General features: G+C 40.2%; 1 protein-coding gene across 1 annotated transcript; it reads left to right on the top strand.

Moving 5' to 3' along the window:
• The first annotated feature begins 13,661 nt into the window (after positions 1–13,661).
• LOC309804037 (uncharacterized protein) lies at positions 13,662–34,990 on the top strand. Its single transcript, XM_082621041.1, has 5 exons — positions 13,662–13,873; positions 14,925–15,012; positions 18,898–19,024; positions 19,963–20,058; positions 32,583–34,990. The coding sequence occupies exon 5, from the start codon at positions 32,651–32,653 to the stop codon at positions 33,716–33,718; it is 1,068 nt and encodes a 355-aa protein (XP_082477167.1). The 5' UTR covers positions 13,662–13,873; positions 14,925–15,012; positions 18,898–19,024; positions 19,963–20,058; positions 32,583–32,650; the 3' UTR covers positions 33,719–34,990.
• The last annotated feature ends 37,099 nt before the right edge of the window (positions 34,991–72,089 follow it).

The raw sequence follows: 72,089 nt of genomic DNA on the forward strand, positions 1-72,089 counted from the left end.
AATGTGACACTGTTTGCTTTAAGTCTGCTGCTAATAGCACATGTGCAATGCTTCTGTGACAATTGAGTGTAAGTGATAAAATGTATAGCCTATAAAGTGTTTCCCCATTAACATATCTCTGAGCCTGTTCATGAGATCAGCGTAGTTTTCCTCCAACGTGAGTGACTAGGTGAAAATAAAGGAGACGTAACAGCGAGGGACATGATCTGAACCTGAGGTAAGAGCCAGCACCCCAGCATTGAGGGATGGATATTTTGAGCATCATTTCTTTCTAACAAGATTTGCAAACAAAAGGGGAAATGATGGAAAATATGCACATATTCAGGTATGTGGGAAGTCAGAGGGCTTATGCATGTATTAACTTAAATTTTACCACCCATTTATGATAAAAACCCTGCAGAAAGTAGGCATAGAGGGAATTTACCTCAACATAATAAAGGCCATATATGACAAACCCACAGCCAACATCGTCCTCAATGGTGAAAAACGGAAAGCATTTCCACTAAGATCAGGAAAAAGACAAGGTTGCCCACTCTCACAACTATTATTCAACATAGTTTTGGAAGTTTTAGCCCCAACAATCAGATATGAAAAAGAAATAAAAGGAATCCAAATCGGAAAAGAAGAAGTAAAGCTGTCACTGTTTGCAGATGACATGATACTATACATAGAGAATCCTAAAGATGCTACCAGAAAACTACTAGAGCTAAACAATGAATTTGGTAAAGTAGCAGGATACAAAATTAATGTACAGAAATCTCTGGCATTCCTATACACTAATGATAAAAAATCTGAATGTGAAATTAAGAAAACACTCCCATTTACCATTGCAACAAAAAGAAAAAAAATATCTAGGAATAAACCTACCTAAAGGAGACAAAAGACCTGTATGCAGAAAATTATAAGACACTGATGAAATAAATTAAAGATGATACAAATAGATGGAGAGATATACCATGTTGTTGGATTGGAAGACTCAACATTGTGAAAATGACTCTACTACCCAAAGCAATCTACAGATTCAATGCAATCCCTATCAGACTACCACTGGCATTTTTCACAGAACTAGAACAAAAAATTTCACATTTTTTATGGAAACACAAAAGACCCCGAATAGCCAAAGCAATCTTGAGAACGAAAAATGGAGCTGGCTGAATCAGGCTCCCTGACTTTAGACTATACTACAAAGCTACAGTAATCAAGACAGTATGGTACTGGCACAAAAACAGAAAGATAGATCAATGGAACAGGATAGAAAGCCCAGGGATAAACCCACGGACATATGGTCACCTTATCTTTGATAAAGGAGGCAGGAATGTACAGTGGAGAAAGGACAGCCTCTTCAATAATTGGTGCTGGGAAAACTGGACAGGTACATGTAAAAGTATGAGATTAGAACACTCCCTACCACCATACACAAAAGTAAGCTCAAAATGGATTAAAGACCTAAATGTAAGGCCAGAAACTATCAAACTCTTAGAGGAAAACATAGGCAGAACACACTAAGACATAAATCACAGCAAGATCCTTTTGGACCCACCTCCTAGAGAAATGGAAATAAAAACAAAAATTAAAAAATGGGACCTAATGAAACTTCAAAGCTTTGCACAGCAAAGGACACCATAAAGAAGACCAAAAGACAACCCTCAGAATGGGAGAAAATATTTGCAAATGAAGCAACTTTGTCAGTTGGATTAATCTCCAAAATTTACAAACAACTCATGCAGCTCAATAACAAAAAAGCCAACAACCAAATCCAAAAATGGGCAGAAGACCTGAATAGACATTTCTCCAGAGAAGACATACAGATTGCCAACAAACACATGAAAGAATGCTCAACATCATTAATCATTAGAGAAATGCAAATCAAATCTACAAAGAGGTATCATCTCACACCGGTCAAAATGGCCATCAGCAAAAAGTCTAGAAACAATAAATGATGGTGAGGGTGTGGAGAAAAGGGAACACTCTTGCACTACTGGTGGGAATGTAAATTGATACAGCCACTATGGAGAACAGTATGTAGGTTCCTTAAAAAACTAAAAATAAACTACCATATGACCCAGCAATCCCACTGCTGGACATATACCCTGAGAAACCCATAATTCAAATAGAGTCATGTACCAAAATGTTCATTGTAGCTCTATTTACAATAGCCAGGAGATGGAAACAACCTAAGTGTCCATCATCGGATGAATGGATAAAGAAGATGTGGCACATATATACAATGTAATATTACTCAGACATAAAAGGAAACGAAATTGAGTTATTTGTAGTGAGGTGCATGGATCTAGAGTCTGTCATACAGAGTGACGTAAGTCAGAAAGAGAAAGACAAATACCATATGCTAACACATATATATGGAATCTAAGAATAAAATGTCATGAAGAACGTAGGGGTAAGATGGGAATAAAGACACAGACCTAGTAGAGAATGGACTTGAGGATATGGGGAGGGGGAAGGGTAAGCTGTGACAAAGTGAGAGAGTGGCGTGGACATATATACACTACCAAATGTAAAATAGATAGTGGGAAGCAGCCGCATAGCACAAGGAGATCAGCTCGGTGCTTTGTGAACACCTGGAGGGGTGGGATAGGGAGGGTGGGAGGGAGGGAGATGCAAGAGGGAAGAGATATGGGAGCATATGCATATGTATAATTGATTCACTTTGTTATAAAGCAGAAACTATCACACCATTCTAAAGCAATTATACTCCAATAAAGATGTAAAAAAAAAAAAACTAAACATAGAATTACCATATGACCCAGCAATCCCACTACTGGGCACATACCCTGAGAAAACCCTAGTGAAAAAGACACATGCACCGCACCCCAATGTTCACTGCAGCACTATTTACAATAGCCAGGTCATGGAAGCAACCTAAATGCCCATCAACAGATGAATGGATAAAGAATATGTGGTACATATATACAATGGAATATTACTCAGCCATAAAAAGGAACGTAATTGGGTCATTTGTTGAGACGTGGATGAATCTAGAGACTGTCATACAGAGTGAAGTAAGTCAGAAAGAGAAAAACAAATATCACATATTAATGCATGTATGTGGAACCTAGAAAAATGGTACAGATGGACTGGTTTGCAGGGCTGAAATTGAGACACATGTGGAGAACAGATGTATGGACACTAGGGGAGGAAAGTGGCAGTGGGCAGGGTTGAGGTGACGAATTGGGAGATTGGGATTGACATGTATACACTGATGTGTATGAAATGGATGACTAATAAGAACCTGCAGTATATAAAAAAAAAATAGTGAGGGAAGCTGTGTATGTGGGTAAGGTAGGAGGTCTATGGGAGCTCTCTGTACCTTCCGCTCAGTTTTGCTGTGAAGCTAACAATGATCTAAAAAAATAAAGTCTACTAAAAATGTTGGTAAAACTGGTTTGGGAGAGAAGATGAAACATCCAATTTAAAACATACTAAGTTTGAGATACCTAAAAGAGACACTTGCTGTGAGGGTGAAAGAGATACTGTTAACTCTGTCAAATAACACTGTTTGGTGTGTTAAATACTGTCATACTATTATTTGGTAGAAAATTTCCTATAAAAATACTATGGATACTAAAAAGTTATTTTGATCAAAAAAATCACCTAATTATTTAATAAATAAATTGGTTGTTAATGGCCCATTTTACAATATAAGTCCTGGTGACCAGGTATATACTAACCTGTCTTCTTTTCTGTATTAAAAAAGCTAACAAGCACATTACTGTACTATAGTTTTGCAAGATGTTGCCACTGGGGAAACGGTAAAGTATACACAGGAGCCCTGTGTGTTATTTCTGACAACTGCATGTGAATCAGTAATGATCTCAAAATACAGTTTAATGAAAAAAAACAATTAACCAAAGAACAAGGGGATGGGTGATAGGTAATAAGATAAGGAAATCCTGTCTCTTTCTCTGTGAAAGAATTTGACCTTGGAATAGCATTTTAGCTCTGTTCCCCTGGTAACCACCCAAGAAAGTATGTCAACTGTGTTTCTGAACAATCTTATTTATGTTTCTGACTGCCTTGGTAACATGCTCGAAAGATTCATCAGCTGCATGATGAGGCAACATTGCTTAAGATAAAAATGACTCCTGATTGGTAAAGTGTATTTACACTGGGCAAGTCCCTTGCAGAAACCTTGGAAACTCAGCTCTTCTCATAGGCTGTTACAAGATACATTAGATCTGATAGGGCCTAGGGCTTCAAAGCCATCATGAGTCTTGCTTCCTTGTACCTGAGCTATCATCTGAAACATCTGAGGAGACAGCTGCTGAATAGTTGTATGCACCTCTGAAAAGACCACTCCCACTCAAGGGAAATATCTGAGAAAGACCAGATGGCACACTGCACTCCTTGTATCTATTCAAAACATAAATGAAACAATAAAATGGTGTGAAGCCAGCTGAAATTATGGCTGCTGGGCCAGAAGATACTTCTGGACACTTGGAGGATGTGGAGGATAATGGCCCCAAAGTTACACCTATCTAATCTTAGCTATATATTCTTGGATAGAAGGTATAAGATCTAAATTTTTCTGTATGTTAAGATGCATGGGTACGTTTATTAATCATAATTTTTTACCTTTACCTCTTGGGACAGAAAATGCTCACTTCAACTCAAAGACTATTCTCAGATTTGTCCTTCTGTGTGGGCCATTGTTACCTGGTGTCTGGAGGCCTTGAGAACACACAGAATCACATGCCTTATGAGCATAGTGCTTTAGACACAGGAGGAAATCTGTAAGGGGTATCTTGAAATCTTTACAAAATATATTCTGTGCCAGCAAGAGATTAATATGCCACAATTTGCTAAGTCACATTTCTTGGGCTGATGTATTGCTGAGCCAAGAAATGAAAGAAAGTATTAATGTAATGTCATAAATGATGTGAATGAGAATAGAATAAGTGTGGATTACTTGTTAGAACTGGATCAATTTTAAATGTTTCAAAATATGTGCTCCTTAAACCTAGCCAATGATTTGAGTCCTATAGGACAAGATTAGATTTGGGTTTCAATGTTATTAATTGGTATAGGTATAATGGTATGCAGTACTGATTACACATGCATGTTGTTATGTATTAGACAATTCATTAATTAAACCTCTTATAGGAAAAACTTTAAAGATGATGTAAGGACTGGAGCCATGGGGATGACGTGCAGTGTGACCCCTGAAGTCTACTGGTGGTAGAGCAAGCAGTGTGCTTCCAAGTGGGGTCATCTGAAGACACAGAGCTGTGCCACGGCTCTGGTACACAGCTGAGCAACGATGAACATAGCATATAGCGAGAATGTAGAGTCTGTGCTCAGGATAAATTTCTTTTTCTTTATTAATTTATTTTATTTTATTTATTTTTGGCTGTGCTGGGTCTTCGTTGCTGTGTGCGGGCTTTCTCTAGTTGGAGCGACTGGGGGCTACTGTTCGTGACAGTGCGCTGGCTTCTCATTGCAGTGGTTTCTCTCATTGCGGAGCACGGGCTCTAGGCATGCGAGCTTCAGTAGTTGTGGCTTGTGGGCTCTAGAGTGCAGGCTCAGTAGTTGTGGTGCACAGATTTAGTTGCTCCGTGGCCTGTGGGATCTTCCCGTTCCAGGGCTGGAACCCATGTCCCTTGCTTTGGCAGGTGGATTCTTAACCACTGTTCTACCAGGGAAGCCCAGGATAAAAGTTCTTAACAGCATGAAATAACTGAACTGAGTTTTATATCAGTTTTGATATGAATTTTATCAATCTGAGTTTGACAAAATTCAGCGAGTCCTTTCAGAGGCATTCCCTACCTACAGAACCATTGTTTGACATACCTAAATTCACCAAGGAATGTTTAGGAGCAGCTAAGTTAAGATACTGTGACCAAAAGGCTAAGGGACAGTTTAAAGCATCTAGAGGTTTAGTGAAGTTTAATTTGTGGTTGGGAGAATAAGAAAAATAGCTCTGATGGAGGACATCCCACATCACTGCAATTCCTGACTCCCTTTAGATCTGCTTGTATCCTTTGGTACCAAGTAAATCATATTTCACAGAGACCTTGAAAACTGTGATAGTGACTTGAAAGAGACTTGAGCTGATACTTCACAAAAGAACATATACAAATGACCCATGAGCACCTGAAAAGGGTCTCAAAATCATTAGTCTTCAGGGAAATACAAATTGAAAGTACAATGAGATGCCATTATACACTCAATAAAAGGCTAAAATGAAAGAGATGACAGTACCAAGTGTTAGTGAACATGCGGGAACTCTCCTACATTGCTCCTGGGAGTGTAAAATGATAAAACCACTTTGGAAAGCTAGTTAATAGTTTGTTATGAAGTTAAACGTCACCTACTGTTATGGACTGAATGTTTGTGTTCCTCCCAAAATGCATATGTTGAAGTCCTAACCCCCAGTGGATGGTATTTTAAAATGAGGCTTTTGGGAAGTAATCAGGGCTAGTTGAGGTCATGAGGGTGGGGCCCTCATGATGGGATTAGGACCCTTATAAGAAGAGACACTAGGGAGCTTGCTCTCTCTCTCTTTCCTGCACTCACAAAGAGATCATGTGAGCACACAGCAAGATGGCAGCTGCCTACAAGCCAAGAGAAGAGGCCTCAGAATAAACCCTACCTTGCTGGTGCCTTAACCTTACACTTCTCAGATCAGACTTTCCAGGACTTTTTAGCCTCAAGAACAGTGAGAAATAAATTTCTGTTTTTTAAACCACCCAGTCTGTATATTTTGTTATGGCAGCCCAAGCAGAGTAATACACCTACCCCACAACCAGTTGTTCTAGTCTTAGGTATTTACTCAAGAGAAATAAATCGATGCCCACCAAAAGACTTGTGCACCAATGTTCATGGCAGCTTTATTCATAATAACTTAGAAACAATCCAAGCGTGCATCAACAGGTGAATGCATAAATACTGTTGTACATTTGTGCAATGAAATACTACACAGTGGGACTTCCCTGGTGGTCTAGTGGTTAAGAATCCACCTTCCAATGCAGGACATGTGGGTTTGATCCCTGGATGGAGAACTAAGATTCCACATTCAGCAGTGCAACTAAGCCCGTGCAGTGCAACTACTGAGCCTGCACACCACAACTAAGACCCGATGAAGCAAAAAATAAAATTAATGAAATAAATATTTTTAAAAGAATGTAAATTCTATTGATATTGGGTATTTTTTAAAAAAGAAAAAATACTACACAGTAATGAAAAGAAGTATCGATACACAGACCATAATAAATTAATCTCATAAATAATATGTTGAGGGAGAGAAGTGAGACACAAAAAAGTACATACTATAAGATTCCATTTATATGAAGTTTTAGAACTGGCAAAACTAATATACAGCAAAAGGTATCAGAAGAGTGGTTGCTTCTGGGTGGGTGGTTTTGAGTGGGAAGTAGTTTGAGGGAACTTTCTGGGATAATGAGAATGTTCCATGTTTTATTTGGGGTCAAACAAATTTATCAAATTTGACGAAAATGTACACTTACAAATCTGCATTTAAAAAAGAGAATAAATGAAAAGACAAGAAGCTTCATTAACATGACTGTTTCAAGTTGTTGTTTTGGCCAGTTTGTGATATTGTGATTTATAATAAGGAATATATATATGATCTTCAACCAGTTTCTGGCACAGAGCTCCCAAAACCCTTGGGATTTCCTAAGTGGTTAAGAGAGATAAATGTGTCTTTTGATATTCATAGCAAGCTCTTTTCAACCACACCAGACCTCATGTTAATGAACTAATTTTTGGAAAACACCTAAAGATGGGGGCAGGTTGCCAGGGAACAACCCATGTTATTAGAGTGTTGAAGTAGCCCCATTCCCGCTCCCCAATATCAAGGGAGGGAAGAGGGGCTGGAGAGCTGGAGATTGAGTTCAATCATCAATGACCAATGATTTCATCAATCATGCCTATGTAATGAAGCCTCTATAAAATCTCAAAATGACTGGGGTTCAGAGCGTCCAGGTTGGCGAACTTGTGGAGGTGCTGGGAGAGAGGTGCTGAGAGAGAGCAAGAAAACTCTGCATCCTTTCCCCATACCTTGTCCTATGCCTCTCTTCCATTGGGCTGTTTCTGTATTATATCCTTTTATAGTAAACTGGTGATTTGGTAAGCAAAATGTTTTCCTGAATTCTGTGAGCAGCTGTAGAAAATTAATCAAACTTGAGGAGGGGGGTGCATAAACCCCTGATTTGTAGCCAGTAGGTCAGAGTCACAGGTAACAACCTGAACTTGAGATTGGTGTCTGAAGTGGGGGTGGAATTTGGGGTGGTGGACAGTCTTGTACGACTGAAGCCTTAACTTGTGGCATCTGATATCATCTCCAGGTAGCCTGTGTCACAATTGAGTTAACAGCTTGGTGGTGTCAGAAAAAATACAGGTTAGACATTTAATGCGCCCTCCTGTGGATGAATATGGAGCAGAGCTGAAGACAAAGTTGACATCAGTGAGTAAGCCCAGTAAGTTTCTCTGGTTGGCATCCATTTTGAAATACTTTTCACATCATCTCCTGCAGAACGGTGCTTGCTTTAAAAAAAAAGTGTGTGTGTGTGTGTGTGGTGTGTGTGTGTAGCATTTTAATCATTCAATATTTTCTTTACCAGTGCCTTAATTGCATTGTTCTCACCATACACTCTTTCTTGAAAGCAGTACATTATTTGACAGTTTGTTGACTAGATGAGAAGGGACAGTGAAACTACCACGACTCTCAAATTGTTGAAGTATCTGGTCTCAGAGACTGCTAAGGGCCTATATACCCCATTTCTAACAGAAATGTGACTAAAGACAGGGAAGCCCCATGTGTGGGGTCTTTCATGAATCAGAAAAGAAGTCTTCCTAGAAAAGACTCGTTTCAGTAGTCCTAGACTGTGGTACTCCAGAGAGTTTGACACCATTGGGCACTGCACCATTTTAAGAGTCCTCTGGTGAGTGGGAGAGGGTTATTTGAAGGGAATGAAAAGAGGAGAGAACCTTCCTTGCTCAGGAGAACACAAATGGAAATTGTGGCCTAGACATTCATTCCCTTACAACTATCAGTAACTATGCACTCTTGGGAAAGTCTTAATTATCCACAGGTACCTGCAAACTCTAGAAAAACTCATGAAGAGGTACATCAGCATGTACAGAATATTTACAGCAGCATTTTTTCCCAAGACATTTTATTGTGGTAAAATACACATAAAATTTACCATCTTAACCATTTTCAAGTGTACAGTTCAGTGGTATTAAATATATCCACAGTCTTGTGCAACCATCACCACCATCCATCTCCAGAACTCTTCATCTTGTAAATCTAAAACTCTGTACCAATTAAGCAATAACTCCCCACAGCACCTCCCCCAAGCTCCAGGCAACCACCATTCTGCTTTCTGTTTCCATGATTCTGACTATTCAAATAACCTCATATAAGTAGAATAATAGAGTATTTGTCTTTCTGTGACTGGTTTATTACGGCAGCATGTTTTTTAAAGCTACTATTACTCTTACTTGAAAATGAAAAACAAACAAATAAAGCTTGAGATAGTCTATCATGAGTCATTTGGTTAACGAGAGAGAAAGGATTTTGTTTAACCTTGTTTTCTGTTTCATGTTTCTTGTTCTGCTTCTCTTCTCTGGCCTTCTCGTATGTTACTTAAACATTTTTTAGACTTCCCCCTTGATTTATATAGTCTTCTTCAGTATATCATTTTGTATAATTTTTTAGTGGTTGCTCTAGGCATACACACATAACTTAGCAAAGTACAGAAACCTTAATTCCACTGAGGTCCCTCTGTCTCCCCACTTTTGAAAATATAATTGTCTTAAGTCTTTCCTCTGTATACATTGGGCACCAATCGTGCTATCATTTTACTTCAACCATCACTTCTCTTTTAAGAAACTCATAGTTAGGAGAGTCTGTTTTAGTTATCCCTATTTTTACCCATTCTGATGTTCTTTTTTTTCTCTCTCTACAGTTCCAAGCCTTCTTCTGTTATCATTTACTTTGTTTAGAATACTTCCTTTAGTTATTCTTTAAGGGTAGTTCTGCTAGCAATGAATACTCTTGGTTATCCTTTGTCTGAGAATGTCTTTATTTCCCTTTTACTCCTGAATTGTATTTTCACCAGATATTGAATTCATGGTTGACAGTTCCTTTTCTTTCCATTTGAGAAAAAACATGCTGCTTCCTTTGGCTTCCACAGTTCAGATGAGTGGGGGGTGGTTTCCCACTGGTGTTTGGTTACAGTAAGGTGGGTATTACCAAAAAAGTTCTCTGTGTTAGGCCACCATTTTCCCCAGTTTCAACTAAGGGAAATAGGCTTTTCTTAGAGTTTTGTTTTTTTCTTGTCTGGGTCTGTTGTTGGTTCTGGCTTGTAAGCTTCTGCAACACCCTAGCTGAGACATACAGGAGGTGGTAAGGAAAACAAGGGAATTTACTACATGTCCTTCCCTGGCTCTAAAGTTCTCAGTTTGCCTTCTTCCTTCCACATTTCAGAGTCTTCCCTTGCTTGTTCGTTGTGTTATGTCCATGGATTTTTAATTGTAAAAGGGATGACATGGGAGGAATGGGGCTACTCCATTTTGGGTCAAACCCCAGGTATGGAGTTTTCCTCAACATTTTATTATGAAAATTTTCAAATACAAAGTAAAGTTGAAAGAATTTTACAGTGAACGCCCATATACCATCATCTAGATTCTACCAATAACATATCACTAAATTTGTTTTATCACTGTTCCTAAAAGATAAAACTTGGAAACAACACAAATGTCCATTGACAGTATAATAGGTAAAGCTACCTGCAATAATGGGGATACATCTGACAAAATGTTTGGAGAACAAAGCACACAAAAAATATGACTATATGACTCTATTTTATAAAGTTAAAAACAAGTAAAACTATTACGTAAGGATGTATGAGTAGGTAGTAAAACCATAAAGAAAAGCACAAAAAGGTCTATCTCAAAAGTCATGATAGTAGCTGATTAGTGATTAGGAAGAAGGTACTGAGTGTTAGTAAGGGGCTACCTCTCAAGTTGGATAGATGTTTACAGGGGTGATCTCTTTATAATCATGTGTTACACTGGATTATATGTTCTAATTGGCTTTCTGTATGTATATTTCACATTTTTAAAAGTATGAGAAATATGATTCTATTTTTGTTTCATACTCACAAATGTGTATATGCACATACAACAGCATATATGAATAGCATATAAACATGTAACCAATGTTTCTGTTGGATTTATTTCTTTATTACATGTTTCTTCATTCCATATACTGTGTGTAAATTTTTTTAACAATGAATGCATTATTTTCATAGACAGGATAAACAACAAAGCACTTTTCTCTTTAAAAAATTGTGCATATACAGTATTTCAAAATGATACCAAAAGTTTTAACATTTCAATAGGAAATGGGCAAAGTACATATACAGGCAATTTATATATCTGAATGGTTCAATAAATATGATATTATATTTAATTTCAAATTAAATATAAAAATTTTGCTCTATTAAATAAAAAAAAGAACATTTTTTAAATCGTTAAAAAGAAAAAACCCAGAGTGGGCATGGGTGTCAGAAACTGCTTATGGAAATATAAATTGTAAAATCTTCCTGGAAGGCAACTAGTCAATGTACTTAGAATTCTACCAGTCCTTGATCCAGCAATTCAACTTCAGGGAATTTAAACTAAAAAGTAATTTTCGGGCTTCCCTGGTGGCGCAGTGGTTGAGAGTCCGCCTGCTGATGCAGGGGACACGGGTTCATGCCCCAGTCTGGGAAGATCGCACATGCCGCAGAGTGGCTAGGCCCGTGAGCCATGGCCACTGAGCCTGCGTGTCCGGAGCCTGTGCTCCTCAATGGGAGAGGCCACAATAGTGAGAGGCCAGTGTACCACAAAAAAAAAAAAAAGAAAAGAATTTTCAAGCTTCCCTGGTGGCACAGTAGTTGAGAATCTGCCTGCCAATGCAGGGGACACGGGTTCGAGCCCTGGTCTGGGAGGATCCCACATGCCGCAGAGCAACTGGGACCATGAGCCACAACTACTGAGCCTGCGCATCTGGAGCCTGTGCTCCGCAACAAGAGAGGCCGAGATAGTGAGAGGCCCGCGCACCGCAATGAAGAGTGGTCCCCGCTCACCGCAACTAGAGAAAGCCCTCGCACAGAAACTAAGACCCAACACAGCCAAAAATAAATAAATAAATAAATAAATAAAAGAAAATAATTTTCAAAGATATAGTTACAAGGATATTAATGGAGCAAAAAACTAGAAAAAATATAACTAACAGTAGGGGTAAAATATTAGGTAAATACACTTAAATAAATAAGTTTAAATATGTTTACCAAAAGAATTTATTTAAATGCAATGGAATGTACTGAAGTCACTGAAAACACTACTGACGGATAATATTTATTGGCAAGTTCAAATATTCAAGGCATATTCTTAAGTGGGGAAAAAACCCACACATAATTGTAACCAACATAGGTTACAATTGCTATCTGCAATATTCCATTTTGTTAAAAACAGATTGGTGTGACTATCAGAGAGATTAATATGGAGTTCAAAGGGCTGCTAAAAGATGTTCACCAAAATGTTAACCATTTCTTTTTGTGTGGTGGCATCAAGTGCATCTTTCTTTATTTTATTTATCAAACCTTCTAAATGGGCCATGTGTTTCTTTACCCAAAAAAAATTTGTTGGTTTCTCGGTGCCTGAAATGGCCCTCCTCTCCTGCACTGCCTCTGACTCTTCCCTCCATTCTCACTCTCTCAGTGAGGCCTGCGAGGAGCCACCCTACTCACTTTCCTAAATGAGCCCCAAATCCCCACCACACTGCTCTTCTTTCACTTTTTCCCATAACACTTATCTCCTAAAATGTTATATAATGATATTCATGGCTTATTGTCTGCTCTCTACCTCCTTCCCCCACCCCCACCTCCCAAAACTGTTCTCCAGAGCAACGATCTCTCTTTTGCCCACTGAGGTATTTCAAATCCTTTACAATGGGGCTTGGCACATAGCAGGTGATCCATACATTTTTTTTTCGAATATAAATTTCTTTCTTTATTTTTGGCTGCGTTGGGACTTCGTTGCTCTTCACAGGCTTTCTCTAGTTGTGGTGTGAGGGGGGCTACTCTTCGGTGAGGCTCGTGGGCTTCTCATTGAGATGGCTTCTCTTTCTTGCCGAGCATGGGCTCTAGGTGCGCAGACTTCAGTAGTTGTGGCACATGGGCTCAGTAGCTGTGGCTCACCAGCTCTAAAGCACAGGCTCTGTAGTTCTGGCACACAGGTTTAGTTGCTCCAAGGCATGTGGGATCTTCTGGGACCAGGACTCGAACCCGTGTTCCTTGCATTGGCAGGCGGATTCTCAACCACTTAGTCACCAGGGAAGTCCTCCATACACTCTTGTTGAAAGACTTACGGGGAAATAGGTTTGTTCTTGGCGGTTGTCTACTTGCCTTGCTCTCATTTACGCACATGCAGAGCTACAAGTCACTGCCCTGTAGGAACCTCGGTTTCCTCCTGGAAGAACCGGGAACCCAGGAGCCAGCAGCCCAAGGAGCTCGACCACGAACCCAGAATGGGGTCTGGACAAGTGATAGGCTCAGCCAGGGCTCTCCTCGCAGACGAGCTCGAAGAACTACATTTCCCAGAATTTTTTGTTCTCGCATGGACTACATTTCCCAGAGGGGGCTCGCGACTGTCCCTGCCCCGCCCCTCCCGGAGCTACGTGGGGCGTCGGGCGTTGGGCGTTTGCCGGTGGCGTGAGCTGATTACCTGCCAGAGGTCCGCCAGGGCGGCACCGCGTGGAGTCCCCAGCGGAAGCTTCTGTCCGGCCGTGGCAGTTCCGGAGCCTCCAGCCTGCGGCCCGCGGAACCCCCGATGCCTGGGCGAGGTGAGCGGCGGGGGGTAGGCAGGATGCGGGAGGGAGGACCGGGCTTTGGGAGGATGCGTCGCCGGGGCATGGGGCACAGGCCCAAGAGACGCGAGCTGGGTCTTTCTGGGCGCCGGCGGGTCGAGAGCCGGGCACCCCTGGCTCTGTTCGCCTGCCGCCCCCAGCCATCCCACTGACGTGCCCCTGAACGAGACAGGTCGGACAATTCGTCCCCAGTGGCTGGACCCAGCCACCCTCCTGCTTCTTCCCGACCAGTTCCCAGCGCGCTACCTGCTCAGCGCCTGCTGGCATTTGAATTTGTTTCGGGCTGGCAGTGAACGTGAGAAAATTATTTCCTCCCCTTACCATCACACCTGCACTCCCGAGTGACAGGCTTGTTTTACGCGAGAAGTGAGTCGCCGGCTTCCCCCAGTGGCAGAGCCAGGACTGGACCCAGGTCTTTGGTTTAATGTGCCCTTTCCTCAAGACAGCAGCCCCTCCCCGCCATAGGAGAGCTGATGTTTTCCCTTTCCGAAGCAGCTTTCTCTAGAAATCTGGAAATTGTTTCCTTGACAGGAGGGGGAGGAATTGGGTGGGAATGCTTGAGGTGGAGAAAAGTTGTCACATGCACGCAGGGAGGTTAGAGCAGGTGCTCTGGAGCCCGCGGTGCCTGGAACCCTGGTGCCACCCTCCCTGGCTGTGTGGACTGGGACAAGTTGCTCCCACTCTGCCCTCAGTTTCCTGATCTATAAAATGGGGTGCTGACAATGCCAACTGTGCTGTGGGACTCGATGTATTGATAGGTAGTGCCTGGCACGCGGTGAGGCTCAGGGAGTTGCTGCTACTGCTGATAGAGTCCTAGGACTTTTCCTCTGAGCCAGGGAAGGAGCTGGGCCTGGACCAGGATGACCCAGCCCTTCTCTCTGGTCCTGTCTAGCCCTCGTTCCTTCTGACTTCCTTCTCTGGGGGCACTTGGCATCATTTTCAAGTGGTATAAAGGTTTCAGAGCTGCTGATTCTGAGGTCTAGAAAGCAGAAGGGGCTTCCTCCTGGTTCCCTTTTTCTTCTCTCAGATCTGGCTTCTGGAGACTTCTCCCATCCTAAGGTGAAACTGCCCAGAAAGAGGACATGGCTACTGAACAGAGGGAAGCAAGGTCTCGGGTGAGTTCATTGCCATCTCAGGTCTTAGAGATAGATGTGTTTTTTTTTGTTATTTTACCCTTAAACTGAAGTTTTCTCCCCAATACAGTCTTCACCAGGATTTGGAGCCCATGTCCTTCTGCCTTGGAAGAGTTGGTCCACCCTGGTGGATGGTGGATTGCATAGGGAATGCTTGCCTCCAACCCCCCAATCCATGGCCTGTGTTTCTCTTTTTTTTCTAATAGACACTCTTTTATTCATTAATCTCAATTCACTGTATGATTACTGAATTGATAGGTAAGATGCCACATGTCTTATACCACTTGGGGTCAGAACAAACAAACATGCACACTTGGCAGAGCTCCTTTCTGGCCTGTCTCCTTTGCTCAGTCGTGTCCCCCTCCCTACCCTTGGCCAGAATGCTTTTCTTTTTCTTTCCGCCCCTGAGAAATCCTCATGATACCTTCGCCAGGCTTTTCCCAGTCCATAGTTTTTAGTTTTTCTCCATCTTAACTTTCTGGATCATGTGCCTTGCTTCTGTCACTCTCTTGAAAACTGATGTTGACCTGCCATTTTCATCTTTATGTTGTGAGAATGAGGGTGGGACCCCATCCAGGTGAGCCACTGTGTGAACAAAGGATAGCCATGCTGGTGGGGACATAGATGGAGAGGTCTCTTGACTCCAAGAGCAGAGAGAAGACTCCTCAGGAAGCAGCAGTGTATGGGATATCATGGGATATTGGTAGTGGAGAAGCAGTGTATACGGTGATTCCTCAGTGGGGCTTTTGAGCCAGATGGCCAGGTTTGTGCCCATCTCCTCTGTTGCTGTTAATGGGTCTTGGGCAAAAAACTCCACCTCTCTGTGCCTCAGTTTCTTACCTCTCTGTGCCTCAGCTTCTTCACCTGTAACATGAATACAGCAACTGGGCCTACCTCAAAGGGTAGATGAGAGGATCCTGGGAGTTAGTGCATGGAAAGCATTCTTATCAGGGCCGGGCACATAGTAGATGTTCAATATGTGGTGGTTGTGGTAGCTAAACGATGTTATTCTAGTTCATGATGTCTATCTATCTACTGTTGGTAGATAGAAATGACTATAGTGTCCTTCCTTTACTCATCCTCATCTAACAATAGTAGTTAACGTTGCTGGGGAATATCCTGAGGGCTTCACCTTTGTTCTCACTGTCATAGCGAAGCAGAAGTTATTACCCCCATTTTACACTTGAAACTGAGGCTCAACGAAGTCAGGCAACCTGAAATCAAACCCAGGTATGTCTGGCCTCTAAGTTCATGTTAGTTATCATCCAGCCTTTCCTCTAGTACATCTTTCAGAACACAGGGCAGGCCTGGCCCCCAAATGACCAGAGTTCTCTGCAATGTGATGTTGTGTATCTTTTGGACCCATGAAATGTGGTAGTGGTTGATCTTCTGAGACTGTGGCTAGGACCTGCCTCTGCATATTTGGGCTACTTTTTTCTAAGCCCTTCCCATTCCATTCCAACAGAGCCAGGCTGCTCTCTTACCCAGAATCTTCTCCATCCCTGCTTGTGAGTCCTATGTGACATTTCTCCCTAACCTCACCTGCTGCCGATACGTCAGTACTATGTGGAATTGTGTGTAAAACTCAGTGACAGGACGTTTAAGACCAGAGAGAGAATATACCCACCAAGTGCTGGGTTAAAAGAAAACTTCAGTTATCGTCTTGTCTCTGCCATTGATAAAGTATGTGACCTGGTGTCTTAACTGCCCTGGACCTTGTGTTTCTCATCTCTAAAATGAGGATTGAACGAGGAAATAGTATATGGTCCTGTCCAGCGACACTTTTCTTGTTCAAATTGTTTCACGCGTTTTTCTTGTCTGCCAGTTGGATTGTAAATTCTTTTGAGGGCAAAGATCATTTCTTGTATTCCCTGCCATGTGCCAATAAATTATCTTATTATACCTGCAATGCATGTTAATGTTAAAAATCTCAGAGAATAAAAACGTAAAATCACTCTTACCCCAACATCTTGAGATAATCATGGTCATACCTTTGGTACGCAGCCCTCAGAATAATTGTCTGTGTACCTTTATTTATTTATTATTTATTGATGTACATGTGTACATATGTATGTATGTATATTTTTATTTTATCATTTTAGCTTTTTATTTTGATAAAATACACATAAGATTAAACTCACCACTTTAACCATTTTTGAGTATATTGGCATTAAGTGCGTTCACAGTGTGGTGCTACCATCACTGCTCTTTACCTCCATTGTATGGATTATCATTTATTACTTAAGCCTATGAGATAGGCGTTGAGAGGCAGTTCCTTGGATTGGAATTCTACCTCTACCACTGACCAGTGATGTTGTGATTTATAATACGAAATATATATTTGGTCTTTGTCCCTGTTCCTGGCACATAATTTCCAAAACCCTTGTGATTTCCTAAGTGGTTAGTAATATATGCTTTTTATCCCTGAAATTACTTCAGAGCAATGAAGGCACAATGGGTGTGTTTTGTATCCACACCAGAGTTTATGTTAATGAGGTTACTTTTGTACCCCACCTAAGGATGCGGGCTAATTGCCAGGGGAATCAACCTTGATTAAAGTGTTGGAATTTTCAGTCCTGCCCCCCAATAACCCCTCTTATCCATCTGTCACCACCGTAGGAGATGAAAGTTGCATCCGTCTCCAATGGTCAGTGATTTAATCAATCATGCCTATGTAATGAACCTCCATAAAAACCCAGAAGGGTTCAGAGTTCTTCCAGGTTGGTGAACATGTAGAGAGTCAGAGAGAATGGTGAATCCCGAGAGAGCATGGAAGCTGTGCACCCCTTCCCTGTGCCGCTCTTTCACCTGCCAGTTCCTATATCTTCTTTTATAATCAACCAGTAATCTAGTAAGTAAATGTTTTCCTGAGTTCTGTGAGCCACTCTGGCAAATTAATCAAACCTGAGGAGAGGGTTGTAGAAACCTCCAATTTATAGCCGGTCAGTCAGCAGCACAGGTAACAACCTGGACTTGTGATTGACATTGAAAGGGGGCCAGTCTTGTGGGAATCTGACACTATCTTCAGGTGTCAGAATTAAGTTTAATTGTAGGACACCCAGCTGGTGTCCCACAATTGCTTGGTGTGTGGAAAACCCCCCACATCTGGTGTCAGAAGTGAAGTAGTGTTGTATTAAGAGTAGCGGAGACATGCAGGAGGAGTGAGTTTTCCCTTCATACCAGCTGTGTGACTTGGATAAATTTCTCTTTGTTTTCTCTTGTGTAAAATGGACACAATAATAGTACCTTCTTCATAGGGTTGTTGTGAAGATAAAATAAAGATACACACTAAAGGTTAATATAAAGCTCTAAGAATAGTACTTAGCCTGAAAAAAGCATTCAATAAATTATAGCTATTTTAATTTCCATTATTACTGTCCTCAAGCTTTAGGGAGCACAGAGTGCCTTCAGTTATTTAAACTAGCTCCCTCAGTGATTATTGAGGTTGTTTCCATTTCTTTGCTGTTACTAACACCATGATAAATGTCCTTGCATGTGCATTTTTGTTCAGTGTTCATTATCAAACAAATATAGTAATTGGAGAGTTAAAGAGTATGCACATTTTAAAGCTTCTAATGTATGTTATCAAATTGCCAACAGGAAGATTATTCTAATTAACACTCCCACTAATGGCCTTAATACCTCCACCCATCTCTTGTAGCAGTTAACTCGGAGCCTGGTTCATACTTCCTGCTACTCAGTATCTATTTGTCATTGGTCAGTTGTTCATTAAGCAAATGACCTGGAACCTTCAGAACCTAGAATAATATAGAAGCATTTCATGGTAGCCCGTCTACTCCCCACTGCCACCTTTTTCACCCTGTGTGATGGGTGGTCCTGGGTGAGCTGAGATGCTTGTCTCTACAGGTGTCAGTGACGTTTGAAGATGTGGCTGTGTTCTTTACACGGGATGAGTGGAGAAAGCTGGCTCCTTCTGAGAGAAACTTGTACCAAGATGTGATGCTGGAGAACTATAGTAACCTTGTCTCATTGGGTAAGGAAATTTTCCCTGTAGATACAGAGTTCAGAAATTGGGATACCTCAGCATCTGATTTCCTGGGTAAAAGCCCTGGGTCATTAAAAACTTTAGCTGAGTTTTGCCTTAGCACTGTGCAAACTGGATCTCCATAAATAAACCTGAAAACCTTTTTCTCCCTCGTAGGTATGGAATTGCCCCATGGATGGGACAATCTACAGAGCTGCACATTAGAAATTCCCTCACTGCAGGCAACATTTTCCCACTATGACTGAACTATGATGTGTTTGCTCATCTCTTAACAGAGAGCATCCCTCAACCTTTTTCTTTGACCCAACACTGGCTTTTTTCAATTCTCTTTTACAGGGATCAGCAAACTTTTTCTGTAAAGGGCCAGGGAGTAAATATTTTCAGCTTTGTGGGCCACATATAGTCTCTGTAACGTATTCCTTTTCTTTTTTTTTTCTGAACCATTCTTTGCTCAAGGGCCATGCATAAACAGACAGTGGCCTAGATTTGGCCTATGACCCATAGTTTGCTGACTGCTGCCATCTTTCAAAGGGAGTCAGATAGTGTTTTCTCATTTTAAACAAGCTACTTGGTACATAATCCTTTCCACAGATACCTGTTACAAATATTAATTTAATCTGTACATTTAACATACATTTAACAGTATATACATATTCCCTCTTGTATAGAAAGCTATTAGCACCCTGTTAATCAAGTCTGCATGTTTATCATACTTCACTAACATACAACTAAATGTTACATTGCCCCTTGCTTTTACCCTAACACACCCCTCACATGGTGGGGGCACAACTGGAGCATCCCACAGAAGTTCTCTGTATCATCCTTTGAGTTTTCCGCTCAGATCTCAGATACCTCTTTGTGTCAAGGCAAAATCAAGTCTTTTTTTTTCTTTTTCTTTTTTTTTCTTCTTTTTGGTCTATGAGCAGGACTCCCATTTTCCAAACCTGAGGTGATCTCCCTGTTGCAGTAAGGAGAAGATCCCTGGAAGGTAGAGAAAGAAAGCCCTGGAGGCTCCTCTCTAGGTGAGTGGGTGCGGAATGTCTGCAGGCAGCAGTCTGGTAAGTGAGTGCATGTGCAACTCGGAGATGTTGGTCGGGGAATTTTCTGCAGGTTCTCAGTCCTGAAGAAGTTTTGGAGAAGAGATGCTAAGGCCCCTAGTCACAAGCTTCCTCTTCTTCTCTGATAATTACTGCACAAGTGAATCTCTCAGGATCTTTTCTCTTGTGATTTCCTGTTGTTTCAGAGGAGGGCTACATTGTCATGCATTCATTCAGCAAACTTAGTGCATTTAAGGAACTGCAGATAATTCATTCAGACTGAAGCTCAGGGTATATGGGAAAAGAAAGAGATGAGGAAGGAAATGAGATTAGAGAGCCAAGTGGGGGCCACACTATGAAGTGCTTTGGTACAGTTCTTAGGGATGGGAACTGTCCATGGATGACTGGAAATAATTGAAGAGTTTCAAGCAGAAGAGTTGTATGGTTGTTGATATTTTAGAAAAAATAGTCTGAGTCTGAGATACTTTAAACGTCCTTCAGTAAAGGCTAAAGAAGCTGAGGTGGGTCCCTACACTGGCACACAGCACCACAGTCAGAAAGCAGCAGCCCTGGTGTGGGCAGAGCTCCAAGCTACGTGAAGGACTAAAGCAAGTTACGGTGCATTATTATGACATATCGCCATTTATGTGTAAAGAAAATTAGGTGGGTGTTTGTCTATATGCATTATGTGCGTGTAAGTGCCAAGAGAAAGGTCGGGGGACACCTAAGCTGGTAACTAGTTACATTTGGATTGGGACTGAGAATGGGCATTGATGAAAGAGGACTTTAGTTACATGCAATGTTATTAAAATTTTCACAGAGAATATATTCATGAGTCCTTATTACACAGTTTCAATTAACTAAGAATGGTTACTTTGGAAACACTGTTGGTCCTAGATTTGAAGTGAGGAAAAACTAGAGGTGGGAACCTTCTGGAGATTATTCCATAATGTAGGCAAGACATTACCTGGAGGAAGGCATGTGCAGTGAGTTCAGGAAAGAGGAGAGGTCCCTTTATTAAGGGTATAGGACAGGTTCGGTGTGGGATGGGTTTCATTTGAAATGTTAGTGAAATATGGGTAGAGGTCACCAGTGGACAGCTGTAGAAGGTAAACAGGGTCAGAACTCAACAGGGAGGTCAGGGAGCCATCAGTGCAAAGGTGGCATTTGAAGCCTTGAGCTGAGCAGATGAGGGACCGGAGGAGAGGACAGAGTCCCAGGAAACCTCAGTTTTATGAGGTGGGTTAAGAAGGAAGAATCTGTGGCTGAGCCTGAGAAGAAGTCACCAGAGGAGAAAACTGGCAGATTCGGCTGTCATGGAAGTTGAGGACTGAGAGCTGTTGACCTGGGGAGGCCAGGGCTCTGGGGGAGCCAGGTTCTAAGCCTTGCTCACTGCTTTCCTGTCCCGTGATAAACAGCAGTGCAACCTTGGACAGAAGGATGCAGGTCCTGCCCTGGCGGAGCTCAGTGGAGGGGGAGGCTAATCGCACACAGGGCTGTGGAATGACAGCCTCCGGTGAGGACCTCGGGGGAAGAGCCACAGGTGCTGTGAGAATGTGGAACAGGAGGGGTGCTGTGGGCAAGGCTTCCCGAGGAAGGGCCGGATCCCACATTGTGAGAAGCGTTCAGGCACAGGAAGAGCATGTCCGAGAGTCCAGACAAAGGAAGCCGGTGTGTGGAGACGGGAGCAGGGAGAGGGGGCCGGGACCTGAGAGCCAGGCACAGCCTCTGAGGAGTTGAAGTACCCTGGCCACGAGCCCAGGTTTATATTGTGCAAGGATCAGCCTGCAACCAATGTGGAGCCACCTGCCATAGACGTAGTAGGACTTGTCTGAGGTTGCTGTCAGGTCCAGATGAGTCAGTGATGACCCCTCACAATGCGGGCCCAGCAGAAGGGCTGTGGGACAGGCTGTCTCGATCCCTAAAGCGCCCACACCTTTAGTAGAGCTCATTCTTCCCCGTATAATGTGAGATCTTTTGAGGTGGGAACCACACTTATCTCTCCTTATATCTTTTAACTGTCACTTGGGAGAAATATTCTAATTTTGTGGGAACTGCTAGAGACCACCACAAAGTAAACAGAGAACGCAGGCAGCAGGAAACCAGTGGAGAGTTTAGGAGGGGCGTCAGGTGTGGACTGAGTATGGCATGGAAGATCAAAGGAAGAGACGGAAGAATTGTTCCCTTTCCATTCGCCTCGGGAGCCTCTGATCCATGAGGAGTCCCCCTTCCTGAGTGAAATGTTAGTTGGATTAAACTGAATAGAAAGTATGACTGGAGTCGAAAGCTGTCCAGAGAGACCCTGAAAACACCTAGTGGTGATGTCAAGTCCTTCTCAGGTTTGGGAAACTGTCCCCAAAGGAAAACTCTGAGTGGGTGTCTGGAGGAAGTAAGGCCATCAGAGCCAAGCAGTGTGTGCATTTCTCTTGATGGGATGAACCTCCTCTCTTTGGTCAAAGGAGACAGTGAGATGGGGCATCCTGGGTGTGCTGGCGTGTGGTTGTGTCTCTCCTGCACCCCTGGCGAGTCTCCCATTTGCCTGGACTAAAGTGCCCTTGGAACAGTTTCCCTTCCAAGGGGAGCTCACTTCCCTGTGAGCTTAGGTGAGGGACCTGGATGTTCTTGGAAGTACCTTGATCATTAACTGTAGACCAAAACCAAAAACCAACCCTTTGAACAACCGGTGACAGAAAAGCTTATGCTTCCAGGGTAGGACTCCTAGAACCTCTAATTGCCTCCAAGTGTGTTTTTAAAATATAATTTTCACTTCAAGACTCCTCACAAATAGGAAAAACAAGACAAAAAGGGAAAACAAACTGTCATCCCTGGATCTGTATGTTTCATGTTGAGAGATGGGAGGAAATGGCTCAAAGGGTACACGTCTCATCTGAGTCTCTTACTTAAGAAATGAGTCCAAAGTCTAATCACTATTCTGGCATATTATGTATATAAGTTATCTATATATAAAATAAGCATAATGTGATTCAATCAACTTGAACGTCTCATGAGTTTGATTTACACCTAACATGAAAATATTCTTTTATTCAAAAAGTTTAAAATCCAGGGATGATCTAGGTAAACAGTTACCTCCAATGAAAAGGTGTTTTTCTTTCTTTGTCTTTTTCTCTTCCTTTGTTATATTTATGCAAGAATTCAGGGCAGACTGAACCTGGAAGGGTGGTCAGCTAAGGGGTTGCTTTTGGACTGCCTTCGACTCACTGAGACTTGCTGGGGCTTCATCTGCACAGAGAATAGGGGTCTTTTTCTAATTTGCAGAAAGGTGCTGTAGGGGTTATAGTGGCAGCCTAATGAAATATCATGCAGTGATTTTAAGGAGTGAATTTCTTACAAGGTGAAAGTTGAGCCCAAATGCTCTGTAGCCCTGTTTACTATGTTTGATTTAGACTTGTTCTCATCCCCTGTGCTCCTCTTCTGCCACCAACATCTACTGTCCTTGTAGCTGCCAGAATGGTCTATTTAAAAGATAGATCAGGTCATCTCACTCGCATGCTCAAAACCTCTAGTGGCTTCTATCACATAGAACACAATCCAAAGCCCCCAGCGTGGCCCTCAGAGGCCTTTGTGGTCTGACCCCAGCTACCTCTTTGCCTTCACCTCCTTCCTCTCTGCCCTTCATTGGAGAACTCTAATCACCCTGGCCTCCTTGTAGTTCATCAGGAAGGCCAAGCAGGCTCCCACCTCAGGGCCTCTGCACTTGCTTTTTCCTCTCCTGGACCATTCTTCGTGATGGCCAGGAGCCCACTTGACTCACTTCCTCACACTATACAGGTTTCTGCTCAGATGGCACTTTGTCAGTTAGACACAGCTCATCCTTTGTTCTTTGTCCTCCACAGGACACAGGTCCTTTGTCCTCCACATTCTTTATCCCCTCACCATGCTTCATTTTCTCTCAGAGTACTTATTACTGCCAAATAGTACATATTTATTTATTATCAGCTCTTCCTCTGGATTGTAAATTCCCTCATGCTGGGTTGTCTGTTTCATTTGTTCCCATGTCCCCAGTACCTAAAATAGTGTCTGGTCAGAGTCAGCTTCCAGTTAGTTAGTGAATGTATGAATGACTTGGTTAGGTAGTCGTGATGGAGACCGAAAAAAGGGAACCAGTTGCAGAGATATTTGGCAGATAAAAGCAACAGGACTTGGAGATGGTTTAGATATGGAAGATAGAGGAGATGGAGTTGTCAAGGATGCGTGCTTGGTTTGTGGTTTGTTCTGGGATGGACAGTGATATCCTTCACTGAGATAGTGGTGCTAGGAGATCAGATTTGGGGGATGGTATAAATATGGTTTTGGATGACTTAAATTGTCTTTGGTTGACCCATTTATTCAAGTGGAGATGTCAAATAGCCTGTTTGATTTGGAGTTCCACCCCTTATAATATACCCTGGGCATTAAATGTAAATTTGGGAGACCCTGTCACTAAAGATAATTGAAAGAGTGGTTGAGTTTGAGTTAGCCTGTGGAGTGGATTCAGAGTACAGCAAGAGCAAGAAAGAGCCTAGGACTCAATCTTGAGGAACTCTGGCATTTCATGGCTAGGCAGAGAGAAATGAACCCATAGGGAAGACAAGGGTAAGGTGTACTATAGAAGGAAACTCGGGAGTCTAGTGTCATTGAAGTCAAGTCTCATAAAGGATGGTATCAGTAGAGGTAGGGAAAAGTAGATGAACTTGAGACATATTTGGATGGCAGAATAAACAAGTCTTGGTAATTGATTAGCGGAGGGAGAGGTGTGAAGGATGCCTTTTAAAGTTTTGATTCAGAACTGGTGCCAATTACAGAGACAAAAAGGTTATACAGGTTGGGGGGAGGAAATAATCATAAATTCAGTTGAGCTGTCTTTGAGACACTCAAGTTGCTGTTTTGAGCTGGGTTTTGTATAATTAGGTATGGAGAGTAGAGAAGTCTTGCCTAGAGTATGTTTATAGATGAAGCTGGCCTGTGAAAAGGGTACAGAGTGAAAAGAATCAGGGGCCTAGCACTCAAACCTGTGGAACTCCAAGGATTAAAGATCAGGTAGAGGAAAATGAGCACACAAAGGAGATTGAAGCTGGTGGAACATGAGAAGAATTTGGAGGCAAGTTCAGGGTCACTGTAGCTTAGGTAGTGAGCATCTGAAGGAAAATGAGGGGTCACTATCAGATGCTGCTGAGAGGTAAGTTAGGTGGGGACTGAAGAGAGCATCTTGCCTTTGTCACATGAAGGTCATGGTTGCCTTAGAGTAGTGGTAAGGACAGAAGCCAGAATGGAGCCCACGAGGGGTGAGTGAGCAGGAGGAGATTAATATGTGTGGGATACGACAAGGTGAGATGTGACAAGGAGGCAGTAGTTGGAGAGCTCTTCTATGCAAATATAAACAAATATTTCTTGTTTTTCTCTGTCCACTCCAATTATATTATACAGCACACATTATTCTGCCCCTTTCTCTTGATATATATTGAAACTCTTTCCATGTCAGTACATAAAGAGCTTCCTCATTCTAAGGAGTAGTTCTACGGCCTTCAGCTAGCTCTCTTCTTGGCTGGCAGAAGAGGTGATTTTGGTTGTATGTGGCTTTGGATAATGTTAGCCCATTGGGTCCAGTTTGGGCTAGAATTTTATAAATGCTGTGGTTTCTAATTAGCAATATGGATATTGGTTTAAAGCTGTACCTTTATCGTGTACCCATATGATGTCCTGGTGTATTACAGTTAGAGTTAATCCAACTGTCCATCAAAGGAATCTGGTTGAATAAGCTGAGGGACATTCTCATGGTGGAATTCTCACTGTAAATAAGAATGAGGAAGAATTCTGTAAATTCCACTGTGGGGTGATAATATTACTAAGTAGGGGAAAGTGCAGAACAGAACAGTGAGAATAGGAGTTTTATCAAAGGAAGGAGGAGATACCAAAAAAGACAAAGTGTATATTTGCTTATATTAAAAAAAAATAGAGAAGGCAAAAAAAAAGGATAAAAGCAGATCTATAAAAATGGTTACCTATAAGGTGAAGGAAGAAAAAGAAAAAGGATTGAGAGAACAAGGATAGAATGTAGAATTTTTTTAAGGTACCTTGTTTTTATAATGTTGACTTTGGAACCATAAAAATGTTTTATAGGGCTTCCCTGGTGGCGCAGTGGTTGAGAGTCCGCCTGCCGATGCAGGGGTTCGTGCCCCGGTCCGGGAAGATAACCACATGCCACAGAACGACTGGGCCGTGAGCCATGGCCACTGAGCCTGTGTGTCCAGAGCCTGTGCTCCACAGCGGGAGAGGCCAAAACAGTGAGAGGCCCAAGTACCGCAAAAAAAAAAAAAATAAATAAATTATAAAACAAGATTAAACAAAAATGAAAAAGTGTTCCATAAATATTGAAAGCAAAATGAAACAAATGACCCTAATTGTGTTTCAGGTTGTTGGCTTAGTCACAGAGAAAAATTATCTCAAATGCTTTTAAATCACAGCAGCTTGAATAAAGATCCTTAGTGATTTATATAAATATTATGGTTTATAATAAGTAATATATATTTGGTACAGAGCTCCTAAAACCCTGGGAATTCCTAGGTGATGAGAGCCACAAAGGTGTCTTTGTTATGTTAATGAGGTTTCTTTTGGACCCTATCTTAAGATGGGGCCTGGTTGCCATAACCAATCATGTGATTAGAGGTTTGAAAGTTGACCTCCAGGGAGGGGAGGGGGACTGGAGGTTGAATTAGTTGCCAGTGGCCAATGATTTAATCAATCATGCCTGTATAATGGCGCCTCCATAAAAACCCAAAAGGACAGATTCAGAAAGCTTCTGGGTTGGTGAATATGTGGAGATCTGGGGAGTGTGGTGTACTTAGAGAGGGCTTAGAAATTCCATTCCCTTTCCCCATACATTGACCTGTGCATCTCTTCCATCTGGCTGTTCCCAAGTTATATCCTCTTATAATTACCTGGTGATCTAGTAAGCAGAATGTTTCTCTGAGTTCCATGAGCCACGGTAGCAAATTAACCAAACGTAAGAAGGGGGTCGTGGGAACCTCTGATTTATAGCCAGTTGGTCAGAAGTACAGATGATAACCTGGGTTTGTGACTGGTGTCTGAGGGAGGCAGGGGGCAGTCTTGTAGGACTGAAACCTTAACCTGTGGGATATGATGCTATCTCCAGGTAGATAATGTCAGAGTTGAGCTGAATTGAGGACACCCAGTTGGTATCCAAGAATTGCTTATTATTGATGTGGAAACCGCCCCCCCCCCCACCACATTGGAATTGGGTGAAGAACATGTAATTAATACCTTACAGGCAAAAATAACTTCAAACAATAATGTTGATTTTGGTGGTTATAATAAAAATATGTGGTTATGTTTACAAATAGAGTTCTTATCTTTGAGAAATGTGTTCTGAAGTATTATTGATGAAATGATATAATACAGAATTAGCGTACTTTAGCATATGCTAATGAAAGAGACGTAAGGGAGTTGTATTAATTTTCTCAGCCTGCTCCAACAAAGTGCCACAAACTGTGTGGCTTTAAACAACAGAAATTTATTGTCTCACAGTTTTGTGGGGTGATTCTCCCTCTGAAACTCCAGGTAGAATCCTTCCTTGCCTCTCCCTACCTTCTGGATGTGGCCAGTGGTCCTTGTTCCTTGGCTTGCAGCTGCATCACTCCAGTCTCTGCTTCTCTTGTCACTTGGTGTTCCCCTGGGGTATCTTGACATGGTCTTTCTGTGCTTGCCTGTGTCCAAATTTCCCTTTTATAAAGACACCAGTCATATTAAAACCTACCCTAATCACCTCATCTCAACTTGATTGAATCTGCAAAGTTACTTAACCTTACCAAATAAGGTTATATTCTGAGTTATTGGAAATTAGGACTTCAACATATCTTTTTTGGGTGATGCAGTTCAACCCATAATAAGGTAATAGATGAAACAGCATTAGTGATTGTTGATGCTGGCTTGGCAATTCATTGTACAATTCACTCCACTTTTGTACATGTTGAACATCTTCCATAATAAAAAGCTTTAAAAATCAGAATTACCAACAACAGAATTTCTAAAACAGCATTTCTCTTTTTCACCAACACAGGCATTCTGGAATATATTTACAGATGTGTAGTTCTGCCCCCATCGTGGTGTTGTGTGTAATTCTCAGCATATAGCTCCCTCAATTCTCTGACTCTAGAAAACCTTACGAGACTGCAAATGCATGTGACATTTTTATAGGAATAATTTTGAATCTGACCACCTGTAGGATAAGGTGGGAAGGATATAGGTCTGGAAAGTTGGCTTGGGTTCAAAGATTTTGATGCTGCCTTTAGCCCTCACACTATCCCTCCATCTAATCTATGGCTAATCCTTTAAAATCCCATTTTAGACATTTCTTCCCCCAAATTCTGGCCACCACTAGTACGCCTTCCCAGCTTGTACTTGGTACTATCTGAGGGTAGTTTGGATGTTGTTGTAAGCTCACATTTTCATCCATTTCTGTCTTGTGTTTTTGTTGTATAAATTACCACACTTCTCCTTTTTTGTCTCTAATGCCAAACTGGGAGCTCCTTAAAGAAGTTAACTGTTTCTTTTCATTACCAGATCTGGAATGTCTTGTGGATCACATGCCTAAGATAGAGCCTGACATGTTGTAGGTGCTTTTTAAGTATTTGCTGAATGAATTAAATAAGGAGCAGTCAGTGCTTTTTGAAATAATAAGAGGAGTTCTATATAGTAAGAAGGTTAAGTTCAGTGGGAAGTAATACTAGAAAGGTGAGAAACAGGTCAGGGGATCAATTTGAAGGTCAATAGCAATAGTCACTATTGAGTAAGGAGATCCTGAACTTGGATGTATTAATGATGGTTGTTAGAGACATCTTAGTGAAGAGATTCAAGGGAATTTGATGACTGACTAGACTTGGAATGCAGGGGAGAGAAGCTTCTGAGATGAAACTAAGAATTGATGGCAAAGGAGCTGAAGAAGTTATGATATAATTCAGAACTTGGAAACACAAAAAGAGTTTGAAAGGAATGCACTGGATTCGGATTTGGACAAGCTGAATTTGAAGAAAAATCCTCAAATGAAGAGTCTAGCAGGCAGCTGGAAATACCTCTGTAAAGTGTTTTGAGGCTCAGGATAGTCATTCAGATAGGAGGTGTGGGAGTGGATGAAATCATCTAGGGAGAGAAGGTTGAAGAGAGACTCATAGGGTTTCATAAGCACCAAGGGAAGAGAAACTAGACCTAATGACAGGAACTAGTCAGGGTGGTGGTCATTGGCAAAATCACCTGTTCTCTAAACTTCTGACCTAAGTCATAACCTGGTTCATGAGTTAGCTCAGGCCCAGGCTTGATTCTGGGAGAGAGCAAAAGTTGAACTGCACTTCAGGAGACATATCTTAGACCTACAGAAAACTTTAAGCAGACCATAAAGAACAGTTAGGATGTCCATAATCCAGGACTGATGTCCCCTTCATTGGGAAACATGACTGTTTTAAGTTATTAGTCCCATTCTGGACTAAGGCATTGGCACTTGAAGTAGAGTTGAGGTGAGTTTCCCAGTATTGGTATGGACCCTTGTAGCTATAATTACTTCCATTAAAAAATAAAAACTCCCCATGTCCTGTTTCTCTATTCTCCTTTAAACAGAACTTTTCAAAAGCATTTCTATACTTGATGTCTCCATGTTCTCACCTCCCATTGTTTCTTCTGTGCACTCCAGTAGGGCTTTCTTCCTTACTAGTCCATGAAAAGCAGTTATTAAATCCCAGACAGTCTCCATCTTGGCACAATCAGGGTTAAGTTTTTAATTCTTAAATTGTTTAACAAAGTTGATCATTGCCTCCTCACTGGAGTACTTTCTTCCTTTGGCTTCTGGACCACCATACTCTTCTGCTTTTCTTCCTTTTCTTGCCCTCTAGTATTACAATGCCTAAGTGATTTTTTCAGTTCTTCAGCTTTTTTTTTCTTTTTTGGCTGCGTTGGGTCTTCATTGCTGCGCACGGGCTTTCTCTAGTTGCAGCAAGCAGGGGTTCTTTGTTGCGGTGCGCGGACTTCTCATTGTGATGTCTTCCCTTGTTGCGGAGCACGGGCTCCAGGTGCACAGGCTCAGCAGTTGTGGATCATTACCTGGTCCATAGTAGGCAGTTAATAAATATTTGTGAATGGAAAGGATGTCTCCAGCATATGCAAATATAACAAAATAAGAAAAAAACATGTAGTGCTCCAGAAACTGCATGTAGTTCAGTATACATGGCAAGAAACCAGGGGAGGGAGATGAGTACCGAGGTGAATGAAGGTCAGATCATGAAACACCTTGTTGACCATGTTAAGTACTCTGGACCTTACTTATATACAAATAATTGAAGATAATTTGGAGGATCTTACAGAAGTTTGCAACATGGTAAGATGTGGATTTTAGAAAGATTACTGTGGCTACAGTGTGGAGACTGAATTGACAGCACGATTTGAGGTGGGGAGACTAGTTAGGAGTCTATGGTGGAAGAGTAAAGCATGAGAAACAGAGTACCATTTAGGTACCCAAGCCCAGTGCTCAGGGCTCTAGTAAAGTTGTTGGTTGTAAAACTGCAGTCTTTACATACAGACCTAAGGCAGGGTCTCTAACTTTGCCTTATAAACTACAATCCAAAATTTTGGAATCTTGCTATTTTCTTCCCATCTCGTGTAGTAACCTAGAACCAATGACTGATGTTCACAGGGAAAGTACTCCATTTTTACCACTGCCTCCCACACTTGTGCCCAAATAATGTTATTGAAATTTGGATCACTTAAGCAAGACTTAGATGGATAAGGAAATTGAAAGGTGTTGAACAGAAAATAAAATAAAAAAACCTCCTCTTTCTGTTACAACAAATAGTAAAGATTAGAGAGCAGATAGGTTTTGTGATTGGCTAAGTGAAAAAGAGCTATTACACAAAATGCACATTATGGTCTCTTCCAGAAGATGTGGTTCCTAATTTAATGAGTGATTTATTGATACTTATCTATATATGTATTTTAAAATGAGTGTTATTCTCACTTGCTCGGCTTGGCAAATATCAGTGCCTTAAAAAAATAGTAAAGATGGGTGCATTTAAAATTAGTCAGAGAGGGTGTGTAGAATGGGGGAAAAAATCCCAAACCCTAGGGAAAGCAGTTTTAAAGTAGAAATAGAAAGTTACCCATGAAGGAAACTGAGAAGTTAACACTGGTAGAAGAAAAGAGAAAAGCAGAATGTATTATGTTCACCAAGCAGAGAGAATCTGTAAACAGGTGAGAAAGTGAATGTCAGATAGGAATCTCAAAATACAGTGAGTTGCAAAGGAGCCCTTTAAATGGTTACTCTAGCCCAGGAGAAAATGCCAAAATATATGTATACCTATTCCCCACCAGAATTTAATATTCAATGAATTGTGTCCTTACCCAACTTTAAAATTTATTGAATTTAATTCTGTTTTTTACCACCTTATCATGTTAGCCCTTTTTACCATTTTATGTTTATTCCTGTCTTATTGATCTTTGACTCTTTTCTATGCTGCTTGCATAGCATCTCCTGCTTGATAAATGAGCAAGGCTGCTTTCTTATCTTGCAACTTTTGGCTTCATGCCTACCTGTTAGCACCTCTGTAGATTAATTCAGTAATTACTTCCTGTTTGAACTGGCTCTGAAACCCTCCCACTGCTTGTATAATGTACTGTCCTGGAAGGCAACTTCTCATGCAAGTCTTGAATCCTGTGTGTGTGTATGTGTGTGTGTGTATGAAATTAATATATAAATAATTGAGATTATTTGACATTGTTCCAATTAGGTATATATAAGTTATTAAGGAAGGTTAACAAAACAAACATTTTGTGTATAATTCAGATGCCATTAGGAGGATCTGTAGGTGAATAGGGCATGCTAATCTGCTTGCAGAGAACATTAGGGTAGAAAAGGAAAGTGAAAATATTTAGATATAGATAAATATAATTACATATATAGAATATATAGATATATATTTTTAACACTGTGGTGAGTGCCTATAATAACAGGAATGCTCTGTGGAAACTCAGAGTCAAGAAGGGACTCAGAGTTAACTTTTGAACTGAATCTGAAGGATACAAAGGAATTTGGCATGAGGGAAAAGGGATGAAGACTTTCCAGATTAGGAATGATTACACAAAGAAGAAAAATGTCATGAAGATAATTTAGGATTCTATCATAGGCTTTGGACTCTGATCCCAGGCTGCCTTTTCCAATTCATGGCTCCCCTTTGAATCCCTCTTCTCCATTTTCCATTAGCCAATTCTTCTGATCACTCTTACACTCACCCTCTTTAAATGGGTTTGTTTAATCTTTTCTCCACCCTGTTGTTCTCAACTCATGTTGATTGATTCTCTGTACTGCTTAAATCTCCTAAGTTTTTCTTCTTACTGTTTTTGGCCATATACCAAGACCTTATTTAAATACCATCAATATTCAGTCTATACATTTAGTCTCAGTAGCCAAATGCTGTATCACATGGAACATCTTCAGTTTTTTCTTTCCCTTCCAGGATGGAAGAACAGTTATAAAACCACAAAGTCAACTCAAACACAAGGTTCTTCATTTCAGAAGCTGATAATGAAAAGATCCAAAAGGAATGGACCCTGGGACTTCAAATTAGAAAACCCTTGCAAATATGAAGACAGATTAGAGAAAAAGCAGAAGGAAAAAGAAAGTGTTCAGATAGTTTCAGTCGCTCACAAAAAAATCCTCACTGTAGAAAGAAAACATAAAAATACTGAATTTGGCCAAAACGTCAGCCCAAAGTCAGTCCTTGTTAGGCAACAGATGGTTCCCAGAGAAAACACCCCACCAAAATGTGAAATACAAGGAAACAGCTTCAAACAGAATTCCAATTTATTTAATCAACAAAAAATCAACACAGCCGGGAAACGTTATAAATGTAGTATGTGTGAGAAAACCTTCATTAATACTTCATCCCTTCATAAACATGAGATAAACCATAGTGGAGAGAAATTGTTTAAATGTAAAGACTGTTCGAAAGCCTTTAACGAAAGTTCAGCTCTTATTCAACATCAAATAACTCATACTGGAGAGAAACCGTATATACGTAAAGAATGTGGGAAAGCCTTCACTCTCAGTACATCCCTTTATAAACCCCTAAGAACACACACTGTGGAGAAATCCTATAGATGTAAAGAATGTGGTAAATCCTTCAGCAGAAGGTCAGGCCTTTTTATACATCAAAAAATCCATGCTGGAGAAAACCTCTATAAATATAATCCAGGTAGGAAGGCATCTAGTTGCAACACATCCCTTCCTGGATGTCAGAGAATGAATTCCAGAAAGAAGTCCTATTTATGTAATGAATGTGGCAACACCTTTAAGTCTAGTTCATCCCTTCGTTATCATCGGAGGATACACACAGGAGAGAAACCTTTTAAATGTAGTGAATGTGGGAGAGCCTTCAGTCAGAGTGCATCTCTTATTCAACATGAAAGAATTCACACTGGAGAAAAGCCTTATAGATGTAATGGATGTGGAAAAGGTTTCATTGCTATTTCACGACTTAACAGACACCAAATAATTCATACTGGTGAGAAGTTTTATAATTGTAATGAATGTGGTAAAGCCTTAAGTTCCCACTCAACACTTATTATTCATGAAAGAATTCATACTGGATAGAAACCAAGTAAATGTAAAGTGTGTGGGAAAGCCTTCAGACAAAGTTCAGCTCTTATTCAACATCAGAGAATGCATACTGGAGAAAGACCCTATAAATGTAATGAGTGTGGAAAACATCCAGGTGTAACTCATCCCTTAGTAATCATCAGAGAATTCACACAGGAGAGAAACCATATCAATGTGAAGAATGTGGGATATCTTTTGGCCAAAGATCAGCTCTTATTCAACATCGAAGGATTCATACAGGAGAGAAACCCTTCAAATGTAATACATGTGGGAAAACTTTTAGACAAAGCTCATCACGTATTGCCCATCAGAGAATTCATACTGGAGAGAAACCCTATGAATGTAATACATGTGGGAAACTTTTCAATCACAGGTCATCTCTTACTAATCATCATAAAATTCATATTGAAGAGAACCCCTAGAAAGTAGGTTTGCATGTGTGACATTCTGAAACCAAAGCTCATCAGAATACATGAAAGTGATGTAATAAATGTAATGGATATGAAAAGCCATTCTATGATTTAGTCATCAAATAATAAATTCCAAGGATAAACCTATGTAATAGATAATGAGAAAAGTGGAAATTGTTCAGTCCTATCAGACACTTTATAATAACCTAAAATGAAGAATTCTGGACTGGAGACATTGACTTTGGGCATTTGTAAAGTAATTGTTTTCTCTACAGCATCGCATGCTGCATATCATATGTTATTGTTGTAAACATCTGGGTGATGATGGGAAGTGTGCACTGGATTTCCTGTTAAACTGTAAACTTAATACTTTTTTAAAAATAACTGACATTGTAATAGTATATAAAAGATGTGGTCAAAGAAAGTATACATTTTTAGAGAAAAGGACCAAATGAAAGTTACAAATGAATTGTAAACTACCTCTGACTTTCTGGGGTTTGTCCTTTTCCTGACTTGATGTCAAACTTTGTGCCTGGATTTCATTTAAAAGTAGAAATAAAAGTCTGTTCTCTTCCTTTGTTCTTCTAGTAATTGCTGTGAATTGGAAATTTTCTACACAATTTTTAATTCTGTTCTCAGAATTATTTTTTTTGCTCTGAAGTCATTTATTATGAAATTATACATGCTATATACTGTGAGCTGTCATCTTAAGTATATTAAATGGAAAAAGAAGCAGTTTTCAAGTTTAAAGCTATTAAATTATATTTAATATATATTATACATATATATTTAATAACATATATTCTAAATTCACAGCAGAAGGGGCTGTCAAAAGTAGTTTAATGAATCTAGCATATGTGCCAAAATATTGGAAGGTACATCAATCACTTCATGAAATAAAGAGTATGTTTTTCCTACTTGGTGTTCTCTAGTGTCAAACAATTTTAAGAAAACAAAAGGAGTAATTTATAAGCAACTCAGTAGTTTGGTTGGTTGGTTGTTTGAGTCCCAGCTTTGGGATATGTACTATGCTGCACACTGGGAATTTTAAGAAAAAAGTCACAGGCCTTCAAGAAGCCATGAATGGAGGAAAGGGGATGGAGGACTATCAGATGAGTAAAGCAAATTATTATGTCACTGTATGTAAGTGTGGTTGTTTTAACAGGCAGATAGATAGGTTGTGACAATATGTTGCAGTGCAAGAAAGTTGTAGAGATGTGGACGTGATGAAGGAGAGATTGAATGTAACCAAGGAAACGTGGTGACATCAGAGAACGCTTTCCAGAGGCAATGATGCCTGAGCCAGGTTTTGAAAGAATAATAAGAACTCTCCAGAGGATGAGATAAGCATTCCAAATAGCAGAGGTAGAGGTGAGTAATACCATGACACCTTTATGGAAACTCAAGTATAGAACTAATTAGCAGGAGAATGGCAGATGTTAAAGTCTGAGTAGAAGGCAGAGGCCAGAACACAAAGGGCCTATTTGCCATGAAAAGAAGTTTGGATTTTATCCTGAAATTGATGGAGTCAGTTAAAAATGTTAAGTAAGGAACATTGTTCTGGCAATGATGTATAGAGGGTGTGTTTCGTATGTATTAAAGCTGTATAGACTGATGCCTAGAAATCTGGGCTATGGTAATTCAAGTGATAGGTGAATGAGAGTCCAAACTCAAGCAGGGATAGCATATATGGAGAACAGGAGACAAGATAATGGATTAGAAACCAGACATGGTGTTCACAAGCAAAGAGATGAGGTTGGTGAATGAGAAGGCTAAGCTGACTCGAAGGTAGGGTTGCCAGGTATCCTGTGTATACTGGATATGTCTCGTATTGAATGACTTTGAACTGCATCCTGTATTGATTTTGTCAGGTCACCCTTATTGTAATAAGTTGTGCTTTTTCCCAGTAATGAAAATTGAGCAGTTGAAACTATTTTTCTGCTTCAGTAATTGGCACTTAAATGACTTAGGTGGCAATGCTAGCTGAAAATTGTATCTCCACAAAGACCGAAACAATCCCTTATAGTCTCTTTCGTATTTTTGGCGGAGGAAAGACCAAAGTTGGGGGGGGGCGGGGTGGGTGTAGGAGAAGGTAAATAAGAATTGAGAGTCTTCTTTTCCATATTAAAGAAAGGAAAAGACTTCTTTTTGTCACAGTCTCAAGTTGTAAGCAAGTAATCACCATTAATTAGAGATTACTTTGGATCAGTACACATGCTCTGAAAATCAACAGTGGCCATGCTTCTGACAGTTAGCAAGTTAAAGAGACTGCAGCTTCTGAAAGTCAGCCAATTTGTTACTATCCCGTGCCTGTAGACAAGTCAGTCAGCAGATACCTCAGTCTAGTGACCATACTTCTGAAAGTTTGCCAGTCAATAACAGCCTTATTTCAGTGATCACACTAACATAATTGAAAGTCTGTCAATCAATACACACCCCTGCTTCTGAAAATCCACCAATCCTTGAACGAAGCTTCCCAAAACCTTGTATGAGATCAGCTGTGGCTTTCTTTGGGAAGGTTCTTCCTTGCGAATACAGCTCTCGCTTGCAGCCATACATGATGTCCACCTTTTCCGCATCACATATCAAAGTTCAATTTATTGTTAGTTGGTAACAACTTCTACAGTTCAACCCCAATTTACTGTTATAACTTTAGCCTCGTGAGTGACAAACATAATCATGATGCCATGAGACTATCAAATTCAATATTTTCAATTTCTGTGGTGTTTGCTATCATCTAGTATTTGAATCCCAAATGCAAATGTAAATTCATGATTAATTTTCAGAACATTGGTTATGTATTAAATGAGGGAAAAAATCCTTTTGAAACCTTTTCCACAGCATGAAACTGTTCATTCAATATGAAAAAGTGATAGAAAGTCATTTATAAACCAGTATCTATTAACAGCTAAACCTAAGAGATATAGGATTATCTCAGCTATAAACAGATAAAATACATTTTCTAATTAAAACAAATTCGGATGAAAATAAAATAATCACAGCAGAAGTTGTAATGACTGTCCACCTTGTGTATCATCATTATCAATCTTTTCAGCACAAATGACTGATCAAACATACCAGGAGTATTTTCTGATTCTAAAATTGCAAAAAAATTTTAAGTGCCAGGATAAAATGCTGGAACAATAAAAAAATGTAATAGCTCTATTTACTATTACAGAGATTATTAAAGATCTAAAATGCCTTGTCTTTTTACAACACAGCCCAAGTTGCAAGTAATCACAATACTGAAAAATAAATCCCTTTGCTTGTATGTTTTTGTCGTGAAAAAGGCTTGCTTAGAAGGCTGCTGCTCACTTATTGAGTTCATGAGAAGTGTACTGCTTTCCATAGAGATAATACAAATGCAAATTATGGTGGATGTGCAAAAGTGCAAACAATTTATTCAAAGTTGAATCAAAGTGCAATGGATTCTATGCAGGGTGTTGGCTATCTTGCCCATACTCAACATTTCTGCATAATTCTGCACAGACAACACCTGATATTCTTTCTGTTGACACTGGAGTACTTATTGTGAAGCTGTTGCATTACTTCAGCATTTAAACATTTGAGCAGTTAAAGAATTTTTGTGATTTTGTTTGCATTTCATAATCTTCAACTTTCTAGCATTCCAAAACTTGTTTGGAATTCCTGTTTCAGCTATGACATGTAAACAGCTTGCAAGTGATCGCTTGTATCCTTACAAGAAGAAAAATTTGGGCAGGCTGAAAATCAGTGACTTTTCTTTTATCTTCCTGAGAACTGAGGTTGGTGGGCAAATTGCAACACTGAAATCTGGAGAGACAGGCATATCCAGAAAGATACATCTAAGATCTGCTTACCTGGAACAGAAATTACTGAAGCCATAAACTGGTAGAAAGATTTAAATGCTCATTTTGATAAATTGCTGAAGGTTGTGTGGACTGTCTTGAGAGTGAGAAACTCCTGGGGGGCCACAGTCTTAAGAGTCCCCCACATTTCCATTGTCATTAGATCCAGAAACCCGGTTGGGTTTGCATGGTGGCAACCTGAGAAATATTCCCTCAGGGCTCTAGTGGAAGAAGAGTAACCATTGTAAAATACACCCAGAGTCTTCTCCACCAAAAATGCCTACTCTCCTGGGGAAAAGAGTTTCTAGAGTCTTATGGTAGCTGAGGTAAGGACACTCCTCCCACTTTAGCCCCCTTTAACCTTCCTGTCTCACTAAGGAGGAGAAAACAGTCAAATAGATGGGGTTGGGGGGGGGATTCAAGGAAAAAGATTGGGAATGCTCCAACTAGAGGAGGGAGTATAGGGCAAGGAACTTGGGAAAAAGCTATACCACCTGATAAACATTTGCCCTAGACATAGGCCTACTAAGACTGAGATTTAATTGGAAGATTATATAGAATCCTCCTTCCCCATCCCTACTCCCACCCTTACCCCACAGCTTGCCAACATACCAACAACACTGGATTACAGCAGAAAGAGAGATACAGACTCTCCTTGAGGAGGAGTGTTTAGGGAGTGTTTAGTGTTTTGTCAATAGTGGAGACAAAAACAAGGATACTAGAGGAATTTGAAGTCTCTGGCACGTATGGCTGCCTTACTCCTAGCCAAATTAACATAAATCTAGCGGGATAAAGCACCATGACCATGTGCGCTTTATCCCAGAAATTGAAGATGTGTACAGCATAAAAAAAGCAATCAATATAATACATTGCATTAGTAGAATGAGAGCAAAACACACACACACACACACACACACACACAACCATCTTGATGCAGGAAAAACATTTCACAAAATGCAAAATCCAGTCATGTAAAATTACTGAACAATTCAGGAATAGAAGGGAATTTCCTTAACATGATAAAGTACAGTGATGAAAAATCCACAGCTAACATCATGTTGAATAGTGAAACACTGACAGCTTTCCCCCTAAGATTAGGAGCAAGAGAAGGGTGCCTGATTTTGCCACTTCTATTCAACACTGTACTGGAAGTTGTAGTCCGAGCAGTTAGGCAAGGAAAAGAAATAAAAGGCATCCCAATTAGAAAGGAAGAATTTCTCAATTTGCAAATGACATGACTTTATATATAGAAAAGCTGAACAACTACCAAAATTCAATTAGAATTCATAAATGAGTTTAGCAGTATTTCAGGATATAAGGTCAACATGTAAAAATCAGTTTTATTTCTATATGCTAATAATAGAAAATTTAAAAGGAAATTAAAGCAATTTCATGTATAATAGCATCAAAAATGATAACATACTTAAGGAGAAATTTAACCAATTAGGTCCAAGACTTGCACACTGAAAACTACAAAGCACTGTTGAAATATATTAAAGAAGACCTAGACCTAGACCTAAATAAATGGAAAGATACTTGATATTCATGGATTGGAAGACATAGTTAAAATGACACTACTACCAAAATGATTTACAAATTCAATGCAAATCACTATCAAAATTCCAAAAGCGTTTTTGCAGAAGTGGAAAAGCAGATCCTAAAATTCATATGCAATTGCAAGGGATCCCACATAGTGGAAATAATTTAGAAGAAGAACACATTTGGAAGAAGAACACTTCCCAAGTTCAAAACTTACTACAAAGCTACAGGAATCAAAACAATGTGGTATTGGCATATAGAAAAACGTATAGCTCAGTGGAATCAAGTTGAGAGCCTACGTATCTATGGTCAATTGATTTTTGACAAGACTAAAAAGACCATTCAATGGGGGAAAATATAGTCTCTTCAATGACTCGTGCTGAGACTACTGGATATCCACATGCAAAAGAATGTATCTGACCCATACCTCACAACACATACAAAAATTAACTCCAAATGAATCAAAACCTAAATGTAAGTGCTAAAACTATTTTAAAAACTATAAAATTCTTAGAAGGAAACATAGGTGAAACTCTGCATGACCTTGAATAGGGCAACATTTTCATAGATATGACACAAAACACAAGCAAACAAATTCAATCAAAATTAAAACTTAAAAAGAAAAATTAAAATTTTGTGTATCAAAAGACACTCTCAACAGAATTAAAAGACAACTCACAGAATGGAAAAAGATATTTGCAAATATTTTCTAAAAGCCTCATGTCTGAAATATTTTTTTTAACTCATAATTTGACACAATCCATGTAAAAAACACAATCCAATTAAAAAGGGGCAAAGTAATTGAATAGACATTTTCCTAAGGAAGATATACAAATAGCTAATAACCAAATGAAAAGATGTCTGACATCATTAGTCATAATGCAAGAAATGCAAATCAAAACCACAACGAGATATCATATCACACCCATTAGGATGGCTATTTTTTTAATAACAAATATTGGTAAGGATGTGGAGAAATTGAACCCTTTGGCATTAATGGTGGGAATGTTAAATGGTGCAGCTGCTGTGGGAAACAGTTTGGTGGTGTTAAATACAGAATTACCATAGACCAAGAAATTCAACTCCTAGGTATATACCCAAGAGAATTGAAAACATTTGTTCCCATAAAAACCTGTTCACTACTGTTCATAGAAGCACTATTCACAATAGCCAAAGGATGGAAATAATGCAGTATCCATCACTCAATGAATGGATAAACAAAAGGTAGTATATCCATACAATGAAATATTATTCAGCAAGAAAAAGGAATAAAATGCTGATACATGCCACAACATGGATGAATCTTGTAAACATTATGCTAAGTGAAGGAAGCCAGACACAAGACCACGTATGATTCCATTTATGTGAAATATCCAGAATAGGCAAACCCAAGAGACAGTAGATTAATGGTTTCCAGTGCTGGGGAACAAATGAATGAGGAGTGATTGCTTCATTGGTACAGGGTTTTCTTTGGGGGATGATGAAAATGTTCTGGGGCTACATAGTGGTGAGGGTTGTGCAAAAGTGATTGTACTAAATGTCACCAACTTGTGTTGACTGAAAACAAATAGACTGCCAGATATTTCTCCAGAAAAAGTAGGTTTATTCAGCAGAGAATTACAGTTCAGGGTCTGCAACCGTGGCAAGTCACATGCAAGTTCCCCAAATAGTGAGAGAAGTAGAACTCAGACATCATCTGCTTCAATTCTGGGAAATCTTTATTTTCAGGTCACCAGATGATGTACAGGTCCAGTCAGGGTGGGAATTTTAGAGTCTTCAGTAAGAGTGGGTTGTTATTTGGTCCAAACCAGAGCATTCTCTTGTTATCAAAAAAAAAAATATTGAATTTCCAGTCTTGTTTTTCCTTTTTTCAGGCCAATTGTTGAAATTCTCTGGTCCAGTTTTCCTCAGTTATCATTTGGGGAACTATCCCTTTGGACCATGACAGAGGTTTGGCTGTTTTTGGTCCCTTTAATAGCAGCATTCCTTGTGGAAATGTCAGTAAGATAAATTTCCCTTAGCTTCTAGAGAGTCAAGTTTAGAATGTCCTGAAATCTTAATGGCTAAAGTGGCAGGTAAAAGTGTTGCATCCAATAGCACCTAAACATAGGGGCCATTTTCAATTTTATTTCAGCTGGAAGTAAGGAAACCATGTTGCTTCTACCACATTCCAAAAGCATGAGCTACACCAAAAGCATATCTAGTATCAGTGTAAGTATTGGCAGTTTTGCCCTTGGCTAAAGTACAGGCCTGGGTAAGAGCTCAAGCCTGTGTAGACCTATTAGGCTGAATTACCCATAAGTAAAGATGCTGCCTCAACCACCTCAAAGGAAGTTGCAGTAGAATACCCAGCACGATATTTGCCACTGTCACCTTTTAAATAAGAACCATGGGTGAACCATGAGAAACCACTGTTACCCAAAGGAATTTCCTGCAAATCATCAAGTGAAGTCAAGAGGAGGTTCTTCAGGGCTTCCCTGGTGGTGCAGTAGTTAAGAGGCTGCCTGCCAATGCAGGCAACATGGGTTCGAGCCCTGGTCCAGGAAGATCCCACATGCCACAGAGCAGCTAAGCCTGTGTGCCACAACTACTGAGCCTGTGCTTTAGAGCCAGCGAGCCACAACTACTGAGCCCGTGTGCCACAACTACTGAAGCCCATGCTCCTAGAGCCCGTGCTTCACAAGAGAAGCCAGCACAATGATAAGCCCGTGCACCGCATCAAAGAATAGCCCCCGCTCGCCGCAACTAGAGAAAGCCCTTTCACAACAACGAAGACCCAATGCAGCCAAAAATAAATAAATAAATAAAATAAATTTCTAAAAAAAGAGAAAGAGGAGCTCCTTCAGCGTTAAGCAGTTGTGAGGGACTTCATTGGTGATGGACGGGAAAAGAGTAGTAGTGCTAAGGTTATTACAACATAAAAGAGTTATATGAGGAGCAGTTAACAAAAGGACTTCATAGGAGGTGAGGTGGCTAACTGAGAAATGTTGAGTGTGATGAGAATTCAGGAGGGTTTCTACTGCATGAGGTACAAGGATGATTAAAGGGAATCCCACAATGATTTTCTTGGCGGCCTCAACCAAAAGGGCAGTGGCTGTAATGGCTCTAAGGTGTGCCACAGGGTCCACCTGCTGGCTATAATACCCTATGGGTCAGTGGTATCCCAAGGGCATTCCCTTCCTTTTCATATACAAAAAAGGAAAAGAGGATCTGATAACTGGGATTCCCAAGGGCAGGTGGGTTTCTCAAGCTCTCATTTAAGGCCTGAAAGTTTGTTTATGCTGTTTGGCTCTTCCCATAAAACTGGGTCAGAGTTGTTGTTGTTGAGTAAGACACACAGAGGTTTGTCTTTAAGAGAGAAATTTGACTACTAAGAACCTGCTGTATAAAATAAAGAATTTAATTTAATTTAAAAAATAGAGAAATTTGGAATAGACTTTCAGCAATAACTGACTAGCCTGAGAAAACCTTGCAGTCAATGCTTAGATTGGGGTTTTGGGAAACTCAGGACACCATGAAAGCTATCTGGAACTAGGTATAGCTTTTGTTCTGATATCAGATGCCCTAAATCTCAAACCTGGGTTTGGGCAAATGGCAATATTTCCTTGGCAACCTTGTGTCCCTTTAAGACTAAAAGCTTTAGGAAGTGGGTGCTGTCTTCCTGTGAAGCGGTCTGAGGAGAGCAAAGAAGCAAATCATCCACATGTTGCAACAAAATAGAACTTCTGGGAACTTTACATTATCCAGATCAGCCTTGAGAATTTTTGAGAAATAAGAGCTCAGTAAAACCCTGAGTCATTACTGTCACGGTGAATTGTTTTTCTTCCAAGTGAAGGCAAAAACGATAGACAATAGTCCATCTTCATCAACTGGAATACTAAAGAATGTACTTCATAAATCAAATGACAATAAAAAATTTACATCCAGTGGGAATGGATGTTAGTGAAATATGAGGATTAGGAGCAACAGGGTGTGGAGGGATGACAATGTTGTTTATTGCTCTGAAGTCCTGAACAAACCTCCACCCTCGGCCCTTGGGTTTCTTCATTAGTAAAATAAGGGTATTGCAGGAACTCTTACAAGAAATAATGAGTCTTTGAGACTTGTAATGTCCTATTATGGGTTTTATGCCATGAAAGGCTTCTTTACTTATAGCATGTTGATTAATTCTGGGAGAGGTTTTGAGGGATCTATTTGAATTGATGCACTGTGAATTTTGCCAATATCAGTTGGAGATTTTGCCTATAAGGGAGGTGGTTGTGGATTCAATAGGGACAAAGGATCAGTGTTCCCAGAATCAGCTCAGAGACAGAGCTGATAAAAGATGTCAGAGTCATTTAATTCATCTGGTTGGCTGCTTTGATAACTACTATCAAATTCCAAAATTATTTTCCCCTTTCAGGGGAGAGAAATTTTAGCATGATGCTTCGGTAAGAAGTCTCAGCCTAATATAAATGGATAGCGGCAGAGGAACTAAGGAGAAAAGAGTGTGCGTTTCTCAAAGGGCCTAAACGAAAGGGAATCAGTTCACAGGCAGGAACCTCTTGAGGTTCATTAAAGATGTAAATTCCTCAGCAAATCTGTGAGGATCTTTGGTTACTTTGGGACACTCTTTAACTATGGCTCACAGTTCAGTTTTAGCCCAAGGAATATTTAAAGTTAAGGGTTTAACCTCTGGATCCTCAGAAAGCTAAATTCTAAAGGGACAGGTTCTGATAGATTCAGAGGAAAATGGGGTGAGGAGATTTTCAGGGGGAAAGGGAAGTTCAGCGAGGGAGTTAGTGTGGAGGAACTGAGGGTACAGAGGAGGAATAGGCAGTATAAAGGGGAAGGAAAAAGATGGCCCTGAAGGCAGGGCCTGAGCACAAGGTCCCAGAGGAGGGAAACAAGATGGCGCTAAAGGCAGAGCCTGAGACAAAGAGGCTGCAGAAGAAGAACGTGAGGCTTCAGAAGCTATTTTTTCCTTCTTTAATCATGTTTGCCTCAATTAACCTTAAAATCTTATTTTGCAGAGAGGCAATTTTAGGCTCCTGCTAACATTTGGAAGCCTCAAAATACCAATAAAAATAAGTGTTTTGTTCAGTTTTAGAAGTTTTATAGGTAAGGTTGTTCAGTTGGGTTTTAAGAAAGGTAAGTTTGGGGATTTCAAAGGTTTCCCGTAATTGCCTTTGGTTAGGTTAGTCTAATTTCAGAGTGCAGTGAGCAGCAGCTGGAAGCAAGACCATGATTGAACCCTGATTGCAGCAGTGAGAGTGCCAGATCTTAAGCACTAGATCAGGAGGGCCAGCGGATAACTTCTGAGCCCCATTTCTTGTCTGCCTTGAAAAAAATTTTGACAAGGAGACAGAAGGTAGAGAGGAAAGTAGGCATATATTAGAAAAGCAGAGTACATGCCAACACAGGCAAGGTTGAGTTCAGAGAAAAGTCACGCCTCTGGGAAGTTTAAATCATTTGTAAGGGGGCAGTCTTCCAGGTCTTTGTTTTTCTCTGGCCAATCATCTTGCTTTGTCCTTTGACTCAGGGCCCACCCCTATGTGCACCCCTATGTGCACACGCATACTTTAGCCAAGATGGATTTTAGCACAAGGACCTTTGGGAAGTTAGTAAAACTTAGTATAGTCTGGTGTCCCCTCCCTTTTTTTTTTTTTTTTTTAAACATCTTTTTAAATTAATTAATTATTATTATTATTTTTTTTTTTGCTGTGTTGGGTCTTCGTTTCTGTGCGAGGGCTTTCTCTAGTTATGGCAAGTGGGGACCACTCTTCATCGCGGTGCACAGGCCTCTCACTGTCGCGGCCTCTCTTGTTGCAGAGCACAGGCTCCAGACGTGCAGGCTCAGCAGTTGTGGCTCACGGGCCCAGCTACTCCACGGCATGTGGGATCTTCCCAGACCAGGGCTCGAACCCGTGTCCCCTGCATTGGCAGGCAGATTCTCAACCACTGCGCCACCAGGGAAGCCCTCCGCTCCCTTTTTGACCCCCGAGGATCCTATCTGCGCATGTGCAGTCAAGATCTCCCTGACCCCAAGGATGAGAAATATGTGACCTCTTGATCTTTTGCCCAGGCAGTGCTTAGCCTATTCCTGTTGTTATTTCTATCTTGAAGTATAAACAGGAGGCTGGCTGTAAATGTCTAATCTAGAGCCCATCTCTACCCTGCCTCAAGAAATATGTACAGGAGGCTAGTTGTAAATGTGTGGCCTGGGGCCCATCTATCTCCTGCCTCAGGTCCACATAGAAATGCACATGAGGAAGGACCACAGATTTTAAACATAAAATCAGCCAGGGCCCCTGTGGTTGAGGGGTGGGGGGGGAATGCTCCTTCAAAATGTTTAGATAACTGGGATCCTATTTCCCAGAGGTCTTTCTCTAGAATAGAAGGATAAATTACAAAAAACCCTAACAGCTCAAACAGCCTGTAGGCCTAACACCAGCCAGTTCCAAGGGCACGGCCTAGCTCTGAAAGACTCAGGCCAACTGCTTAACAGCACAGATCCAACAGAAGAGCCCCTGTTCCAATGGGAATCAGGCTGAAGGCAAGGGAATTCCAGTTGGAGCAGCCTGATTGCAAAAGAGCCGGGTCAATGTGCCAAATAAACAAGGCTTTAATCAGAGAGGACAAAGCCTTAATATAGATCCTGAATAAAACCGGGAGAGCCTCAAAGTAAAGAGGGCAGAAGCTCAGATCCAGGAGAAAGACCTACCCTCAAACCCCAGGGTCCCAGCAGGCATCAATGAGGTTAGTGTTGGTATCACACTTGTTTGCTTGCCCACCTTCCAGTTGTTGGGGGTCTTCTCTGGGTCCCTGTGTGGGCCAAAATTGTTGACCTAAAATAGACTGCAAGTTATTTCTCCAGCAAAAATGGGTTTACTCATGATCATCAAAGAACTGCAATTTGGCGTCTGCAACCATGGCAAGTCACATGCAAGTCTTTCACATAAGGAGAGAGGGGGAAAGGAAGTTGGGAGGGTTTTAGTAAACAAAGAGTTCCTTAGAGGAATTGAGAATTAAGAGTCTAGTGGCTTCTCATTTACTGAATTGTGACAATTGTTCGTTGGCTGAGCTCTTGCCAGACAAGAGGAGGAAGTCTTCCTTTGGGGTTCCACTATGGTTGTAGAGTGTGAGAGCTTCCCCTTCTGGCCTCCTGGCTCTATTTTAGTTGAGGTTTCTGTTTATTAATTTTTTTTAAGATTTGTTTATTTTTGGCTACGTCGGGCCTTAGTTGCGGCACGTGGGATCTTTGCTTGGGGCACGCGGGATCTTTCGATGTGGTGTACGGGCTCTTTGTTGTGGTGCGCGGGTTTCTCTCTAGTTGTGGGGTGCGGGTTTTCTCTCTCTAGTTGGGCTCCAGGGAATGTGGGCTCTGTAGTTTGCAGCATGCTGGCTCTAGTTGAGGTGCACGAGCTCAGTAGTTGTGGCATGCGGGCTTAGTTGCCACGCAGTGTCTGGGATCCCAGTTCCTCAAGCAGGGATCAAACCTGTGTCCCCTTCATTGCAAGGGGGATTCTTTACCACTGGACCATTAGGGAATTCCCCTGTTTATTAATTTTTACAGGCATCATCATCCTTTGATTGAGCATTACTGGGCGTCCTGTCCCTCCTGGCAAAGTTGCAGCAGGTGCTTCTTCCTTCAGTTTCTTTGACCATCATAACATAGATATATGTTATTATCTCTGTGTCTCTTTCATTGCTTTCTGCACATGTCCTAGGAGATATTTGTCAAAAACAAAACACTTCTCCTCTGTGTCGATCCCACTTTCACAAGTCTTCCTCTTAAACAACTTTTACTGTCATTCACACACACACACACATGCACACACACAAACATGTCACTTGATTTTCACTTTCCTAACAATAAAGAATATAAGGCAAAAAATATATGAGAATTGTATCACTGGTCCAATATTGCTTTTCAGGGGGAGATTATGAGCTTTGTGAGAACTTCACTTGAATGTGTGGCCAACTATAGGGCTCCATTCACTAGTCCTGAAGGTGAAAAATCCTTCGAGGAGGTCGAGACTTTGGGCTTGTTTGGGAAATCCCAGGTGATTGCTGGGGCTCTGCCAGGTCCCTTGGGTGTGTACCAAGGACACGTTGATAGGCCACTTAGGAAGGTGTAGTCACTGGCATACCAGGATGTGGTTGTAGCACTCCAACCTGGGCTCAGTGGCCCTTCCCCATGGGACTAACTCTTGGTGCTGAAGGGAGCCATTGTGCCCTGAGGAAGATTCCCAAGAGCTCCAGATCCCCCAAGGATGCCAAGACCTTCAGTGGCTCTCCTCCAGAGAGCAGACAGAAGAAGCAGACCCAGGCTCACCAAGGGCTCTGGGGGCTGCCACTGGGGTTTTCATCTATGGGCAGGGAGCTTCCTGGGACGGAATGACCCTAACCCTCATCCCCCCTCTCCCTGTTCCCCATCTGCCACAGGATGCTAGCAACTACTTCACACTGTTTGAGGGCATGGAAGTCTCCAGGAGTCTCAGTGGAATACCATGATGCCCTGTTGGCATGATGACCCAGAAGCCAAGGGCACCTCTTACCCCACATTCCCCCAGAAACCAGTCAGGGGAGTCAAGATGCCCTAGATTCTAGGATGTGTCTCAGGAGCACCTGACTTATGCTCATAATTTCCTCTATCTTGTACAAAGGAAATAGTATATTTATAACTGATATATAAGGCTCTTGTCTAATTTGGTCATCAGTGTCTTCTCTGGATATGCTTCTATTGATTAATTTATTCTTGTTATTGTTGGAACTGAAGTATTTTATTTTTGAACTGGGACAAATGCTGTCGATTTTAATTATTTTTTAAAAATTCATGTATAATAGCTCAGAGGAAGAAGGTTGTCATCATGAACCTTTATATATGGTGAGCCCCCAAAACAACCATTGAACTTGGGGAAATAATTTATTTGTCCATCTTTTAACAGAATTCAGGGAAAAAATAAGACATAACTCTAATTTTTTTAAATCCTCATTGCCCTTTGCCTCTAGGTTTCTTTCTATACATTGAACAGATCATCTTCCTACCACTTCAGGACCTAGGCATCACCTGTCCTTGGAATGTTCTCCAACAAGAAACTTTTTTTGTCAATTTGTTTGTTTTTTTTAAATTTTTTATTGGCGTATAGTTGATGTAAAATGTTGTGTTACTTTCTGCTGTACAGCAAAGTGAATCAGTTACACATATATCTGCTCTTTTTTAGATTCTTTTCCCATATAGGTCATAACAGAGTACTGAGTAGAGTTCTCTGTGCTATATAGTAGGCCCTTATTAGTTATCTATTTTATATATAGTACTATGTATGTGTCAATCCCAATTTCCCAATTTGTCCCCTCCCCCATTTCCCCCTGGTAACCATAAGTTTGTTTTCTACATCTGTGACTCTATTTCTGTTTTGTAAATGAGTTCCTTTGTACCATTTTTTAGATCCACATATAAGCACTATCATATGATATTTGTCTTTCTCTCTCTGACTTACTTCACTCAGTATGACAATCTCGAAGTCCATCCATGTTGCTGAAAAAGACATTATTTCATTCTTTTTCATGGCTGAGTAATATTCCATTGTATATATATATATATATATATATATATATATATATATATATATATATATACCCTATCTTCTTATGCACTCCTCTGTCGATGGACATTTAGATTGCTTCCATGTCTTGGCTATTGTAAATAGTGCTACAATGAATATTGGGGTGCATGTAACATTTCAAATTATGGTTTTCTCCAGATATATGCCCAGGGGTGGGATTTCTGGATCATATGGTAGTTCTATATTTAGTTTTTTAAAGAACCTCCATACTGTTCTCCATAATGGTTGTACCACTTTACATTCCCACCAACAGTGTAGGAGGGTGCCCTTTTCTCCACAACCTTTCCAGCATTTGTTGTTTGTAGACTTTTTGATGATGGCCATTCTGACTGGTGTGAGAGGACACCCCATTGTAGCTTTCTTTCTCAATTGGGGTATAGTTGTTTTACAATGTTGTGTTAGTTTCTACTGTACACAGTAGAAGTGTAGAGTTCCCTGTGCTTTACTGCAGGTTCTCATTAGTTCCTCATTGTAGTTTTGACTTGCATTTCTCTTAGAATTAGTGACGTTGAACATCTTTTCATGTGGTTTTTGGCCACCTGTATGTCTTCTTTGGAGAAATGTCTATTTACGTCTTCTGCCTATTTTGTGATTGGGTTGTTTGTTTTTTTGACATAGACCTGCATGAGCTGTTTGTATATTTTGGAGATTAATCCCTTGACAGTCACTTCATTAGCAAATATTTTCTCCCATTCTGTGGGTTATCTTTTCATTTTGTTTATGGTTTCCTTTGCTGTGCTAAAGCTTTTAAGTTTAATTAGGTCCCATTTGTTTATTTTTGTTTTTATTTTCACTACTCTAGGAGGTGGATCAAGAAAGATATTGCTGCAATTTATGTCAGAGAGTGTTCTGCCTATGTTTTCCTCTAAGAGTTTTATAGCCTTGTATTTAGGTCTCTAATCCATTTTGAGTTTATTTTTGTGTATGGTGTGAGAAAATGTTCTAATTCCATTCTTTTACATGTAGCTGTCCAGTTTCCTCAGCACCACTTATTGAAGAGGAGTCTTTTCTCCATTGTATATTCTTGACTCCTTTATCAAAGATAAGGTGACCATATGTGTGTGAGTTTATCTCTGGGCTTTCTATCCTGTTCCATTGATCTATATTTCTGTTTTTGTGCCAGTACCATACTGTCTTGATTACTGTAGCTTTGTAGTATAGTCTGAAGTCAGGGAGCCTGATTCCTCCAGCTCCGTTTTTCTTTCTCAAGATTGCTTTGGCTATTCAGGGTCTTTTGTGTTTCCATTAAAAATTGTAGGGCCTCCCTGGTGGCGCAGTGGTTGAGAGTCCGCCTGCCGATGCAGGGGATACGGGTTCGTGCCCCGGTCTGGGAGGATCCCATATGCCGCGGAGCGGCTGGGCCCGTGAGCCATGGCCGCTGAGCCTGCGCGTCCGGAGCCTGTGCTCCGCAACGGGAGAGGCCACAGCAGTGAGAGGCCCGCATACCGCAAAAAGAAAAAAAAAAAAAAAAATTATAAAAGTTTTTGTTCTAATTCTGTAAAAAATGCCATTGATAATTTGATAGGTATTGCATTGAATCTGTAGATTGCGTTGGGTAGTGTAGTCATTTTCACAATGTTGATTCTTCCGACCCAAAAACATGGTATATCTCTCCATCTGTTTGTGTCATCTTTGATTCCTTTCATCTTATAGTTTTCTGAGTGCAGGTCTTTTGCCTCCTGAGGTAAGTTTATTCCTAGGTATTTTATTCTTTTTGATGCAATGGTAAATAGGATTGTTTCTTTAATTTCTCTTTGTGATCTTTCATTGTTAGTGTGTAAGAATGCAAGAGATTTCTGTATGTTAATTTTGTATCCTGCAACTTTACCGAATTCATTGATGAGCTCTAGTAGTTTTCTGCTGCCTTCTTTAGGATTTTCTATGTTTAGTATCATGTCATCTGCAAACAGTGACAGTTTGACTTCTTCCTTTCCAGTTTGTATTCCTTTTATTTCTTTTTCTTCTCTGATTGCTGTGGCTAGGACTTCCAAAACTATGTTGAATAAAGCGGTGAGAGTGGACATCCTTGTCTTATTCCTGACCTTAGAGGAAATGCTTTCAGTTTTTCACCCTTGAGTAGTATGTTATATAATACATAATTTTTAAGTATGGCCTTTATTATGTTGAATTATATTCCCTCTATACCCACTTTGTGGGGAGTTTTTATAATACACAGATTTTGAATTTTGTCAAAAGCTATACCTGCATCTATTGAGATGATCATGAGTTCTTTATTCTTCAGCTTGTTAATGTGGTACATCACATTGATTTGTGGATGTTAAAAATCCTTGTATCCCTGGGATAAATCCCACTTGATTATGGTGTATGATCCATCTGATGTATTGTTGGATTTAGCTTGCTAATATTTTTTGAGTATTTTTGCATGTATGTTTATCAGTGATACTGGCCTCTAATTTTCTTTTTTTGTGTGTGATACCTTTTTCTGTTTTGGTATCAGGGTGATGCTGGCCTCATAGAATAGGTTTGGAAGAATTCCTTTCTCTGCAGTTTTTTGGAATAGTTTGAGAAGGATGGGTGCTAACTCTTCTCTAAATAGTTCATAGAATTCACCTGTGAAGCCGTCTGGTCCTAGAATTTGTTTGTCGGAAGTTTTTTTTAAAAAATAAATGTATTTATTTATTTATTTATTTATTTATTTATTTATTTATTTATTCTTAGTTGTGTTGGGTCTTCGTTGGTTCACGCGGGCTTTCTCTAGTTGTGACGAGCACGAGCTACTCTTCATTGCAGTGCATGGGCTTCTCATTGCAGTGGCTTCTCTTGTTGCAGAGCATGGGCTCTAGGCACATGGGCTTCAGTAGTTGTGGTACGTGGGCTCAGTAGTTGTGGTTCCCAGGCTCTAGAGCATAAGCTCAGTAGTTGTGGCACACGGGTTTAGTTGCCCTGCGGCATGTGGGATCTTCCTGGACAAGGGCTCAAACCTGTGTCCCCTGCAATGGCAGGTGGATTCTTAACCACTGCACCACCACGGAAGTCCCTGTTGGGAGTTTTTTAAATTTTTCTTTATTTTTTCAATTTCATTAATAGTAATTTGTCTGTTCACATTTTCTATTTCTTTCTGTTTCACATTGTACATTTTTGTAATTTGTCCCTTTCTTCTAGGTTTTCCGTTTTATTGGCATATAGTTTTTCATAGCAGTTAATTATGATCCTTCGTATTTCTGTGGTTTCAGTTTTAACTTCTTTTCTATTTCTGATTTTATTAATTTGAATCCTCTCTCTTTTTTTCTTGATGAGTCTGGCTAAAGGTTTATCAGTTTTGCTTATCTTTTTGAAGAACCAGCTCTCATTTCATTGATTTTTTGTTTTGTTTTGTTCTGGTTTTTTAGTCTCTATTTCATTTATTTCTGCTCTGATCTTTATAATATCTTTGTCTCTGATTACAGTCTTTGTTCTAAATTCTATTTTTATTATATAAGTATTGCTACAACAGCTTTCTTTTCATTTCCATTTGCAAGGAATACTCTTTTCCATCCTCTCACTTTTAGTCTATGTGTGACTTTAGATCTGAAGTGAATGTCTTGTAGGAAGCATATTTATGGGTCTTGTTTTTTATCCATTCAAGCCACTCTATGTCTTTTGATTGGAGCAAAAATTCATTTACATTTAAAGGAATTATTGATAGGTATATACTCATTGCCATTTTAATTGTTTTGGGGTTGTTTTGTAGTCCTTTTTCATTTATTTCTTCTTTCCCTCACTTCCCTTGTGATTTGATGACTATCTTTGGTGTTATGTTTGGATTCCTTTCTCTTTTGTGTGTGTGTATCTATTATAGATTCTTGGTTTGTGGTTACCATGAGGTTTATATGTAACAACATATATACATATATATATATATATGATTATTTTAAGCTTAAAATCTCTTAAATTCGAACACATTTAACAATGCTGAATTTTTACTCCCCTCGTCCATATGTACTGTTCTCTGCATCATATTTTACGTCATTTTGTTTTGTGTATCCCTTAACTACTTATTATAGGTATAGATGATTTTACTACTTTTGTCTTTTAACCTTTCTACTAGCCTTATAAGTGGTTGATCTACACCTTTACTGTATATTGCCTTTACCAATGAGGTTTTTCCTTTTATAATTTTAATATTTCTAGTTGTGATCTTTACTTTTCCACTTAGAGAAATCCCTTTAATAATTGTTATCAATCAGTTTAGTGGTGCTGAATTCTTTGAGCTTTTGCTCATCTGTAATATGCTTTATCTTTCCTTCAAATCTAAATGATAGCCTTGCCAAGTAGAGTATTCTTGGTTACAGGCTTTTTCCTTTCATCACCTTAAATATATCATGCCACTCCTTTCTGCCCTGCAAACTTTCTGCTGAAAAGTCAGCTTGTGGTCTTACAGGAGTTCCCTTGTAGCTATCTAGTTGCTTTTCTTGATTTTCTCTTCATCTTTAATTTTTGCCATGTTAATTACAGTGTCTTGGTGTGGCTCTCTTTGGGTTCATCTTGTTTGCAACTCTGTGCTTCCTGGACCTGGATGTCTGTTGTCTTTCCAAGGTTAGGGAAGTTTTCAACTATTTTGTCTTCAAATATGTTATCAGTCCCTTTCTCTCTCTTCTCCTTCTATGACCCCTATGATGTGAATGTTAGTATATGTGACATTGTTTCAGAGGTCTCTTAAACTATCCTTATTTCTTTTAATTCTTTTTTTCTGTTCAGCTTGGGTGATTTCCACTATTCTGACTTCCATTCACTGCTTCATTCTTCTGTATCATCTAATCTATTGTTGCTTCCTTCTAGTGTATTTTTTATTGATTGTTGTATTATTCAGCTCCATTTGGTTCTTTATATTTTCTAACTCTTTGTTAAATTCTCACTGTGTTCTTCCATTCTTCTCCCAAGTTCGTTGAGCATCTTTATGATTATTTCCTTGAACTCTTTATTGGGTAGACGGCTTATCTCCACCTCACTTAGTTCTTCTTCTGCAGTTTAGCCTTGTTCCTTTGTTGACAACACATTCCTCTATCTCCTCATTTTGCTGAATTCTCTGTGTTTATTTCTGTGTATTAGGCAGTTCAGTTATGTTTCCCAATCTTGAAGAAGTGGCCTTATGTAGGAGATGTCCTATGGGGTCCAGCAGCACCCTCCCCTCTGGACATCAGATCTATATGCTCTAGGGGTGCCCCCTATGTGGGCTGCATGGGCCCTTCTGTTGTAATGGGGCTGACAACTGTGGGCATGCTGGTAGGCAGGGCTAGCCCCTGGGCTTACTTAGCTATTAGGCCCTGCTTTGTGTGTAGGCGCCAGCTTGCCGATGGGTGGCATCAGTTCACAGTGTGCCTGGCTGCATGGCCTAGGGGACCTAGAGTTGTGGTGACCCACTGGTGGAAGGGGCTGGGTCCCAGCAGCTGGCTGTGAGCCTTGGGGGACAAGGCCCAGGACTGGTGCTGGCCCACTGGTGAGCAGGGCTGTGTCCCTTATGGCTGAATTCTGAGCCTGGGGAGTCCTGGGACTGGTGCCAACCAGTTGGTGGACAGGTAAGCTCCCAGCACTATTAGGCCTGAGGGAGGACTCCAAATGGGGTTTGCCTGCACCAGTGTCCTCATGGTAGAACGAACTTCCATAAATGGCTCTCACCTGTGTCTGTGTCCCCCGAGGGAGTCCCAGTTGCCTCTTGCCTCTCCAGGAGGCTCTCAAAGATCAACAAGTGGATTTAACCCAATCTCCTTTCAAATTACTGCCTCCACACTTAGTCTTGAAGCATGTGAGATTTTTCATGCGCTGTATAAGAACAGAGTCTCTGTTTCCTACAGCTCTCCAACTCTTCCATACACAAGCCCCACTGGCCTTCCATGTCAGGCATTCTAGGGGCTCATCATCCTGGTGTAGGACCCCTAGGTTAAAGAGCCTAATGTGGGGCTTGGACCCCTCACTCCTTTGAGAGACCCTCTGCAATTATGATTATCCTCCAGTTTGTTGGTTGTGGATCTTGACCATACCTTGTCTCCACCTCTCCTACCCATCACATCGTGGTTCCTTCTTTATATATTTTGTTATGGAATATCATTTTTGGCTAGTCTTTAGGTCATTCTCATCAATAGATTCTCTGTAAATAGTTGTAATTTGGCCTTTCTGGCAGAATATCTGTCTGGCAGAACATCTTCTGTCCATCTGTCCAAACATCCAGTCATCTGAGGTTTGTCCTTCTGTCTGATCATCCATGTGTCAGGACAGCCATCTGTTAGTATGTCTGTCCACCGTTTGGAACATTCATCTGCCTCAACATAGGTCTCTGTGTCTGAATACAAGCATACTGTGGAGATACTGTAGGTTCAGTTCCAGGCCACCACAATAAAGCAGACAATGCAGGAGAGTCACATGAAGTTTTTGGTTTTCCTGTGCATATAAAATGACATTCACATTGTACTGTAGTATATTAAATGTGTAATAGAATTATGTCTAAAAAATAATGTATATACCTTAATTTAAATGTACTTTCTTGCTAAAAATTGCTAACCATCATCTGAGCCTTCAGCAAGTTAGTTGTAATCTTTGTGCTGGTGGAGGGTCTTGCCTCACTGTTGATGGCTGCTGACTGATCAGCATGGTGGTTGCTGAAGGTGACTGGGGTGGCTGTGGCAATTTCTTAAAATAAGATAATAATGAAGTTTGTGGCATCGATTGACTTCCTTTCACGAATGATTTCTCTGTAACATACAATGCTCTTCGGTAGCATTTTACCAAGAGTAGAACTTCTTTCAAAATTGTAGTCAATCCTCTAAACCCTGCCACTGCTTTATCAACTAAGTCTATGAAATATTCTTAATCCTTTGTTTTCATGTCAACAATCTTCATAGCATCTTTACTAGGAGTAGATTCTATCTCAAGAAACCACTTTTCTTGCTCATCTGTATGAAACAACTCCTCCACTAAGTTTTATCATGAGATTGCAGCGATTCGATCACATCTTCAGGCTCCACTTGTAGTGCTAGTTTTCTTGCTATTTCCACCACATCCGCAGTTACTTCTTCCACTGAGGTCTTGAACCTCTCAAAAAGTCGTCCACGAGGGTTAGAATCAGCTTCTTCCAAATTCCTGTTAATGTTTATATTTTGACCTCTTCCCATGAATCACGAATGTCCTTAAATTTACTTTGCCAAGATCCATCAGAGGAATCACTACCGATGGCATCTATAGCCTTACAAAATGTGTTTCTTTCTTTCCTTTTTTTTTTTTTTGCTGTGCTGCATGGCTTGTGGGATTTTAGTTCCCCAAAAAGGGACTGAACCCAGGCCCTTGGCAATGAGAGCATGGAGTCCTAACCACTGACCACCAGGGAATTCCCCAAATGTATTTCTTAAATAAGAAGACTTGAAAGTCAAAATTACTCCTTGACCCAGAATGGATGCAGCCATGAAAACATTAATCTTGTTGTACATCTCCATCAGAGCTCTTGGGTAATCAGGTGCATTGTCAGTGAGCAGTAATATTTTGAAAGGAGTCTTTTTTTCTGAGTGAAAGATCTGAACAGTGGGCTTAGAATATTCAGTAAACCATTTGAAAACAGATGCGCTGTCATCCAGGCTTTGTTGTTTCATTTATAGAACACAGGCAGAGTAGATATAGCATAATTCCTAAGATCCCTAGGATTTTCAGAATCGTAAATAAGCATTGGCTTCAACTTCAAATCACCAGCTGCATTAACCCCTAATAAGAGAGTCAGCCTGTCATTTGAAGACTTAAAGCCAAGCATTGACTTCTTTCTAGCTATGCAAGTCCTAGATGACATCATCTTCCAGTATGAGGCTGTATTAAAAATCTGTTGTTTGATATAGCCACCTTCATTAATTATCTTAGCTAGATGTCCTAGATTACTTGCTGTATCTTCTACATCAGCCCCTGCACTTTGATGTTGTAGAGACAGCTACTTTCCGTAAACTCATGAATCAACCTATGCTAGCTTCAAACTTTTCTTCTGTAGCTTCCTCACTACTCAAAGCCCTCATAGAATTGAAGAGAGTTAGGACCTTGCTCTGGACTAGGCTTTGGCTTAAGGCAAAGTTGTGGCTGGCTTAATCTTCTATCCAGACCACTAACACTCTTTTCATATCAGCAATAAGTTTGTTTCACTTTCTTATCATTCATGTGTTCAAAGGAGTAGCACTTTTACTTTCCTTCAAGAACTTTTCCTTTGCATTCACTACTTGGATAATTGTTTGGCATAAGAGGCCTAGATTTTGGCCTATTTGAGCTTTTGATAGGCCTTCCTCCCTAAGTTTAATCATTTCTAGCTTTTGATTTAAAGTGAGGCACATGTGATTTTTCCTTTCACTCGAATATTTAGAGGTCATTGTAGGCCTCTAGATTGACCTAATTTAAATATTGTTGTGTCTTAAGGTAGAGAAAGGCCCAAGGAGAGGGAAAGAGATGGGGGAGCAGCCTGTCAGTGAATCAGTCAGAACACACACATTTATTAATTAAGTTCACCATCTTGTATGGGTGCCATTCTTGGCACCCCAAAACAATTACAATAGTAATATCAAAGATCACTGATCACAGATCACCATAACAAATTAAATGATAATGAAAAAGTTTGAAATATTGCCAGAATTAGCAAAATGTGATACAGAGACACCGAGTGAGCAACTGGTATTGGACAAAATGGCATAGATAGACTCACTTCATGCAGGGTTGCCACAAAACATCTGTCAGCACACCTGTCTGCTGAAATGTCTGTCAGAAGAATTGTTTGTCTGAACTTCCCTCTCTGTGAATAACTGTTCATCTGCCTAACTGTCCATTAGTGGGGACATCCATCCATCTGAACACTGGTCTGTCTGAACACCCATCTGTCCACATGCCCATCTGTCAGAAAGTCTGTCTGCCAGAAAGGTTCTCTGTCAGAATGTGTGTCCATGTGTTTGAATGTCCATCTGTAAAAATGTCTTTCTGAATATTAATCTGTCTAAATATGAATCTATCAGAATATCCATTTTTCAGAAAGTCCATCTCAGAACATCTGTGTGTCAGAACACCCATCTCTAAGAATGCCCATCTGTCTGAATGTGTATCAATCTGTTCCAATGTCCATCTGTTTGTATGTCCATCTTTCTTAACTTATGTCCATCTGTCTGAACACCCACTGTCCGAACCTCAGTCTGTCTGTGCGAACATCCATCTGTCTGCATGCTTATCTGCAAAAATGGCTCTCTGTCTGAACATCTGTCCATCTGTCCAACCAACCATCTGTCTGAACATCTGTTCACTTTTCTGAATGTGAGTCTGTTTAAACGTCAGTCTGAACCCCTGTCCATGTGTCTGATAATCGTGTTTCTGAATGTCCGTGTGTCCAAAACTTGTGTGTCGGAACATCTGTCAATCTGTTGAAATCAGTCTGAACATCTGTCTGTCTGTTATACCAAGCAGGACTCTTTAGGACCCTCTCAGGTATACAAGCCCACCACCCCGTGCTCCGGCTCTCTTAAGTAAAAGGCTTTGCTTCAGGCTCCCCTGAGTCTCAAAAGCTGGCTCAAGAGTTAATGATTAGGAAAATGCGAACATGTAGAAACAAAGAATAGCTGTCAGGCAGGGAAACTGGTAAAAATTTAAACAATAGATCAGCCATATAGCAGAGCCACCAGACCTTCCATTTCTCACTGAAAGACATAGATAATAATGTCTGACGCACATTCCTAAGTTGTTTTTACAGAAACCAGATTCCCACCAGATGGAAACTGCTGACCACAAGTACACAGACTCTGAACTCATTGGGACCAGAGGTTGATGATTCAGATTCTTAAAACTTCACCCTGTTACCTCACCACCAACCAGCCAGAAGAGTGTCCATGAGCTGATCAGACACCCTGAAACCCACAACCCTAATGTTGCCTTTAAAAACACTTCCCTGAATGCCATTAGGGAGTTCTGGTCTTTCGAGCAAGAACTGTCCTTTGTCTTTGCTTGGTGCCTTGCAATAAGCACTTTACTTTCCTTCACTACAACCAGTGTCAGTAGATTGTCTTTGCTACATGAAGGGCATGTAGATCCAAGATTGCCAGTAACATCTGGACATCTGTGTGCCTGAACACCCATCTGTTGGCACACCCACCTGCCAGAAAGTCTGCCAAGGGAGGCATGCCTCATTGGAAGGCCATCTTTGGAGAAGAGCCTCCACACACCTTTATTAACCATTCTGGAGGCAGAATTGTGTGGTCTGCCATTTATTTGGGGCTGTGGACAACTTTCCTATTCTCATACATCAGGCCGCTCCAGGTTTTCAGTTTTTGCCTTAATTTGTAGTATGTGGCCTCATGGCCAAGAGATGGTACTCAAGTACCCTTTAGATTTAAGGTTTGTTTTACATTTCATGAATCATTACCGTTCTGATTTAAGGTTCTGTTTTACTGGATTCCTTATGCCACTTACAGAGGCTGGCCACTGACAAACAGTTCTGGTTGACAAATCAGCTGAAATATGTCATTACCAGAATTCAAAGCCATGCCTAATGCTGGTCTCTGTGGGCTAAAGTACAGAGATTAGTGCATGGGGAAGCCAACTTTGCTCAGAACCAAGGGTCCAGTTAAAATGCTCATGTGCTGTTCTCCTCAGATTTTTGCCAGCAGACACATAAGAGATTAGGAAAAACAGAAAAATATAGAAGACAACACAAGCAAAACATTCTCTGACATAAATCATAGCAATGTTTTCTTAGATCAGTCTCTCAAGACAATAAAAATAAAAGCAAAAATAAACAAAAGGAACCTGATCAAACTGAAAGCTTTTGCACAGCAAAGGAAACCATAAAACTGGGAGAAAATATTTGCCAGTGATGTGACCAACAAGGGCTTAATTTTCAAAATAGACAAACAGCTCATACAACTCAATAACAAAAAACCAAACAACCCAATCAAAAAATGGGCCTAAATAGACCTAAATAGACATTTCTCCAAAGAAGACATCCAGATGGCCAACAGGCACACAAAAAGATGCTCAATGTTGCTAATTATTAGAGAAATGCAAATCAAAGCATCAGTGAGGTATAACCTCACACCAGTCAGAATGGCCATTATTAAAAAGTCTACAAATAATAAATACTGGAGAGGACTTCTCTGGTGGTGCAGTGGTTAAGAATCTGCCTGCAAATGCATGGGACACAGGTTCAAGCCCTGGTCTGGGAAGATCCCACATGCCACAGAGCAATTAAGCCCACATGCCACAACTACTGAGCCTGTGCTCTAGAGCATGCGAGACACAACTACTGAGCCCACGTGCCACAACTACTGAATCCCGCGCACCTAGAACCCATGCTCTGCAACAAGAGAGGCCACTACAATGAGAAGCCTGTGCACCAAAACAAAGAGTAGCACCCACTCACCACAGCTCGAGAAAGCCCGCATGCAGCAACAAAGAACCAACGCAGCCAAAAGGTAAATAAATAAAACAATAAAATAAATCAAAAAAAATAATTAATTCTTTAAATAAACAAATAAATAAATACTAGAGAAGGTGTAGAGAAAAGCAAACCCTCCTACACTGTTGTTGGGAATGTAGATTGGTACAGCCACTATGGTAAACAGTATGGATGTTCCTTTAAAAACTAAAAATAGAGTTACCATATAGAGTTACCAGCTATCCCAGTCCTGGGCATATATCTGGAGAAAACTATAATTCAAAAAGATGCATGCATCCCAATGTTCATAGCAGCACTATTTACAATAGCCAAGACAAAGAAGTAACCTAAATGTCCACCAACAGATGAATGGATAAAGAAGAAAAGAATATGTGAGATATATATATATATATATATATATATATATATAATGTGGACTATTACTCAGCCATTAAAAAGAATGAAATATTGCCATTTGCAACAACATGGACGGACCTAGAGATGATCATACTAAGTGAAGTAAGTCAGTCAGAGAAAGACATATATCATATGATATCACTTATATGTGGAATCCAAAATATGATACAAAATGAACTTATTTACAAAACAGAAACAGAATCACAAACATAGAAAGCAAACTTGTGGTTACCAAAGGGGAAAGGGGAGGTGGGGGATAAATTAGGAGTCTGGGTTTAGCAGATACAAACTACTGTACATAAATTAGGTAAACAACAAGGTCCTACTGTATTGCACAGGGAATTATATTCAATATCTTATAATAAACCATAATGGAAAAGAATATATATATATATATATATATATATATATATACACACACACACACACACACACACATATATAACTGAATCACTTTGCTCTACACCAGAAACTAACACAACATTATAAAGCAACTATACTTCAATTTTTTCAATTAAATTTTTAAAAAAGAAAAGAAAAAGAATAGACTGGAAATGTAAGGCATTTTTGACTCTAAATTAGAGGATGTTCAAGGATTTATTGTATTTCTTATTGGTGCATATTTGAAGAAAGTTTGTTTTGCTTTTCTCCTAAACATTACTCCTATAATGACATAAAATTAGTATATATGTAAAGGTTATCATCAAAACACTAAATGCTGCGGTACAGAGGCCCTTACAGTCAGCTCTTACTTTAATAGTATTAATGTTGATGATTTATGTACTTTCAGCTAATTCTTCTCACATTTTTGTATCAGTTGTTCCCCCAGGTTCATCACTGTTAGCAAACACGTTGATGTATTGTCATGAAAACAACCGTGCCAACGATAATAATACGTACATAAGTGTAGGGTCCTGCGAATAAGAGCAGAGGATTTAGGAGACTGGAAGGTGATGAGACTTATGGCACATGTCAACAGACACAGAGAAGATGAACTTCATTTAGGAGATGAAAACCAAAGGAGACATTTACAGACAGCAGGAATTACATGTTCTGATGTCTCTAAAAGAGCTCTCATGAGTAACAGAGATTGGATGAAGCCAAGCAAGGGAGTGGGAATTCCGCCAGGCACAAGAAGCTTCCTTCATCTCTCATAAGGTTTTGATCTCCTTTCCCTAGCATCTCTCCTCCACACACAGACATTCATAACTGTTCTCAAGAATGACTATGTGTGTTCACCCTCTCAACAGATATAAGGAAATGGCACACTACTAAAACACCAGTTAATAAACAAAAGTTTGAACATATCCTGTCTTTAAGAAGAAAGGTACCATTGAGGGTGCCTGGGAGGGGATATATTGTCAAGCAACTGTGAGGACACATATACATATGCATATGTTTGTATGCATACATACAAATCTGTTGCGTGTGCATGTGTGCATTATTCCAGAGAAATAAATTTCTGTCAGAAATTTCATTACCAGAGTTGAGGAATACCCTCTAGAACCTTGCTATATAAAGTGTGGTCCTTGAGCAAGCACCATCATCACCTGGGAGCCTTTTAGAAACTCTCAGGCTCTAACTCAGACCCACTGAATCAGAATCTGCATTAACAAGATCCCTTATGATTCATGTACAGATTAAATGTTGAAAAAGCTGATCTACAATACTTTTTTCAAAGAGCCTAATAATCACTCATGAAATCAGTTTAGGCTGTTGGAACCAGCCCTTGAAAGAAAAATCAGGACAGGGGGATGGAAGAAGAGATGGCAGGAGACGGAAAGAGAAATGGAGAGAAGGCGAATCAAAACAAATAGGAGATATGAGAGCATACTGCAGTTAATATGGATAAGTATTATTTCATGAGCATGTGGTTTCCAAGGTCACCATAGCAGAGGAGCAGATATGGAGGCTGCACACTGGCTTTATACAGCCTAAACCAGAAATCTATGAATGCCCACAGTCCATTGGCCAGATTTAGTCACATGGTTCCAACCTCACTGCAAGGAATGCTGGGAAAAAGAGAGGAGCACATGAATATTCAGTGAACACTGTCTCCTCCACAACCCATGCACTGTTTTACCCCACAAACTTGAATGTGACTTCTATGAGAGATTTATCTGTTAGGCCTCCCTGCTGGATCCCCAGCCATGAGCTCTGTACCTGGCACAGAGTATGCCCTTGTTAAATGTGTAGAGAATGAATAAATGTGCCTTTACCATTAAGTTAACTAGATACTGAGATTACAAAAATAAATCTGATGCCGTTCCTCTTTTCAATGAGCTCCCAGGATTCTTCTCTCACATTTTGGAAAAAAACAGGTTTCAGAAAGTTCACCTTGCCATCTCTATATCTCCTAAGAACTTCCTTTGGCCTTGACTACATCAATCATCACTTCTCTCCCTTGGTCATTACTCTTACTCTACACTTACAGGATTCTCCTGCTGCTCTCCAAGTGGCTTCACATCGTCCCAAACCTAAAATAACCTTCTCTCAAAACTGCTTCCCCTACATGGCTCCACACCTCCCATTCACATGCCACAGTCTTCTATCCTCACCTATTTATACTCTATTTAAAATGCTTCCTCAAAAGCTATTGGTGACATCCTAATTTTTAAAGCAGATTTATTGATATATAGTTCACATACCATACAATTCACCAACTTAAAGCTCAAAATTCAGTCATTTTTAGCATATTCACAGATATGTGCACTCATCACCACTCAATTTTAGAGCATTTTCATCACCTCAAAAAGAAACCCCATACCCTTTAGCAATCACTCCACATCTTCCCACCATCCCCTACCAGCCCTGAGCCATCATTAATATACTTTCTGTCACTCTCTTTTCTTTCATATGAATGGAATCTTATAATATATGGCCTTTTGTGACTGGCTACTTTCCTTAGCATAATGTTTTCAAGGTTCACCCATGTTGCAGTGTGTATCAGTACTTCATTGCTTTTTTTTTTTTTTTTTGGTGTACATGGCCCTCTCACTGTTGTGGCCTCTCCCGTTGTGGAGCACAGGCTCTGGACCCGCAGGCTCAGCGGCCATGGCTCACGGGCCTAGTCGCTCCGCGGCATGTGGGATCTTCCCGGACCGGGGCACGAACCCATGTCCCCTGCATCAGCAGGCGGAGTCACAACCACTGCGCCACCAGGGATGCCCCCTTCAATGCTTTTTATTGCCAGATAATATTCCATTGTATGGATATGCCACATTTTGTTCATTATTCATCAGCTGATGGACATCTGGATTATTTCCACCTTCTGGGTATTATGAATAACACTGGTGAGAACATTCATGAACAAGTTCTTATGTGAACATGTGTTCATTTCTCTTGGATATATACCTAGAAGTAGAATTACTAGGTCATATGGTCATGTGGTAACTCCATATTTAACATTTAGATGCTATCAGACTGTACCATTTTAATTCTCTCAGCAGTGGACAAGGGTTCCAGTTTGTACATGTCTCACTAGACTAGTTATTCTCTAACTTTTTGATTTTAGCCATCCTAGGGGCTGTGATATCATACCTTATTATGGTTTTAATTTGCATTTCCTTGAAAATGAAAGACTTCCTAACTTTTTAATTCATTTTTTTCCTCATTCTTTATCCAATGTGTCCTTTCCTTAGCTTTTAACACAATTCTTGACACAACTCAGTTCTCTCCCCTTATATGGTACCTGAGATCTGCTGCTCACCCCAGGTTCTGTTCCTGAATCTCTGGCCTCTTTTCTCAGTCTCCTTCACTGTCTCTTACACCCACCCCATAAACTCTGCTGCCCCCCAGGACTCCATCCTCACCCATGCCCATGTCCCTCCATTGTCCGTCCACTGACCCTGTCCCTGCCTGTGCCTCCAACCATCACCCAGATGGAACTTTGGAATGTATATACTTCCCAGGTCTTAATACCAAATTTACTTTTAAAGTAGTTTTAATAAGAAACCCAATTAAAAGTTCAATCAAATATTAATAAAACGTTCATGGCTAAGATGCACAGAAAATATTATAAACTATAATTAGTGATATGATCCCTTCATCAAGCTATCAGTTAAAAATAGGTACATAGATAACATTATATATTAAAAGAAATCCCCAGATAAAAGAACATTAAGTTGTATCGTACTGTTTTCTCAGTGTCTTTGTGGTCCAAGAAGGCAATTCATGCTCTAGCCCAGGAGTCAGTAAACTTTGCTTAAAGAGCCAGATATTCGATATTTTAGGCTTTGCTGGCTATATGGTCTCTGTCATAACTTATCACTCCATCTTTGTAATACAAAAGCAGTTATACACAATATGTAAGTAAATAAGCAAGGCTGATTTCCAATAAAACCTTGTTTCTAGAACAGCCAGCCAGCCCACGGGTTGTGGATTCCTGCTCTAGCGGATGTGATGACATCTGCATCACAGCCAGCAGGAGGAGGAAGGAGAATAGAAATGTATACCTTCAACATTTAGGAACATTTCTACTTACTTATCATTGCCTGAAATTTGTTCACAAGGCCTTACCAATCTGCAACAGAGTTGGCAAAATAGAGTCTTTAGTCTGACTATCAGCTGCTAAATATTGGGGAGGAGAACTATTACTGAGGAAGTAGGAAAGAGTAGATTTAGGGACAATTAGCATTCCCTGCATCAGTAAGCTATTTTTATGGCAGAAAGACACGTACTATATGACCTCACATGTAGAATGTTTAAAAAAAAACAACAGAGTTCATCGATACAGAGAACAGATTGGAGGTTGCCAGAGGTGAAGGTGGGGTGAGAGGTGGGGAGGGGGAAACACAGTGTGGGGGGAAGGCCAACATAGGTGAAGAAGTCAAAAGGCACAAACTTCCAATTATAAAATAGATAGGTCATGGAGATGTAACATACAGCATGGTGACTCTAGTTATTAATACTGTATTGCATATTTGAAAGTTGCTAAGAAAATAGATCTTAAAAGTTTTATGACACAAACACAAATGTGTAACAACATATGGTGATGGATGTTAACTAGACTTCTTGTGATCATTTTGCAATATATACAAATATCAAATCATTACATTGTGCACCTGAAACTAATATAATATTATATGTCAATTATACCTCAATAACTTAAAAAATGAATATCAGGTAAAAGGGAAAATGAACCCCTACCATCAGAACATTCCACTATAGCTCCTGAAAATTAATATAATATTACTATTCCTAGGTTCATTTTACATTGGAATAAAATGAGAACATGTATCTTTAATTAAAAAAAATATTATTCTTATGTTGATCTAATTTTTCTGAAAAGTCTCTCTGGTAAACTTTCCCCAGCTTGGGATTGGCTTAAGAAAACAGAAGTTATGGAAACATATGGTCACTGAAGACAACTAATCCCAATCTACATGGCACATGAAGACATGAACAAAAGAATCAGCATTAACAGAATTCTTGGCCAAAAGCAGCCACATTTCTTATTTAAGAAAAATAATATGAAAGTGACATAATGCAACCTCACATTAAGGATGTTAACCAAGAATGGGACCCATCCCTTCACTAGATGCAGATATGGCTCCTAATATTCTAGTTGGGAAGCCTACACCTCATTCTTGCGGTTATATTTTGCAGTTCTATCATCTATTTTTCTCCACAAAATACTCTCTACCCTATAAGAAAGAGAACAAAAATAAGGAAAAGTGAGCTGTTGGCTCAAAAAGGTAGCTTCAACCTGATTGAGACCAAGAAGACCTAAAGTTGTCACCAGCCAGCTCAAAAGCTTCTCTCAGGAGCTTCCATTCACTGAATTCCTTAACTCCCCGTCTGAAATATCCTATCCCTAAATCTCTCAGAATGCCACCGCTTCCATAGGTACCTAAGAGCCTGAGTTCCCTGTGATTCAGCTCAAAATATGACACTACCCTCACCCTCCTTCTCAGCTGTTTAAAAAGGCAATACTTATAACAAAGCAGGGAAGGGGGAAGAGGAGCAGGGAGAAAAAAAGAATATAGATCTACCACAGCAAAAAGGATGCAAAAAAAGGCCAGTTTTCCCATCACCCTTGTAAAATATCTTCATGAATTACCATGACATATCCCTCCCCCTTCATTAAACACACACACACACACACACACACACACACACACACACACACGGAGGAGGGGGCTGTAGCTACCACCTCTTTATCGTTCCCCAAAGAATCCACCCCTGTATTAGACACATAACCAGAATTGTGTGTTAGTGAATATGTTCATGCACAAACCTATTCAATGTTCTCATGTCTAGGTAAAGATCTCCAGTGACCCATCTGCTCTTTTACATGCCTACACTCCCATGTTAAAAAGGTATTATGCCCCCGAATGGTAAACACATATCACCTTTCCCTTGAACAAGTCACCTCTGGTAACTCTCCCCAGTGTTGCCCTATTCCCAAGGTCATGTCTCAGATACAGAAAAGAACTTTTCAGATCACTTTTGATGGCCCTCAGACAGCTATCTTGTGGTGCTCCTTGGACTGATGAATTAGCCTGCAGCAATGTGAAAGGGGGTAAGACAGTGAGACAAGATTTATGAGTTCCAGGTTTCTCTAGTATGACTCAAGTAATTCCCAAGACCAAATTATAGGCTATTGTGTGATGTCTCCAACATGAAAGGCATTTGTAAATATTTAGGATGGTTTTATACAACAAAGAATTATTAACATGAAAGCATAATAATGGCATGTAGTATATACATTCTCAGATTATGTAGATAACGGAAAGGTTTTTTTTTTCATTTTAAATTGTGAGATATAATGCATGCACAGAAAAGAATATATTGAAAAGTAGAAGCAAGGTTTTTGAAATATTTGGGGTTTTTAAGTTGTAACAGATATGTTCATTTTAAAGCAAGGTATATTTTTTTGCCTATTGACTTGGAAAACATAAAAAAATATCATCTTGTGATATAAAGTTTTTGGGGTATGTATCAGAAAGTCTTAAAAAATGTGTACACACTTCTACTGGAATTCCACTTCCAGGAAGTTATCCCAAGGAAATAATCTGACCAATGTATAATTATTTAGTTACAGGGATTATTGCTATGTTTTTAAAAAATCATATTCCCAAATTGGAAAAAAAAATGTATCACAGAATCAATGAAATAAGTATAAAAGCAAATGTAAGATCTGGGAAGGAAAAAAAAAGAAATGTATAAGCAGGGTTGACAAACTTTTTCAGTATAGGGCTAGATAGTAACTATTTTAGTCTTTGTGGATCATTCAGCCTGTCACAGCTTTTCAACTCTGCAGTTATAGTGCAAAAGCCACTCTAGAAAATATGTAAGTGAACAAGCATGGCACTGTTCCAATAATACTTTATTTACAAAAAACAGGCTGGATTTGGCCACGCTGGCCATAGTTTGCCCATACCCAGGGTGAAGAAAACTCACAAGGCAAATACATAAGCAATCACTAAGTCCAGAAAGAGTGCATAGCCAACATTCACAGGACTTAATTATAAGAGTAGTAGAAATTCAGAGGTTGACTTCTCAACCCCAGTAAGTCTTCTATGCCGTGGTCAGGACCCTATGTGGGAAGGGGTAGGACCTGACACTTGGAATAAGGCTATCTGAGTTGATGCACTCAAGTATCTTGAATTCTTAAAATGCTCTGAGCCTTCTGGGCATGCAGAAGTAGCCTACTCTTCCCTGTAAAAGGCCAGTGCTGCCCCCCATGCTTGAAGATACTGAGACTTCTGCTTCACAAGTCAGCATGCGCCTTACTCAGGGTCCTCCCACACCTCCCCTCAGGTGACCAACAACTAAGCTGGCCAGGGAAGTCCTAGGCCTGTTAAGTGAAGAAAGGGACTGTGGGAAAAATAAGCTCCAGGGCCTTGCCAACAAATACTGGTGAGAGCTGAAAGAGTATATATGGACCTGGATCCTCCAGGTACTAGATAAAGAGGCCAGGGTGAGCAGGTCGGTGAAACAGAAGCTTGGAAGAGGGAGAGTTTATCAATATGGGAGAACTCACCTGTGACACAGGATTTTAATATCCTGGCAAGGACCCTGAGAGACAAATCTAGTATGCTTCTAGAATTGCTCTTAGAAGCTTAGAAAAAGTGCCATTCACACTATGTAAAGTACAAATGCTGGAAATGCTGTGGAGAATGGTAGAGGAAGGAATCAAAAGACCCAGAAGTGGGCATGCTAGAGGGAACATATTCTATAAGACCAGAAAACTCATCAGCTGACTACGTGTTGTAGGAGGGCCTGGAGGATGCTGCATTTCCTAAAGTGATAAGAGAAGTGCTATTGAGAGGGTCACCAGCATCACCAAGAAGCTCAGTGGTGAATATCCTCCAGTGACAGCACTGCCATAGAAGAAGTTATTCAGAAATGGAGCTCAGAGCAGGAAATGGCTATGTAGTAGGTCTAGGCTTCGGTGTACACAGCCCTGCCACTTGGGCTATAGAAGCTGGCTGACCTATTGGTATTAGAGGTATCTGTGGTGGGGAAAAATATGCTATGAGGGGAATTTGTGCTCTATTTCCCCACAACTCTATGCTCCGTTGTTCCAGAGGTCTTCATTCTCAGAGGGAGAGTGCTCCCACATGGACACAGAAAGAGTCCCATAAAACTTTAAGCTACGACTGCTGCCCATTCCCTTTGTGCTGCTTGTGCCAAGAGGGAAAGGAGTGAGTCAGAATACTGACCCCGACCATTAGGAGGAGGCAGGATTGCTGTTACACGATGGAGACAGGAAGAACATGTTAGACACTGAGATGATCCACTTGGTACTCCTGGGACTCTATTTTCCAGTCTTGACAGTAAATGGACAAGTATAGCAGCAATGACCTGAGAAGGACACAGTGACTAGGGGCTCAGACCACACAGGGTTGAAGGTCTGACTTACTTCACCAGGTGAGTCACCAAGATCAGTAAAGGTGCTAGCCAAAGACGAAGAGAATCTTTCTTTTCCCCTTGGTGAAATCTCTATTTTCCTACCTGGTATGTGAACAATGTGAACATGAGTCATAAAAGTCAGCTGCACTGAAACACTTCAGCCAGTTGTGGAAGAAGGAGAACATGGTTACCAGCTGTGACCTGGGAACCAGCTGTAGTGGAAGGTGCTATATATACTTCATCCCACTAGCCTACCTCTATTCCTCAGGAGAAGAGAACAACCAGAATCCTGGAAGAGTTGTTCTGGATGGAGTGGATTTATATGAAGGAGGTGGATCTGAGTAGTAGAAGAGGATAGAGTGCTACCCAGATCCCACCTCAGGACCAAGGCACTCGTTCCTCCAGCTGCTAGAAAGTCTGGGCTTTGCTGGCTTATAACTCATTCACTCTCCAGAAAATGCCTTCAGCCAAAAGAAGCTTCTTATCTGAAGTAACATGCTTTCCCTGGTGTCAGCCTACTTCTAATGGCTAGTCAATGTGTGAACATAAATATCTGGACTCAACTGGGACAACTGTGAAAGGTGACTTCAGAACTAGATTTCCTAAGAGGATCAGCTGGAGATCACCTCCACCCAACCCTGCTTCTCTTACATTTTTAGAGGTGTTATGCCCCAAAACATTCCTTAATAAACTTCTTGCCACAAATCTCAGAGTCTCAGGGTCTGTTTCCTGGGGGACCCAACGTATAGATTTCTGTTTCTGGGCTCTCTATTCTGTTCCATTGGTTTACCTCCCTTTGTGCTAATACCATACTCTGTTAATGACTATAGACTTACTATAATATTAGAACATGTCCCCTACCTTATTCTTCTTCAAGTCACTTGGCTATTTGGGCCCTTTGTAGTTTCATAGATCTTTTAGAATCAGCTTGTCAGTGTACAAAAAAAGTCTCATTCTGATTTTGCTTGTGACTGCTTTGAACCTAATGGGTCAATGTTTAAAGAACTGGCAGTTTTTTAAAAAAAATATTGAGTCCTTCACCCAGTGAATTTGGTATATCTTTATTTAGGTCTTTCAAAGGTATCTTAGTAAAGTTTTTATCATTTTTGCCATAGAGGTTTTATGCATATTGTGTTAAGTTTACTCTCAGCTATCTGACTTTTTAAAAATATTTACTTATTTTATTTATTTAGGCTGCACCGGGTCTTGGTTGCGGCATGCAGGATCTTTAGTTGTGGCATTCAGACTTCTTAGTTGTGGCAGCATGCGACTCGTAGTTGCAGCATGCGGACTCAGTTGCGGCAGGCATGTGTAATCTAGTTCCCCAACCAGGGATCAAACCCGGGCCCCCTGCATTGGGAGCACGGGGTCTTACCCACTGGACCACCAGGAAGTCCCTCAGCTACCTGATTATTTATGTTAATGAAAATGGCATCCTTCAAATTTAACTTTCCAACAATTTGTTACTTGCATATAGAAATATTTGATTTTTTTACATGATTTTACATCCATCAGACTTGTTCATAATTTATAGGTTATATTGCATTTTCTACCTATATACACTAACATCCACAATTATGATAGTTTGTTTCTTCCTTTGAAATTCATTTATTTCTTTTTCTTGCTTTGATGTGCTAGGATCTCCAGAAAAATACTGAGTAGTGTTGAAAAAAGCTTAAGGCAATGGAGAATAGCATAAGATGCAGCCAGATTTTGTAAAGCCTTATAGGTCATAGTAATGAATTTGGATTTGTTTTTAATTAAAATTTAAAATTATTGATAGCCTTATATAGAGTAATCAGTTTAATATTTTTCAAAGATTACTAGAACTTCTGTGTGGATAATGAATTAAAGGAGAGTAGAGAGAGACCCAATTTATTTCATGGACACAGATACAAAAATCCTTTTAAAAAAAGTTTGCAAACCACAACAATGACCAAAATGTATAGATATGAAAGTTTTATCAGAAATGCAAAGGTAGCTTAAGTTAGAGAATATCTAAATATAATTTTTATATTACTATAAAAAGCATATGACCATGTCAGAAGAAGCATAAAGAGCAAATTAAATGCCTACCAAGAATGTGTGTGTGTGTTTGTAAATTAAGCAAATTAGAAATAGAAGGCAACCACCTTAATCTAGTGAAAAGTTGCTACCAAAAACCTGTTATACATATCTATCTTAATGGCAAAATCTTAGAAATAGTTCCTGTAAAATCAGACAGGACAGTGTTGCCCACTATTACTGCTTCTATTTATAACTGTCTTAGACATCACAGGAACAGAAGAAAAATAAGTGGTGTAATGGTTGGAACAGGTGAAACAAGTCCATTATTAT

The sequence above is a fragment of the Mesoplodon mirus genome (genome assembly GCF_964341445.2).
Source record: "Mesoplodon mirus genome assembly, chromosome: 5".
NCBI classification, from domain to species: Eukaryota; Metazoa; Chordata; class Mammalia; order Artiodactyla; family Ziphiidae; genus Mesoplodon; species Mesoplodon mirus.

Coding starts and splice junctions, on each gene's coding strand:
- LOC309804037 (XM_082621041.1), top strand. CDS start 32,651: ATGAAAAGATCCAAAAGGAATGGACCCTGGGACTTCAAATTAGAAAAC.